At 40.4% G+C, this 72089-nt stretch overlaps 5 protein-coding genes across 6 annotated transcripts; 2 read left to right on the top strand and 3 right to left on the bottom strand.

Annotated features, from left to right (window-relative positions):
• The first annotated feature begins 1086 nt into the window (after positions 1-1086).
• On the top strand, positions 1087-2123 carry LOC131253847 (uncharacterized). The gene is made up of 3 exons (XM_058254980.1): positions 1087-1179; positions 1262-1369; positions 1455-2123. The coding sequence occupies exons 1-3, from the start codon at positions 1177-1179 to the stop codon at positions 1671-1673; spliced, it is 330 nt and encodes a 109-aa protein (XP_058110963.1). The 5' UTR covers positions 1087-1176; the 3' UTR covers positions 1674-2123.
• A 38392-nt stretch (positions 2124-40515) lies between these two features.
• On the top strand, positions 40516-46126 carry LOC131252733 (uncharacterized). Of its 2 annotated transcripts, XM_058253410.1 has the most exons (6): positions 40516-40943; positions 41769-41865; positions 43342-43514; positions 43706-43772; positions 43872-43925; positions 45786-46126. In XM_058253410.1, the coding sequence occupies exons 1-5, from the start codon at positions 40764-40766 to the stop codon at positions 43886-43888; spliced, it is 534 nt and encodes a 177-aa protein (XP_058109393.1). In that variant the 5' UTR covers positions 40516-40763; the 3' UTR covers positions 43889-43925; positions 45786-46126. The 2 variants fall into 2 exon arrangements, with proteins under 2 accessions (XP_058109393.1, XP_058109392.1); XM_058253409.1 differs by lacking the exon at positions 43872-43925.
• Positions 46127-47309: 1183 nt separating this feature from the next.
• Positions 47310-49192, bottom strand: LOC131252732 (uncharacterized). Its single transcript, XM_058253408.1, has one exon. It carries the CDS (start codon positions 49152-49154, stop codon positions 47646-47648), a length of 1509 nt encoding a protein of 502 aa, XP_058109391.1. The 5' UTR covers positions 49155-49192; the 3' UTR covers positions 47310-47645.
• Positions 49193-51973: 2781 nt separating this feature from the next.
• Positions 51974-52583, bottom strand: LOC131252731 (uncharacterized). Its single transcript, XM_058253407.1, has 2 exons — positions 52217-52583; positions 51974-52054 (listed from the first exon to the last, which is right to left on the bottom strand). The coding sequence occupies exons 1-2, from the start codon at positions 52542-52544 to the stop codon at positions 52038-52040; spliced, it is 345 nt and encodes a 114-aa protein (XP_058109390.1). The 5' UTR covers positions 52545-52583; the 3' UTR covers positions 51974-52037.
• A 2620-nt stretch (positions 52584-55203) lies between these two features.
• Positions 55204-62080, bottom strand: LOC131252730 (rop guanine nucleotide exchange factor 7-like). The gene is made up of 7 exons (XM_058253405.1): positions 61159-62080; positions 60947-61063; positions 60648-60802; positions 58250-58324; positions 57874-58164; positions 56966-57322; positions 55204-55953 (listed from the first exon to the last, which is right to left on the bottom strand). The coding sequence occupies exons 1-7, from the start codon at positions 61718-61720 to the stop codon at positions 55465-55467; spliced, it is 2046 nt and encodes a 681-aa protein (XP_058109388.1). The 5' UTR covers positions 61721-62080; the 3' UTR covers positions 55204-55464.
• Between the last annotated feature and the right edge of the window lie 10009 nt (positions 62081-72089).

Below are 72089 nucleotides of genomic sequence, written 5' to 3'. Positions count from 1 at the left end.
GATAGTGATGGTAAAGAAGAAATAGTCCTAAGCGATAGTGATACAGACGACGATTATTAAATGTACACATGATTTATATGTCATTTTTCAATTCGAATAATTTATGTATTCCATGTATACGTGAAAATTACAAGTCATAAGCATAAGCACAAATGCATTGTACCATCAACACTACTTGTATAATATTTTAGTATATTCCACTTGTATTGACATTATTTACATTTATAAGTTCGTAGTTCGCACATATTCAGCGATGGCACCAGGTAGAAGACCACGTCGTTCGTGCACTAGATTTTCCTCTTCGACCCGTGATGCGACGAAGCCAGTATCGCCGTCACATGTTGCATTGTAGGCGTCTGATCTATCAGTCGTGCCTACATCGGGCACTGCATGTAAGTCTAAACTTATATTTCGTTTAATGACTTCTGTTTATGTTTAGACTTACATATTTCTTTTGCAACAGCATCGTCAACCAGCTGACGAGGACGTGGACCCACGCGTGGGTTACTTTTAGAGCGACTTACGCGTGAGGGTAGGTTGACGGTAGAGTTCCCACAAGACTACATTAGACCTGTTAGGAACAATGTCAGGTTGTTTACGTCGGAGGTCGGTGTCTTATGCCGATCTCTGATCCCCCACCACCCCTCGTTGGGCCGATGTGACAGATGTTGTACGGCAGCTCATCCGTCAGCGCCTTTAGGTAAATTTTAGTAAATTAAAATTTATTTTATAAAAGTTCATTTACGATTAAGTTATTTTGTTAATAAGTTTATTGCCTTAATCTATTATTTACAAAACTGCAGGATAAGTTTGACTTGGATTTGAGTGTTCCTCACATTTTCCATGCCGTCGACGACATGGTAAAGGAACAGTTCAAGGAGTACCACGGTGACTTACACAAGCGGTGCGTGAGCCACGAGGAGGGCGTACAGTCCGCACCGCTGCATATGACCCGTGACGACTAACGGATACTCTGAGAGAGATTTTCATCCAAGTCTTTTCAAGTAATATTTACATATTTATGATATCTTAAGGTAATAATTAAATTCGTAATTAATAATAATGTATTATAAATAATATGTTCAGAAGATTAGCAAAATAAATTCTGACAACAAAGGAAAGTTAGAAGTGAACCACGTAGTTGGTTCAAAGTCATTTGTGCGACTTTATCACGACATGGTAAGAAATTACTGGTAATTAATAAGTTGATATATTATTTCCATGCATTTATATTAACTCTATTGTCCTTTCGATTGCACAGCGAGATTCCGTCATTGGCCAAGAGCTCGGACCAGTAGACCTCTACAGAGGGACTCACTGTCGGCAGGTGATGGGATCTTGGGTACATCCTACAGCCAACAAGAATTGGGTAAAAATTCTTACATTGTAAAATTTATTTGCCTTGAATTATAATAATGTCATTTGTTATGAAAATTCATATGTTTTCATTACAGGCGGCGATGGACACCTTACGCAGTCAGCCCACTCCCGATGGTACTCAGCGGAGTGAGCCAGAGATCCTTAGTGAGGTGCTTGGCACCCGTTCTGGATATGTGCGTGGGCTTGGCCATGGTTCCAAGCTCATGGCACCCGCTAAAGCTGCCTCCATCCGATCCATCGTCGTTGGTGACAGCACCGTACGCCGAGCTGATATCGCAGATAGAGAGGTTTAGCAGCTACGGGTCGTCATCCATGACATCAGAGAGCAGCTGGAGAGGCAGAGTGAGTAGCTGGAGAGGCAGAGGGAGAGCAGGTGATGTAGAGGGAGGAGCAGGAGAGGAGGATGGAGGAGCTAACGAGGTAGAGGGAGGAGCAGGAGAGGAGGATGGAGGAGCTGACGAGGCAGAGGGAGGAACAGGAGAAGACGAGGATAGAGGAGCAGGCGAGGTAGAGGGAGGAGCAGGAGAGGAGGATGGAGGAGATGCGGGTGGAGCATGAGCGACGGATGATGAAGATATTTCAGGCTCTCGCTGCACGCTTACCCACCAATGCCCCACCACCTCCGCCTTCATCTTTGTGATTTTTTGTATTTTTATTTATGATGTTAAACTTATATATATTTATGCGTGAATGAATGTGATGTGGATAAGATTATTTGTATTTGGATAAATGTAGTTTATGTTTGGATGGATTTAGTAGTTTGGGTTTAGATGGATATGAATGTGAATACGATAACAGGTGTATATTAGGAAGAATATGATGAATTTTGTGCTGGATAGTGAAAGAGAGAGAGAGAGAGAGAGAGAGAGAGAGAGAGAGACTTTTACCTACGAAAACTGTTAGAGGTAAGTTTTGTAAATAGTTTTACCTACGAAGATTTTTGTAGGTAAAAGTTTTTCACTTATTTTCATTGTTTTAAAAATATTTTTACCTATGAAAACAATTGTCGGGAAAAGTTTAATTTTCACTTATTTTTTTATCGATGAACAATTTCATCGGTAAAAGTTTTTGAAATATTTTTTCCTACGAAAAAAATTGTTGGTAAAAGTTTTTCACTTATTTTTTACCGACAAAAAAATTCGTCGGTAAAAGTTTTGTAAATATTTTTACCTACGAAAAAAATCGTCGGTAAAGGGTTTACGCTTATTTTTTAACGATGAAAAAATTCGTTGGTAAAAGGTTTGTAAATATTTTTACCTAGGAAAGAAATCATCGGTAAAAGTTTTACAATTATTTTTTACCAAAGAAAAAATTCGTCGGTAAAAATTTTGTAAATATTTTTACGTACGAAGAAAATCATCGGCAAAAGTTTTTTGTTTATTTCTTACCGATGAAAAAATTCGTCAGTAAAAATTTTATCATTTTCGACAATTGAAATTTTCGTCGGTAAAAACCTTTTGCGACGCTGTTTTACCGATGAATTTACTGGCAAAATTTTTTGTCGATAAAACTCTTTACCTACTAAAAAATCACTTTTAGCGACGAAAATTTTCATCGGTAAAAATAAGTTTTCCACGCGGTATTCAAAACTTCCCTCTACGAGTACCCCTGTCCCTAACACCGCATTAGTGGACCCGCCATTCCAGAAGAGTCCAGTAAGACTCCGAAAGTGACAAAAACTGAGGTTGAAGATTAAAAACAAGCTCCTACACCACCTCATCCAGTGCACACAAACAGTGTGACTGACTATTCAATTATATTGTTTCCAACTAGGACGCTTGCTAACTTTGTTAGACCTGACTGTAAGTCTTAAGACGCGGATTGACTAAAGAATATTTGAATACTAGACTATACTCTAACACTGATTGATGGGGTTGCATTCTAACGTGTACTGCCTCAATAATCAAATCTCACCACCACCTCACTGTTGAGTATGCAAACGTGGTTTTTAAGTTGACCAGCACTGCCAAGCTGCATACTTTGCGTGGGGTCCACCTTTAACAGTGGTAATGTAGCCCAATCAAATCCTACCACATTTTACGTGGAAGCGGATTGGCTGGTGTACCACGCATCAGTTATATAGCTGGTGTAGGTAGTGCGAAGACGAGCGCTGACGCACCTCGAGCTCTGAGCTGTACGAACGGTTAAAAGGAGATCAAAGTTACATGGCCCCACATTGATGTATTTATTATATCCACACCGTTTATCTATTTTTCGAGATCATTTTCGAGTAATATCCAAAAAATGAATCATATCCAAAGATCAACTGGACCACACTACAAATAGCAGCAGGATAATGATTTTCACGTTAAAAAATTAGTATGACCCACCATAACGTTTATTTTCCATCCAATCTATTCATAAGGTCACAGAGACATGGATGAAGAGGAAAAAAAAATTTCATATTGGTCCAAAACTTTTGTGACCCCAAAAGTGTTTCAATGGTAGACATTCAATCCCCCGCTACTTTTTGCAATGTGGTCCACTTGATCGTTAGATATGTCTTACTTTTTGTCTCAAGTCTTACTACAAGCTCGCAAATAGATGGACGGTTTGGATGTAACACATACCTCATGATGGGACCCACAGAACTTGCTGACGTCAATACACGTACCAGCTATATAGCATGGCCATCGAATTCGGTGACTGACCTCCTTGGCCCACGGCCCACACCCACTTCACACGCAATCTTTACAGGCAGGCACGTGCCACTTGGTCAATGTGAGGGAAGTTTGGGCTCCATCAGAGAAATTACCTGGTACAACATTCAAGCCCACGCACTCATCAAGTGGGCCACCCGCATAAAGAAATTATGAAAGGTTAAAAATAGAAAGAAACATGCAAACGGTCCACATTCAACATATAGGGTCCACTTGATGAGCCGACCAACCTGATTTTGTGCTTTAGGTCGCCTTCACGATGGCCCACCTAATGCACCACTCAGATATTGTACACGTGTTCGATCCTCTAAACCTGGCTTGCACACAATACTATGGTTTTTATTTTGATAAGTGGGCCCATGTTTGATAATCAAGACCGTTGTTCTGCTGCCTTTAACCGGGAATAGAACACCCACAAAAACTCTTCCAAATTGAAAGATCCCAGCCACCAGTCTTGATCGCTTTGTTGAATTTGGACCATTAATCTATTTCTTTCTTTTAACATCTATTTATAGGCCACAAAGTCTAAATGTTAGGATTTGTCCAACGGTCTGGATTAATGAATGATGGCCCCACTTGTCAAAATGAAAACACGGGTATACTGTGGAAAATCACCTTTACTACTGAGATGGGCCCCACCAGTTTATCCCATTTCTATTGGTTATTCAGATGTTAATATTATCTACTAGGTGAGACTTTCAGTACAATCATACACGTTTTCCAAGTCACTGGAACTTTTAAAATGGTGTAAAACTAACAAAGCTGTCTAGTCATTGGAGTGTAAATCGGTGTAATCTTTTTCCAAAATGAGGTCGGTGGATTAGGTAGGTGTTACCCAGGGAACACTTACCATGGGGCACACCTTGATAATATCTCCTATATCCACGCCGTCCATCCGTTTTTCCAGCCCATTTAAGTACCTGGTTTCAAAATTTAAGCAGATACAAATCTCAGCTGGACCACACCACAGTAAAGAGTGGTGATTGAACACGCACCATCAGCAACTTCCTATGACCCACTGTAATGTTTATTTGCCATCCAACCTTTTGATAAGGCCAACCAGACCTGGATGGAGGGAAAATACAAAGATCAGTTTGATCCAAAAATTTTATGACCCACAATTTGTTTTTAATGGTCTGTTACCACTTTTTCCAGCATTGTGGTCGACCTGAAATTTTTATATCCTTAAACTTTGGAATCGTTTATGAAAATGAGCTGAAAAAACCGATGGACGGAGTGGATATACAACACACTAATAAAGGTGGGCCCTAGGGTAACACCTAATCTGCAAAATGAAGATAACAGTCCAACAGACAATGATAGGAGCCCAAGAGTCAAGTTGATAATTGGACCCTCCTCCAGGAAGAGACTTTGGCTCGAGTCTTGCAAAAACCGACGAGTTTTCTTTGAAGCACTGGCCCCATTTAACAAATCGAGTCATCATTTTCTTATTTTTTTATTTTCTTTTTATTACATACACCCACGCACTCACGCACCCACCCATGCGATATGGGCATTCGATCCTGGTCTTAACGTTGAAAGAGAGTTTGTCTACCCATTATCAAAGTTAATGTATCTGAAAAATGGATTAGATTTATACATAACGAAGTATGGAAGCAAGATTGGCTTAATTTTTCGAACCATGGACAAACATAAGAGGGAGTGGATGTTGTTGATGCAAAAAACTGGTGCGCCCTCCTAAGATCCATTATCTACACCGGAAGAAGACAATGGAGACCTTGGCTAGAGCCGGGGACCATCCAATGCCTAAGGCAGGACTAGAATCATGTAAAAGAGCTTTAGATAGAGTTTTTGCGTACCTTCCACTTTTGAAATTTTCTATATATTTATAGAAAGAAATTATTAAAGGTTAAAAATAGAAAGAAATTACCTGGTGCAACATTCAATACTATGGTTTTTAGTTTGATAAGTGGGCCCATGTTTGATAATCAAGACTGTTGTTCTGCTGCCTTTAACCGGGAATAGAACACCCACAAAAACTCTTCCAAATTGAAAGATCCCAGCCACCAGTCTTGATCACTTTGTTGAATTTGGACTATTAATCTATTTCTTTCTTTTAACATCTATTTATAGGCCACGAAATCTAAATGTTAGGATTTGTCCAACGGTCTGGATTAATGAATGATGGCCCCACTTGTCAAAATTTTAAAAAAAAAAAAACACAGGCATACAGTGGAAAATCACCTTTACTACTAAGATGGGCCCCACCAGTTTATCCCATTTCTATTGGTTATTCGGATGTTAATATTATCTCGCTACTAGGTGAGACTTTCAGTACAACCATACACGTTTTCCGAGTCACTGGAACTTTTTAAATGGTGAAAAACTAACAAAGCTATCTGGTCATTGAAGTGTAAATCGGTGTTTTCTTTTTCCAAAATGAGGTCAGTGGATTAGGTAGGTGTTACCCGGGGAACACTTACCATGGGGCACACCTTGATAATATCTCCTATATCCATGCCGTCCATCCGTTTTTCCAGCCCATTTAAGTGCTGGGTGTCAAATTTTAAGCAGATACAAATCTCAGATGGACCACACCACAGTAAACCATGGTGATTGAACACCTACCATCAACAACTTCCTATGACCCACTGTAATGTTTATTTGCCATCCAACCTTTTGATAAGGCCAACCAGACCTGGATGGAGGGAAAATACAAAGATCAGTTTGATCCAAAATTTTTATGACCCACAATTTTTTTTAATGGTCAGTTACCACTTTTTCCAGCATTGTGGTCAACCTGAAATTTTTATATGATTAAACCTTGGAATCATGTCTTAAAATGAGCTGAAAAGACCGATGGACAGAGTAGATATACAACACTCTAATAAAGGTAGGCCCTAGGGTAACACCTAATCTGCAAAATGAAGATAACAGTCCAACAGACAAATGATAGGAGCCCAAGAGTTGATAATTGGACCCTCCTCCAGGAAAAGACTTTGGCTCGAGTCTTGCTAAAACCGACGAGTTTTCTTTGAAACACTGGCCCCATTTTACAAATCGAGTCATCATTTTTTTTATTTTTTATTTTATTTTTTATTACATACACCCACACCCTCATGCACTCACACACCAACTCATACGACATGGGCATTAGATCCTGGTCTTAATGTTGAAACAGAGTATGTCTACCCATTATCTGAAGTTAATGTATCACAAAAATAGATTAGATTTATACAGAACAAAGTATGGAAGCAAGATTGGCTTAATTTTTCGAACCATGGACAAACATAAGAGGGAGTGGATATTGTTGATGCAAAAAACTGGTGCGCCCTCCTAGGATCCGTTACCTGCACAGGAAGAAGATAATGGAGACCCTGGCTAGAGCCGGGGACCCTCCAATGCCAATCATGTAAAAGGGATTTAGAGAGAGTTTTTGCATACCTTTCACCCTTAAAATCTTCTGTATTTATAGGAAAGGGAGGATCCCATCGTGTCAGGATTTTTTTCCTGATATCTTGGAGATTCGGTGTCAATTCAATTTTGGACTCCAACCGATCCCAAGATCCTCGGGATCGAGGATCCTTTTGCTAGATTTTCAAGAAAGTGTTTCACTTTACACCGTTGCTTCCTTTCTCGGTAGATTTTACTGATTGGGTCGGGCCTGGCCGACTCTATTGATAAGCGAGTCTCAGCCGGCTATAAAAATGTTGAGCTACTTGCCCTTTGTCAGATGAGATGAGACTGATCCATAATCAGTACGCTTTCTTAATCCGATTGCCGACTCTGTAACCTACCTTAGGATGGGTCGGTTTTATGGTCGGTCGTGTGGCTTCTAAGCTTTGGGCCTTTGTCGGCCTTTTTGGATGTTGTTGCCTTATTTATCAAGCTAACTTAGTGCATCTCATAGATTCTGTCTTATGGCTCAGGACTTTGTAAGTCTTGGATAGGATCGATTCCTTATAATTTGAGCTAAGTCTCTCCTTTAGGCTTTTGGTATGTGTGCCTCGGTCAGGCTTATTGCCTCGGGATCCGGGCGGTGTCAGTAGAGTTGGTCTATTCCATAGCCGAGTCTCTAGACTTGTACTATTTTTCCCCAACAGTAAGCCCCCTACTCCTTATATTAACTTTGTTGACGCTAAGGAGTAGAGAGTTGTTGAGTCGGCCTGAGCTGGGACCGACTTTATGATGGAGCATTTATTACTTGCAGGCGCTTTATATCGTTCAGAACATGCGCCGGTTCATAGATCAAGGTCGCACGAGCGGGAAGCCGCCAGGACATCTTTTCGCCTTATGAGAGCCAGACATGTAGAGAAAAAGGTGCTCGCACCGCCTGAAGCACGCCACATGTCGGGCAGGGGATCGGAAGCAGGTGTCAACTCGACTCCTCCTTAAATGCTCTCGTCACGTGGCAAGGCTATAAAAGGGGGAGCGGGACGCATATCTCTCATTTCCTCGCTCATTTTCCTTTTCCGCTTTTCGCTTCCACTGTTTTTTCACCATTTTCGTCTTCCATTTCCAACTTCCGCTCCCACGTTCCACCTTTTCTTCAGTCATTCCTGCTGCCTCCGATGAGTTTTTTAACTCTCTCCCTCCCTTTTGCTTTCGATTGTGATGACAATGCAAGAACCTCTAAGCCCCGGGGAGGGAGCTTCCGGTGACGAAGGTGAAGCGAGATGTTTTTGGGACGTTTTGGAATCACCTTCGCCATTGGCAGAGATGGTTGTAGATGTCAATGTCGCTTTCCAGCACTCCGAAAGGATGACTGAACCTTTAGCAGAGCGCCCAGTTCCAGCGGGTTCATCTCGCAGAGGGGCATCGTTGGTGACTGCACTGCCCCTGACAAGCCCAATCCTCCTGAGGAGGAAGCGGAGGAAGAAGGTGAGACGGCCGAAGGAGTTAGTGAGTCGGTTGCTGCCAAGAAATTGGCAAATGTTACTAAGTCAGCAGCCGAGGGAGAGGAGGCTGAGGACGAACAGAAGGCTCCCGCTCCCTCGATTTTAACCGAGGCAGAACTGGACAAGATTAGGCCGAGTACTATGTCCCGGACTCGGTCATTCTTCGCCTCCCTCTCCCGCCTGATATCTTGGAGATTCGGTGTCAATTCAATTTTGGACTCCAGCTGATCTGGAGATCCTCGGGATCGGGGATCCTTTTGCTGGATTTTCAGGAAGGTGTTTCACTTTACACCATTTTTTTCCTTTCTCGGTAGATTTTACTGATTGGGTCGGGCTTGGCCGACTCTATTGATAAGCGAGTCTTGGCTGACTATAAAAAGGTTGAGTTATTTGCCCTCTGCCGAATGAGATGAGACTGATCCATAATCAGTACACTTTCTTAATCCGATTGCCAACTCTATAACTGACCTTAGGATGGGTCGATTTTATGGCCGATCATGTGGCTTCTGAGCTTTGGGCCTTAGTCGGCCTCTTTGGATGCTGCTGCCTCGTTTATCGAGCCAACTTCATGCATCTCATAAATTCTACCTTATAGCTCAGGATTTGTAAGTCTCGGTCAGGATTGGTTCCTTATAATCCGAGCTAAGTCTCTCTTTTAGGCTTTTGGTATGTGTGCCTCAGTCAGGCTTGTTGCCTCGGGATCTCGGGTGGTATCAGTAGAGTTGATCCATTCCATAGCCAAGTCTCTAGACTTTTACTATTTTTCCCCAACAAATTTCTTCTTACAATCTTCTTCCACGCCATTATAGGCATACCCCTTATGTTTTTAGAACCTTCAACTTGTACTAACTTATTCTAACGGTGTAATTCTTGAATTCCCATTGTACATAATCAAACTATACAAGTTTACTTTCTCTTATCTTATTATTCGTTAGTGTTGCTTAAGTTACCTTGAACATATTTACTTTTAATTTTATCTTTTCTTATTTTGCCACTCATCTATCTTAACATTTTCATTTCAACTCCACTCATCATATAAACAAGTTATTACTTTACTACCCAACGCTTTGTCTTATTAATCATGGCTAATAAGGAATCAAAAGTGATCATTCTTAACTAATTATTTGTTGTTGTTTGTATTGTTATTAAAATTGAACTTAATATAGTTTGTTTTAGTTTGATTAATTTCAAGTCCTTTAGATTTTAAAGCGTTCTTTTATCAATCTAGCTTTGTATTTACACTATTTATTGTCGTATCAATTAAAATCATCATTTATAAACAACATACATTAAGGAATCTCTTCTACAAGTGCTTTCTTGACTCATCCAACACTATGGGTGTACACAAACTGTAACATCCTGAATTTTCACTGTTTTGGATTTCCAAAAATCCATCAATTTTTTTTTAATTTTATTTAATTAACTTAAATATTACTTAATAACCATTAGCACTCAATGTCAGTGTATACAAGGGTGGTACCAGTAAAGAGCCGCACAAGTCCGATTAATCATGTAACATTCCGTCCAACCAGAACAGTGTACTGAGGCGTCTACGTAGGATTTTCCGATGGACCGTTCGTTTAAACTACTCATGGTTTGGTGTCACAACAAAATTAAGTTAGGATTAGCCCATTAGAGTAGACCAGTCGGGTTGTGATTGGGCCAAGTGCAGGCCGTCAAGCCAAATGGCCATTTACACTTTGCAGCAGCCCGTGCGGGCTATACCTCGATGTGGGAAGGTCAGAAAATTATAAAAATTTAGGAGAACATAGATCTCACTGGGCTTGGGGACCATCGCAGACTACGAACCCATTGGGCACCTAGAAGTGGAATCTGGCACTTGCCAGATGCGCCCCACAAATACCAAAAATTAGAATCTGGCACATGTAAATAAAACTGAAATGTAAGACATTTCAGCCGTCAGATTTCTTCATAATTTATGATGAGGGTCTAATGTATTTTTCTACACCCGCCCATAAAAATCTAGGACCTGATCGTGAAACGATGACCGTTGATTGCAAATCGGACCGTTGCGGTAAAACCCCGCATCCGTTTGCTCCCAAATTTTGCATGGCCCTTCATCGGGCCATGGAGCACCTATCATATTAGTTTCATGGCCAGATGGCCACCAGAACTGGCTCGATTCTCCAAACAAACTCTAGACCGCTCGTTGGTGGACCACTAGTTCCAAAACTATAGAATAATGTCTGTCTCATTGGGCTTGACGTCCATCGCGGGAATCGAACCTGGGTACGGTCCAGAACCGGTCAACTTGAGCTGAAGGACGAGTGCATGAGAAGTGCAAATACCCTAAAGGAAGGAGTTGGAACTTAAGTGAATTGAGTCATCCACTCTTATGCAAAGTTGAGGATTTTGGACCGTCGGTTTGCGACCAAACTTTACCCATGGAGTAAGGATATTTTCCTGCTCATATCCGTATAGCCGCGGCCCCGATCGACTATCGGTGACCGTTGAAAAGACTTCTTATCATATCTGTCGATCGACGCATCCAAATGGCGGGCCGATCATTTCCATACGTAGATCATCATTAGGGCTAGCTATCCTACGGTGTATATTGACTTGTACACCCCATAGTGGACCCTAGAGGCTAGAAAGACCCTCTCATAGGTCTGGTATAGTAAAAACCCTACACTTGGAGCCATTGTCACCAAATCTGGCATTATAAAAGGCCTTATTTGGGGCACCCCTCTCCCCATACGAATTTGCCCTAGAGAAGGAAGGAGAGAAGAGAGAAAATGGAGAAGAGAAAGGAGGAGAAAGAGAGAGGAAGAAGAAAGGAAAAGAGTATGTGGTAGGAGGTGGGGCCCAAGGAAGCTCAACCTTGCAACTCTCTACCCATTCTCCAAGGAAACCTCCACCAAACCCACCCATGACAAGAAGCGGAGGTAAGAATGGTATATTTTCCTTCAATAGAGCAACTTAGTGTAGATTTCTAGGCATTAATGTTGTCTTTCTTGATTTTGATTTAGGAAAGGTGGTTTTACCCAAATCCCCAAACCCTAAGATCTCAAAGAATGGAAACTCCTCTTAAGGTGCGGACTATTACTCTTAGGTGAACTAGCACCAATTTTAATACAAGATTAATGATTTTGATTGCTTGAATGTTATTTTTAAAAGCCTAGAAAATCCTAGGAATTGTATGTTGGTTGAAATGGTATGGATTTATATGTTTGACTCTCTCTCTCATGATGTCGTTTATGTTTCTCACATGATTCGATGTATGGATGATCATATGCTCATGCCGTGTTGATTTTTATATGTTGTTGCTTCATATTTCGTATGATTTCATTACTCTTATGTATATGATTTCTCAACATGGAGGAAGTGTTAACTTCCTCAATAACCCACACCACACACATACACTTTATTTATAATATTAATGATTTGCTTGTAGAAAAATTTGAATTGTATGTTGAATAACATGAGATCACGGTTTTGAATATGCTTGATGCGGCATTGGTAGTTGGCATGCTATAAGTCATTATTCCTACTCTTGGGTTGGTCAGGAACATGAGGAGAGCGAAGGTGGTTCCGTTGGTAGGACCACCTTGAGGCTAAACCCATGGGTTTGGACGAGTATGTGTGGGCGGCAGTAGTCAGGCTACATGGGTCGCTTGTACCCGATGTCGTTCCGCCACATACTTGCCTGGGCTTTTGCAGTTTAGTCCACTAGCTGACCCACCTGGTTTGTTAACCATGTTTGCTCACATATGTATGAAAACTGAAACACCCTACCACCGTTGTAGTCCAATCGATACCGGATGGAATATTGATCCACAGTCTCGTGAGCCGGGCATGGTGGAATGGGACAATGTGTCCGAACTGTCCGCCTACGCTGGGGTGACGCGCCTCCCCGTAGTGACCGCGAGCGACCCCACATTCAGCACCCCCATGTGCTTGAAGTCGGGGATGGGGAAAACCCGACAGGGTCAAGGATCGCGGGGTCTCGGCCTCACACATTGGGGGGTCTTGGCCTCGCAACTAGTTCAGGGCATTTGATACGTGGGGTGTATCAAATTCTCAAATCTGCTGGATGAATGGACTTAACTAAGAACCCGGTTAACATCATCATTGCATGGCATTAGCTAGGTTGGCGACTCGGCAGTCGAGGTCGCACTGAGGGAGTGTTGGCATTGGCGATCGTTAAATGTTGTCGCACGAGGGAGCGTTGTGGTGAGGGCATACATCATATCATCATGCATGCATGCACATTAACAAGACTAGATAGATGTTTATGATTGATTGCTTTTTATTAAATTCTTATTAAAATTGATGCTTGTTGCAACTTAAGACTAATAACACCCACTAAGTTGATCACTCACTCCCACTCTGGGACGGTGTTTTAAAACACCAACCAAACTCTTTAGTAGCTGCAGGTAGCGATGAGTTCGAGGAGGAAGAGCTAATCTACTTCCAGCTGATAGGCGGTTCGTCATAGATTAGCAGCCTATTGTTGATCGCTGAGTGGTGAACTCAGCTTATCATTCTTTTTTAACATATTTTTGTAATTTTGTTGGGCAACGCCTTGGACGACCCTTATATATTCTTTTGGCCATGTACATATATATATATATATATATATATATATATATATATTTATCTCTTTTCATTTCAGTAAACTAGTTGTGGTTGTGTTCCATGTTCCAGGTAACTCTAAGCTGCGCATTTATACTTGATTTAAGCACATATTAATGAAAACCAGTTATAAGTGACCCCGGGAACTCGGGAGTCGAGTGTATGCACGACCCCCGATTTTCAGGGTGTTACACAAACCAAGTTAGCTCGGTTAGCTCGCTCGACTTGATTCGAAAAAGCTCGATTCGAATCGATTCGAAGTTGAGTTTGAGCCGAGTTGAACTGATTTTTTGAGCTTGAAAAAATTTCGAACCGAGTTCAAGCTTGCCCAAGCTCGACTCAAATCGAACCCCAACTCGAATCGAACTCAGATTGAAGTAGTTCGATGACTCAGTTGCCTTGATATTGATGTTGCTCACCAAGTGTTTGATGTAATGATTCAACGAACTGTCAGTTAGTGACAAGAAATGTATGTATATAAAACAAATACCATTTTTTCCTGATTTTGATGTTGCCTACAAGGTGTTTAATGAAATACTTATAAATAGCTGTTGTTGTTTTACATACAGTGAGAAATTGAAAGTACACAGCATGTGTTTGTAAAAATGCCACAGAGGCTCGATTTTGGCTCGAACTCAGCTCAAACTAGCCCGAACTGCTGACCGAAGCGAGCCGAGCTGACCAGTCAGGCTCAAGGACCAAGCCGAGTTCGAGCTGGGGTCAGCTAATGGCCAAGCCGAGTCGAGCTGAGGCCAGCTCAACTCAATGTACACCCATAAGATTAACACTCTAGGAACTATTGTATGCGTTTTTCTTAAGTCAATAAAGATCATATCCAAATACTCTTTTCTATATATTTTTCTATAATTATCTAAGTAGAAAAAAATAACTTTAATAGTAGATTTCTCAAGCATGAAACCAAACCGATTTTATGATACATTCATCTTATGCCCTAGTCTTTGTTCAATTACTATTAAGAAGTTTCATAGTATAACTCATAAAACTAATGCAGCTCTATATATCTCATTTAATCTTATAAATAGGTATTGCAGTATTTTTTTTAATAATTCTCTAGCATTTTCTTGGATTTTACCATGTTCTTCCGACGTAGTTTAACAAGATGGTAAAATCGGAAAGGCGACCGACTAATGGAGGAAAGTACCACGGGATTTAAATAAGGAAGAAATGTAAAGTGCAGTCAAATTACCTAAGCACCATGATGCCACGTACTTTTGGAGGACATTTCTACACGTTCACACTAGCTAGAGAAAATTAAAATTTAAATAATAATAAATAAATAAATAACAGAAGAAAAAATAAAGAAATAGCAATTTAGCCTAAGTAGTATAGTTTTCTATGATATGCTCAAGTAATTTAAACTTACATATATTTTATATATTTTATGATATAAGAATATGCAATGCCTTAGGTCCCCTTCATGATGTGCCCCACCTTATGCACCACTCAGATAGTGTACACGTGCTCGATCCTCTAAACCTGGCTGGAACACAATACTATGGTTTTTAGTTTGACAAGTGGGCCCATGTTCGATAATCAAGACCGTTGCTCTGTTGCTTCCAACCGGGAATATACCACCCACAAAAACTCTTCCAGATTGAAAGATCCTAGCCACCATTCCTGACTGCTTTGTTGAATGTGGACCATCAATCTATTTCTTTCTTGTAGCATATATTTACAGCCACAAAATCCAAATGTTAGGATTTGTCCAACGGTCTGGATTAATGAATGATGACCCCACTTCTCAAAATTGAAAGCACGAGTATACCGTGCAAAACCACCTTTACTACTGAATGGGCCCCACCAGTTTATCCCATTCGTTTGGTTATCCATTTCTTCCCGTTCACACTCGAGCTAATTAACGAGGATATGTCCGGTTAGTCGGTACGAACCCGTTTTGGTTCATTGCGACCATCACCGTACACGTGGCTATAGAGATTATTCATCATGTTGGCCATTACCTTAGATGTTGGGCTATTAATGGGCCGGGCCAAGGTCATAAAAAATCATAACGGTCAAAAACAAACAGACTCGAGCTAGGCGGGGCTCGTGATGGGTCATAACAAACGAGCCCAAGCCCAGATGATGGCCCAAAACAAACAAGTTAAACTCGGCCTGGAAGGAACAAAAAGGTGGGCCCGAGCCCGAGCTCAGCCACACACTTTTATGCAAGACCCGGTTTGTTGCTTAGTTGGGCCCCATCATGCATGATACATGAAAAAATGTTCTTAAAACCCTAATGGGCTAACCGAGGCCAGATTCGAGCAATGCTGCTGGGCTCCTAGACAGAGCCCAAGATTAATCGGACTTATAAATGGGCTTAGATTTTTTGCCTGAGCTTATATCTAAAAGCACTCTGATCAAGTAATTTTGGCCGTCCAATTAATGGCTATTAAATGGATGGTTAAAAGTAAAACGGTGAGTGGTCAAACAAGGAAAAATCAGATGGTTAGTATTATCTTCTTAGTGCTATTTTCTGTACAACCATATGCGCTTTCGAGTCACTGGAACTTTTTAAATGTTGCAAAACTAGCAAAGCAATCTCATCATTGGAGTGTAAAACGGTGTTATCTTTACCAAAATGAGGGTAGTGGATTAGGTGTTACCCTTACCATGGGGCCCATCTTAATGATTTGTCAATATCCATGCCGTCCATGTAATTTTACAGCCCATTTTAGTAACTGGTCTCAAAAATTAAGTAGAGATAAATCTCAGGTAGACCACGCCACAAGAAACAGTGGTGATTGAACGCCTACCATCAACAACTTCCTACGGCCCACTGTAATGTTTACTTGCCATCCAAGGTTTTGATAAGATACACCAGACCCAGATGAAATGAACATACAAAGATCAGCTTGGTCCAAAACTTTTGCGGCCCACAATATTTTTTAATGGTCATTCCCTACTGTTTCTAGCATTGTGGTCCACCTGAGATTTTTATCTACTTAAATTTTGGCATATTGTCCTAATTTATCTTCAATGCAATTACTTTTAATTTTATTCTTTCTTGTTTTGCCACTCATCCATTTTCACATCCTCATTTGGATTATACTTATATGAATGCGTTGTTCAATAACTACTAAGCACTCTCTTATAAAGCATGGCGAGAAATGTATCAGAAGCGATCATTTTCAATAATTTTTTTTTAAAAAAAAAGATTTGGACAACAATCTTGATTAATTATTCATTTTTATCTGTTTCATTATTAAAGTAGCACTAGATATATAGTTTGTTTTAAATTGACTAATTGTAAATCCTTTAAATTCTAAAACATCCCTCTATAAATCTAGCTTTGTGTTCACACCCTCCATTGTCTTGTCAATCAAAAAACACATTTAGGCAACATACACAATGAAATCTCTACTGCAAGTGCTACTAAACTCATCCATATGAGGATTAATACTATAAGGACCTTATTTTATGATTTCTTTAAGTCGATAATAACTATATAAGATCCTTCTCTCCTTATATTTCTCCAACATCATTCAAGTAGGAAAACAACTTTGGTGATAGACTTTTTAGGTATGAAATCAAACTGATTTTTTAATACAATCACCTTATGCCTTAGTCTTTGTTCAATTTTTTTTTGAAGTTTCATATAGCTTACAAGTTTAACCTCAGGGTCTCATTAAATAACAGACGAATGGAGGAAAAATACCATAGCATCTATAGTGGAATTTAAATAAGGAAAAAAGGTAAGTTGAAAAAATACCTAAAGTTTAATCAAATTACCTAAGTACCCATGATAGGTTGATGCAGCATACTTTTGGAGGGCATTCCTACATTTTCACACTAGCTATAGAAAATAGAAAAGAATAAAACAAAAAGGGAAAGAAAAATAAGAGGGAGCAATTTAGCTTCAATAGTATAAATTTCTACAATATGCACAAGGAATCTACGCTTACATATATTTTATAATTTGGGAATATGCAATAAGTTGTACCATATATAACGAGAATTGTCAAGTGCAAAAAAATTACATGCAATTAATTATTCTCTTAAAAATATATATATGTTATATAAAAAGGAAGTAAGATAGGCTTTTAAGTAATTGAAAGAACATTTATTTTAGGACGAAGTTGTCTCTTTTCCAAGAGTTGTACATTCGAGTTGTAAAGCATGCGTCTGTTATTCCAATTTACATTAGAGGTGTTATTTGACACTTTGGCAGAATAAGATGGTTGACAGACAAGCACTCAAGAATTGTACATATTACATATATATGTTAACTTAAACTAAACTGTCCAAATGCGGATTCAATGTAGACAGGACATCTTTAAACATTCAGATTGATTGAATGACATTAATATATAATTAATCACCATTATTTTGTTGAATTAGGATATCATTAATCATTTTTCATCTGGATTGTCCATTAAATGTCTGATAATCATAAAGATTATAAATTAAATCAGTTTAACTTTTTATTCAAAAGCCATCTAGAATGGACCCATATTTTGGATTGTTTAGTTTAATCTAATATATCGAATTTTGTCCAGTTTTTCATGCCTATGTATCTACCCAAGTTTCTCTTTTTAAGTTAATGTTTGAATTGAAGACTTTGGAGAGGGAACAACATATTTTCTAAGGAAAAATGATCACATAAGTTGAATGGACAGGAGATTCCATTAGGTTGAGCTATGTGGGGCCACCTTGATGTGTTTGTGCCATCTAACCTGTCCATCAGATGCGTTCACACATTAGGCCTAGAGCTCAAAAATCATCCTAATCCAAAACTCATGTGGTCACTCACCACCACCTAACGTAGGCTGAAAGTGTTATTTATATACTTCATCCAAACTAGTAATCAAAAGCAACCCACCATGATGAAGATACACCCCCAAAAATCTGGACATTTCTTAACGTTGGTGGGTCACGCTGATGTAGAGCGGGTTGCGGACAATTTCATGGCCAAGATGGATCAAAAAAGGCTCGGTCAACGACAAAAGTGATCCGGACCTTAGATCAAACGTATCTCACAATCCAGAATGAGTCATCGGGTATAAAATATATGATTTTGGGGTAGAACAAGCTACTTTAGCCAACCAACCCCGCTACGCCGGGTTGCCCAAGCCAGATTTGCAAAATACCCTTAGATCGATAGTCATTTTCCTATTTTAATTATGTTTTTACTATAAATGGTAAGTTTTAATTTGATTATAAATCTTCATCCGTCGGGCTTTAGTAGTTGCACCCAATGTGAAAAGAGCTTAGAATAATTAGGAGAACAATTTGGTGAAGCCAAATATGACACTTACTATTTTTTGCCAAAAACCTTGCGCACTAATAGACATCACGACCGTCTATAAATAGTGAGTTTACTATTTATAGTAAGTTGCGAATTCTAAGAGTTTTAGTTGTGAACTCGTTTATTTCATTCATTTATCATTGAGAAACCTCTCTGAGGAGTCCAAAGAATTTCCATGGATTCGGGACAATTATCCTCTTGAGGAAGACGGTACTCGACCTCATCATGTTCATCCGTGGGTCACACACCCTGTGAATATGTTCCACATATGGACTATGTGGGAACTCACATGCATTTGAGTATATATGATCATTCCTGCTTCTTTTATCTTTTCTTTTTTTAAAACACGCACACACACACACCGCCACGCACTCATGCCGTAGTGGGATTTCACCACCTATGGGTACTGGAACCCCTGACCCGGTGTTGAAACTCCTAAGAGTCTACCACCTCAGCAAGAGCAAGGACCCGGATCACTCCTGCTTCTACTTTATTTGATTAGTCCACTTTCAAAACACTTGGAATTATATCTATACCACTTATAAAACTTACAGAGAGCTTATTTTTCAGGACTTCCAATGCACAAAAAACACATCCGTATAAATGATTAAAGCCCTAGTGAATCATGCCACACTACAAGACGTTTTCTAGCCAAAAATGTTCGCTTGACCACCTTGGGCATGACTTTCATTGAGGTTGGAACCAAAATAATTTCGGGCCCACCATGATGTATACATGACATGTAGTTCGTCCTTGCCATGTTCTCCTTAAAAGGACAAAAATTAGATCAATCCAAAATTCAAGTAAATTACATTATAAAAGACAAAGTCCATCCAAACAAAAACTTCTAATTCACGTGATAGCCTACATGATGGTTAGCTCAGTGATACAAAACTCAAGTAAATTACATTAGAAAAGACAACATCCATCTATCCAAAAACCTCCAATTCAAACTTTGTGGTGTCACGACCTTTCTAAATGGGTTGGATGCCCCGATGCAAATATTTACCCAATAGTAAAGTTTAGAAGAGTGTGTTGTAATAGTTTGGACAAATTAAAGCTTAGAGTAGATTATTTTTTTCATGATATCGAAGATTCCAAATTATTTTCTACATGCTTTGATATCATGTAAAGTTAGAAAATTTCCCTAATGATTTTCATTGAAAGATGAATGGTCTTTTCATAGAACAAATACAAGCTATTTTTTTAAGCTCCTAATTTAAGAATAGGCATACAATTGCTAATTACATAACCTAAATTTAATCAAGATAAATTTGTAGATCTGTACATATTTAAAATCTAACTAATAACTTTGGTATTAATATATAATGATCTTCAAGAGTTTCCAAAACCTTATTTTATAGTCCAAAAAACCCAAACGACTCTCCTTTGTGATAAGGACAACCAATAAATGTTAATATATTCTTATAAATGGATATAACTGATATCAATTACATAATTCAGGTATGAAGAGGACTACATTATTGCCATTATACTTGCATCCGAAGTTTACAAATTATAGGGAGTGATTTGATAATTAAGTGGTATAGAATTGCATTTGGTCGCATGCAAGTTTCATTTGGCATTTGGAAACAACAGGAAGGCTTGGATCAATCCCAGTAACCTGTCATTGAGTGCCAATAGTAAATGCTGCAGGATTTTTATTGTATTTTGAAATCCCATGCTTCCGTGAGTCCCACCTTGATGCATCTGTTATATCCATTCCATCCATCCATATGCACCCTATACATGTGACATTCGAGTTGCACATGCATATAAGTGGCCGGCACTAGTTGTGAAATCAAATCTGTTTTTTTACAATCCATTGATCCACTAAACACAAGCTTCACTTAATATTGTGTTTTTCTCAAAGGAAAATTTTGATCTCAAGCATGGTATTGGACAATCAAAATACCATGGTATTTCCATACATGCAATTATTGTGAAATAATGGCATTAATTTCATCTAATACAATTCCATACCATTTAATCCTGGTGTAAAATTTAGATTAGTTAAACATTCCAAACTTCTGGTTTTTAAACGCTTGTTGGTCGAAATCAGACCATAATATATTTTAAAGATAATGGATTCCACTACCCATTTCCATTCATAGAGTTTGGATATATACATAGGAATAGTTACAACAGACATCTGTTATAAGAAGTTGTCTTTCTCTAGCAAACACTCTTTTTTTTTTCACACACGCACACACCCCCACACACTCACGCTGGTGGAATTTCACCACCTATGGTTACTCGAACCCTTAACCGCCTGTTGAAACTCCTGAGAGTCTACCACCCGGGCTAGAGCAAGGAGCCTTCTAGCAAACACTTGCTCATGAACTAGAGGCTAGGATTTCCCAACCAATCTGGTTTTGGACCTGTGACTTAGAGGCAGCATACTGCAGAAATGATATTCAGGACTAGGGCTGTCAACAGGCCGGGCCTGATGTGTGTAGGCTCGGACTTTGAACGGCTCAGGCCTGGCCTAATGGACGGGCCCATTCAAAATTTTGAACTCGACTTGCTGGAGCCTAATGTAGAGCGGGTTGTGGACGCTTTCATGGCGTAGATGGACCAGAAAAGACCCAATTGGAGGCGGAAGTAATTCGGACCATCAGAACCTTAAAACAGACTCGCAAAACGAAATGAGTTATACTACATGTTGTATATGATTTTGCGGTAGGAGAAGCTACTTTAGTCAACCAACCTGCTATGCTAGGTTGGCCACGCCAAATTTACAAGATTCCATCTGATCGGCGGCCGAAAATCCATTTTAATTTCGTTTTTATTATTCATAGTAAGTTTTAGTTCGATCACAATTCTAAATCCTTAGCTTTAGGAGTCAAGCCCAACATGAAAATGGCTTTAAAAATTAGGAGGATAGCATAGTTAGGCCAAATTTGACACTATTTTTTGGCCCAAAACCATAAAGTCTAGTAGAAATCTTGGCCGTCTACCATGTATTGTAAATTACGTTTTTAAAGAGTTTGGGTTGTAGTTTGATTCTAAAACTTCTTCCCATTTGATATCACTATTCAAAAAGGTGTAAATTCATTTTTATGGTAAATTAATTTATTTTTAAAATTATTAGATATTATTTTCTATTTTCTTCTCCTATGTATTACTCTATCAGAGTGGTCATCCTAGAGAAAGACTGGTGCTCGACCTCATCATGAGATCCAACTCGTTCATTACGTCTGCCAAAGTGGGTTGCCACTACTGAACAGACGGTCTTAGCCCAATGACTGGTCTAGTTGACTCTGGGTCGTCCATCTCTGTATGTGGGTCCATGATGCTTAACAACCATTATTTAAAAGACTCAGTGACTTGGATTGACTCATGGGTCAAACCGACCTGATCTAGTTGCATGCCTAACCTACCATTCCAAGTGTTGAAATACCAATGTTCATGCATCAACACCTTCCACGAAGAGACCCATCCACTCATCAGGTGGGCCACGTGTTTTCTTAGGAAAAAACCAGCGACCTTCTGAGTGGATAGGCCTGACTTTTTCACGCCTGTGGACAGATTTTGGACGGATGTGATATGTACTTGACACGCTAGCACTTTGATTGTGGAGCTTATCGTCGAACTTAGATGTATTTGGACGCTCCTCAGCAAAAGATACGTGTCCACATTCTAATGTGACATGTCGATGACACGGTTTGATAGAAAACGATAAACAAGGTAAGAAAAACAGGGGACATGTCACATGCGACGTGGACAACACACACTCCATAAATTGTGAATGGAGGAGAGGGATTGCTTGATTACTTGGCCACTAGGGGAGGCTGATGTGAGGCCCTCTGTGATGTATGTGTTTTATCCATGCCGTTTATCTTTTTTGATAGATCATTTTAGGGCATGATTCCAAAAATAAAGTATATCAAAAGGTTGAGTGGAGCACACTACATGAAATAGTGGTGATTGAACACCCACCATTAAAAACTTCTCGGGGCTACGAAAGTTTTGGATTAATCTGATATTTGTGTTTTCTCTTTGTACAGGTCTGTGTGACCTTATTAATAGGTTGGATGGTGGATAAATATTAAGGTAGGGCCATGGAAGGTTTCAATGGTGGGTGTCATTGTCTACATTGCTTCCTCTGGTGTGGTACACATGAGTTTTATATCTGCTTCATTTTTTAGCTCATGCCCTAAAAATCGCTGGCAAAACGGATGTACGGCGTAGATATAAAACGGATACATCACGGTGGGTTCACAACGACTTTCACCAGACAAGTGCTTGCGAATGGAGAAGTGTAACCATGTCGGGCAGCAAGCTCTGGCACATGCTGCGACTTCCACGTGGCAACATGGATGCCATACAACATGGAGGTCGGTTCTTTTGTAAGAGACGTGGTTTGTTAGAAGAATTAAAATCAATAGAAACATGACACGTGTTATCTTCACTCAAAGTGACGGTTGTGAAACCATGTGCCATTAGTTGAGGACATCCAAAGTTCCAAACACAGGTTGCAGAGTAGAACGATTCGATGAGTAAGGTCTCCTCAGGATATTCTGTATATAAACTATCTAAACCGACATCTCTCTTTTCTACTCGATTTCTCCTCTCTCTCCAAACTCGGTTTTGGACTCAGTGAGTCAAACTGACTCGTTTCATCATGAACCGAATTACTACTCGATAAAGTTTGAATCCTGTCATTGGAATTGGGTGAATGGTTTACTGAACCGGTTGGGGTTGACCATGTCTGAGTCAACTCAGGCGAGTCGGCAATCCATGCCTCTAACGGCACCCCTTTGGATACCACCAGGCAAAATACTTTTTCTACTTACAACAATAGATAAGTAACTTTTGCACTTAAAATTATTTAACCACTTTAATTTAATAAGTCGAAACCAAGATAAGGTGCTTGAGCATAAGTAACTTAAGTAACATATGATCCACACATAGGCAGGTCCTAAGCACTTGTGATATGGCTGGAGAAGAACTAGCATTATGATATATGCATGCATTGATTGATTGATATATGTTTGGTACTTGAAGATTAATGATGACACATGCAATGTATCTGAGTGCTTAAAATAAATAATTGTCCATATAGCATCAAGACCATCCGTCTATTTTGTGTGTTTCTAGTTAAGTGCAAATCATTTTTTCAACTGTTCATTTTTAGTATGACACACTGTAATGGTTGTTAGATAAAGATAACCGGGACAATCGTTGTAAGTTAAAATATCATAACCATGATCACTGTCTTATAATGGCCTTTAAATCATTTTTAAAGGTAGTAACTACAATGTAATAGTCCATTACAAGACTAATACAAATTTTTTATTTTATTTTAATAAAAATAAAAATTATGATAGTTTTAACTATCATTACAACTTGTATCATAAAAGTAACAGTAATAATTGTTATAGCCATTATTATTATTATTATTATTAGATGAAGAAGAAGAATACCTTGATTTTGGGTGCTGATGACCAGATGGTTTCCATGCTCTAACCCATTTCTTCCAGAGATATGACTTATTTGTAAAGTTGAAAGTTAGGTGGGTTCAACCTGACCGACCCGACATTGGATTAGGCTCGCGCAGAATGTATTGTCCAATCTTAGGCTTGGGCTCTACAAACACCAACTCGATAAAACTTGGGTCGAGCTCAAGTTGAGGTCTTGGGTTGCCCGAGTCATCCTGAACCCGATCAATATATAAGTCACTAATAAATTATAATTGAGTGTGGATTATTTGTGTTGAAAAAGGCATAGTAAATTCCAGTGTTGTTGGTCCACATCATTTCTAATGACTTAAGCTAATAAGATATGCCAGATTTTTCTCTCCCAAATAAATTATGTTCTACATAGCATAACTTTTAAAGAAATAGTAATCTTATATTTTAGCTTGTTTGTTTTAAAAATAAAATTAAAAAATAAAGTCCCATAGTATAAATAACTACATATATAATTAATAAAATTATAGATATAAAAAATAATACATGTATTGAAATACAATAGACTAAGATAATAATGAAAATATTATCATGTATCCACCCGATCAACCCGATCAACCTGACCGAGCCCGCTCGGGTTGGGCTTGGGTCAAGAATTCCCAACCGGAGGTTAAGTTTTTTTTTATTTTTTATTTTTAACACACGCACACACACCCAACACACTCACATGGGTGGAATTTCACTACCTATGGGTACTTGAACCCTTGACCGGGTGTTGAAACTCCTGAGAGTCTACCACCTGTGTAAGAGTAAGGACCCAGGTTGGGTTGGGTTGGGTTGGATTAGGGTTAAGGTACAAGAACCTTGGATTAGGCTAGGGTTGAGCACTAACCCGCCTGACTTTCAGCCTACTTATTTGTGTGTGGCCTACCAAATAAATACTCCCAATTGCCGATACAGGCATGGAGCTACTTGAAGGCAAGCTGCATGTCCGCATCACCTGTGCCTTCACACAAAAAGAATGTAAGATACGTGAAGATGCATGTGGGAGTGGCTTGAAACATTGATAGTGATGATTACGCCTGAGTCTGGTTCGAGTCGACTCGGTTGAGTCAATCTAGTCCGGCACCATAAATCAGAGTTGAACAGAGGTGGGTCAGCTGAGTCAGGTGAGTCACGACTCCACTCAGGAACAAATGAGTCGGTCGAGTCACCGAGTCTTAAAACCTGGATCAGATGTATAGATTAACCTTTGGGAAATCTCACGTGTGAACAGCTACGGCTAATGTTGCGACCCTCCCAATCAAGATGAGACAATAATTACACCTTTTATATATATATATATATATATATATATATATATATATATATAAAAAGTGGGCCCCACAACTAAATACCTTTTAGGTTTCTGGGCGCAGACCAAATTCTAGAACACTTGATAAGGTGGGCGGCACACGTATATGATCACGGGTGTCCCATGTGTTTGCAAGATTGGCACGTGAAGATGCATGTGGGAGTGTCTTTTTGGCTACCTCCACACGTGCCACTCTGACAAATACGTGAGCATTGGAGTAATGCATGAGCTGGTCTCTTCTGTGATGAGGACCATCTGCAGATATCTTTCGGGTCATCATGTGGGCCCCACCTAAACGAATGGGAAAAACAATTCAACGTAACACTATAGCCTGCCTGATGGACCCAACGCAAATCTGACTATACCTGTTCGTTTATTGGTTCCGAATGGAAGATCCGAACCCGTCCTTGTCAGCAAACGGGTCCGAGAAATTGTTTCCCTAATCGCTAAAATCGGGTCGGATCAACCGTTGGGTACCTTCACATGATCCACACGTTTGACAGGTTGGCACGTAAAGGTGCATGTGGGGCCCACCTTTTTGCATCAATTCATAGTTTTTGGGCTTATGGTTTGTTATTATCTTCCTGTGCATTTTGCATGCTCATTTGGAGGGCTTTGATCATCCGATCACGGTGGTTTTGGAACCACGAGTAATCCCAGTGTACCCCATCCGTCCAATCATTCAAATCAGAAAAGTGTCCTGCGTGTACGGAATCTGGACCCTTCATTTGTTGGGCCCTACCATGGATGGGATAATACCCGCGAAAAACACACTGATCGGGTAATGATTGGTTGTCTAAGGATTAAGAAACAAGTCCAAGAAATTTTCAACAGTGAATAGGAAAATGTATCTCAAATAACGGCTAGGATCATTTGGTGGCTGTGATTTTTCATTTATGGCCCATCCAAGGTAAGACCTAACAAATAAACGGTCTGGATCTTGTTGACGTGGAACATATGCACCACAAAAATGATAGAGATTGGTCCTTTTATCTTTTTAACACCCACACAAAAACGACGGTCGATAGGGTTGCAATCGGGCCACTCTACCCTGGGCCAAATCACATCTAAGCCCAAGAAAGGCCCACGTCCACCTTTTAGATATTTATCCAATGGCAATGATCTTTTAGAATTAGCTACTGGTCTTGAATGTCAGATTACCAGATTAATCAACGGCCCGACAAGCCAGACCAGTTGCAGCCCTGCATCTTAATGTTCTGATTCCCTAGGGTGGACCATGTTTTCTGGTGGGCCGAAGGATTATAATTTCTGGCGGTCCTGCGAACTAGTAAACACGTATGATTTTGCTCCAGTTATTGGGTCGGGTCGGCTGGATATCCGGCCCAGCTCCCTGATAACCTACATGGGCAGCCCCGGTCGGATCGGGTAAGATTCAGACCCATTCACTTGAATGGGGCATATTATCTAACTCGAGCTGGATCCACTACCCATTTATCTTGGCCCGAACCCGTCTTAGAAGCGGGTCAGGTGTTACCCCCAAAAATGGGGCATCGGTAACTTTATTGGGACTGGCTTCGGTAGTGACATCTACAGTACCAAGCTCCGTACTGATCGGAGCTGAAAAAGATTTGTGGCCTGACCATGATGTATGTGTCTCATCCATGCCGTCCATTAAATTTTTGAGCTAATCTTAGGGCATAATCCCAAAAATAAGCTAGATCTAATTCTCAAGTGAACTACACCACAGGAAAAAAGTGGTAATTGAACGCTCACCATTAAAAACTTCTGTAGGCCTGCCGTTGATTAGGTCACATGGACCTCGATGAAGGGAAAACATAAATATCAGCCTAATCCAATACTTTCTAGCTCCCAGTGTGTTTTTAATCATGGGTGTTTGATCACCACTATTTCCTGTGATGTGGTCCACCTTAAATTTGGATCTGGCTAATTTTTTAGATCATGCCATTAAATGAGGGCGTGGAGTGGATACTGACAAGGTCATTTGCCAAATTGCTACTGAAGTGACATCACCAAGCTCTATGGGCCCTACTATGATGTATGTGTTGCGTCCATACCATCCAACCATTTGGAGAGATTGTTTCATGGCATTACAAAGAGAATGAGATAGATCTAAATTCAAGTGGACCAACCACAAAAAAACTGTGGGAGCCGTCACACCCACAGTTGAAACATTTACAGTGCCCACGGTGATGTATTTTTGAGATCCATCCTATTCGTAAGTTAACATAGGGATAGATGAAGTGAAAATAAAAATATTAGCTTCATCGGAAGGTACTGTGGCCTCTAAGAAGTTTTGAAGGATGGATGTCACTATCCCCACTATTTCCCGTGGTAGGGTCCACTTGAACTTTAGATCTATCTCATTCTCTCTGTAATGCCATACAACAATCTCTAAAAATGGTTGGACGGTCATGGTGGAGTCCACAAAGCTTGGTGACATCACTTCAGTAGGAATTTCATTACTGACCTTGTCAGTGTCCAATCGGCAAGTGATTGGACGGCCTGGATAAATTACATACATCGTCCGGTCCACGGAGCTTTTCCATCACCCACCGGATAAGAGATCGGTACTCGAAAAGTCGCTACCGAATCCGAGTCTACCTTTATCACGGGGAGCTCTGACATCAAGGATCTGGCCCACCCCAGATTGGACGGTTGTAATAAACCTCCTATAATTGTAGGAAAATAAAATAATGTTGAAAGATTTTGCAACCTAAAATAGACTTCGCACTATTGAAGAGTCAATGGATATGAGTTGGACGTCTTTCAAGATTTTCTATTTTTTAGTAAATCTCGGAGAAGAGATAATTACATGATACTCAACCCGAGTACATACACATCATACTCGGTTTTTCAAGTTCGTCCAACTGGGCCATTTGGTCCCATGAACCAGGGAATCGATCTGCTGGGCCCCACAATAGACGGACCATGCTCACAAAAACCATGGACCCTTCATATGAAACCGAGCATGGTTTGCAGGTCCTCGACCGAGGGTCATATGATATCTCCCGTTCTCCGATATAATTGAAGAAAAGGAATGGTGATATGCGAGCTGCTGCATGGAAGTTTCATGCATTTCCTCCCCAAGTTGTACATGTGGAAAACGTTTCTAGAGATATAGACCGTTGATATGATAGGCCACCTTTTGTATGAGCTATGTGGAAAAATTCAAGGTTATTTGACAGCTCCTACAATCTATTCCTTGTGAGATTAACTTGTCGAAAGTGGACCATGATATGGAGTTAAAATGCACTGATGAGATAGATACGACAGTCCAATCCGCTTTATTTCCAGCATATGGACTGTCCATATGATGGAAGATTAGAACAACGGTCCTACTTACTATTGGTGTCTGCCACGTGTAACGTTAGGAAGGAAATACATAGAACTTCTATGCAGATATCTGCCTATCTTCGTCGTATGGGAGATTGACCGGAGTATATGAAAAAAAAAAACACTTGGGTTTTTTTTGTACACGTGGAGCAATGGTGCGGTGATCCAGACCGTAGATCTGTCAGATTCTACATTGGATAAGTCATGCCCGAAAATTTTCCCACATCACAAGTTCCTTGCCACCAATTTCGGGCCTCTTTCCAAATAAACGTGGACAGTTTTTGTATTTCTGGATAATCTGTTTCCAGACCATCAATTGAAAGGTTAGATTTCCCTGTTGAGGATATTTTTATCGCATGGTCATCCACCAATGGTCCGGATCAATGAACCATGGGCCCACTTTCACAAACTGAAAATGCGAATATGATGCCCATATAGACGCGTCGAGAAACAAATAGTTCCTCTTTTGGTTAGGGACATACATGTACGTCAATCCCGACCGTCCGCGTATGGAACCCGCTGTGATCGGACACAGATCAAAAATCACACTGATTGAACGGTCTTGATACTTCATGTGGTAGCTATCGCCATCTACTGTGTTTTCAAGTTGGACCTGTATGCCATAGAGTGTGGATAGAAACCATCCACGTTCCCCATATACGTGGTCCAATGTATGCCATGATCTAGACCATCCATTCGAATCTTTTTATATCAACGACACTACAGGTGGTCCCTGAGATCAGTATGATGGAATAACGGCTCAGATCCTTGAAATGACGGGAATAACTTTCTATTGCATGGGTCCGCAACAGAAAACATGTGGGGCCCACCTTTTCTACATGGAAGGAGACTAGGAGTCAACGTAAGTAGGAGGAATTATACGATACTCGAACCGATGAGCGTACTTTCAGGTTCTCCGTCCGTACAAGTGGGCCATATCTGGGTGATATATACCGTTCATCTGATAGGACCGAAAAGCTGGATGAACTATTTCCACAAAATCTTCGCCGTCGAACACCACTAACCCTTAGATTGATGGTTTTCAAATAGACGGTTGACAACAAAAACAGCAACGGTACAGATTCAACTGAAAAGAAACGATAGTTTGTATAGCTGGGATATTCCATTCTAAGTGAATATTTGCCCATCCAACAGGCAATCCGGACCCATGAACCATGGGCCCCACGTCTGCAAACTGAAAGTCGAGTATACAGTGCAAATACTCGGGCGGAGTATCATACATACACAACTCCCGTTTTATACGTTAGTTGGGCTGAGGCAATTCGAAACAGTTGCAAGGTACTAGTTTGGATATGATCGTTGAAGATACTGGACCACATGATACTACCAGTCATACATCAACGTCTCTGTGGGGTCCATCCCCACTTGCAATGCACAAGCCATGTTATGGTGGGCATTTCGTGACTACTAAGATAAGATGCTTTTAGAATTTTGTCCGTTTGGAGTCTTCCATTTCGTAAAGTGAATTGGATAAAATAACAGGAACAAAAAATAATTAAATAAAATGGACCATTTTATCAATTTCTACATTAAATTGGAATAAATGATCACCTACTTGCATGGGGACATTTGGACAGTCCAATCAATCTATCCTGACCGTTCATCACATTCAGCACACATTTCATGGGTCACCATGCCAAAATCACACTATTAGGTTGATCCCATCCATCAATAACTTGTCCTTCTTTTGTAGATGTCCCTTTCCCAAGCATGAATCCGATGGTTCTGATTGAATGGTTAATAAATGAACTATTTTTAGAAATGATCTTAACCATCCATTGCATAGGATATTGATCAAATGATTATAACCATCCAATCTATTTAATTTTATTTTTTTTATATTGCAATACCTTAGGGATAATCCATACCAATGGTTGGTTTATCCAAGTGGTTCCATGCAACTAGGAATACCCACTTGCATCCAAGCATGGGTTGTTGATTCTATTTTGGTGGGAGTTTTGCTTTAATGATTGCCATGGGTGTTTTGACATTTTACTAGTATTTTAATTACATTTTTTTAAAAATAATAATAATTTATCCAATAGCATAAAAGAGAAAAATTAAAGAATTTTTTAAATAAAAAAATATATAATATTTTAATATTGTGAAGTTAGGCCATTTTCACTAGCTTAACTTTAAACGAACTTCAAGTGCATAACAATGTCAATGATTTAAAGTTCAAACTCTACAGTAGTAGAGATATATGGATTAATTGATTTCCAACCGTTAATTACTATTGAAAGATTAACTTACAAGCAATTGATTCACACATCATCATACGTAAGTTTGACCACGTGATGCTTGTGCACATCAACATCAATAGGGTTTCTTTCCCACTTGAATCATAAGTAAAAGCGATCAATTCCGTCTTGTAGAGCACTTTGACTGGGAAAATGAATGCTTCTTAGTTCTTTGTCTACAACGATGTCAGAGAGGTGAGGTTGGAGCTGATTTGGGTTGAGTTTTTAACTGGAAAATTTGCAATTATTGATCTTAGCTTATTCAAAATTTTAGTTTTTATTTGACTATTTAACTTATAAAAAAGTATAATGAATGAAATGAAATAGTAAAATAAAGAAGAAAAAGCAATAGATAAGGGGCATCTTCTAAATCATTTTAGAGTATCTTCTAATTCATTTTAATATTTAAAATCATTAAAGTAAATATATATTTAATATAGATATTGTGAATAATTCAAGAAGTGAAATTAGCATAGTGAAAAATCAATAGGCTTAGCATATCCAACTTAAGATAGCTCTTGTTTTCTTTTATAGGTTTTCCATTTATAAATGAAAATCCATATGTTGTAAGTATTGGCCTTAATATGTATCTTAGATTTAAGATATCTTTCAAATCTTTTTAATTTATTTTGGCGACTTAGATATTTTGTAACCATTAATTATATGCAATTGTAGAGACCCCACCCAAGGCTGATAAATTGATTAAGTTTAAACTGATGAATGGTCAATCAAAACCTAATCGTAAACCCTAATCTTAGAATCCTTAACCCTAAACTTAATTCATTCAGCCAATTCAACCTAGTAAATCTAGTCAAAACTTGGAAGCAGCAACCTTCACAGCAGAGCCTCCACAGGCTTGGAGGAGGCTGTCTGGTAAAGCAGTGAGTCCAAGTGGGGACCAGTGGCAACCAACTTGTCGTCGGGCATATGGCACTCTGCCTCTTTGGGGTGGCGTTCCTCAAGCATGTGAGATCACTCATTTTCAAACCCTAAGTGTGCGGTTGAGGTGTATTTACTCCAATGCACATATCCTTACTTAAAATTACTATTTTACCACATCATCAAAAAGATGAAATAATACCATTTGACAATCTCCAATCATAACCCTTCAACCAGAAAACTGAGTTTTGAGGCTATAAATAGCCCCCTCTTCTCTTTTAAAGCAAAATACTCATAGGGGACTAATCCACTCTCATTTTCAAGCATCCATCCTTACCCCTTAAGGCTTTAGCTCTCTAACCATCCATCCACCAAGGAAAGTGAGAGTGAGTGAGTGAGTGAGTGAGTGAGAGAGAGAGAGAGAGAGAGAGAGCCCAACCCTGGTCTAGCCTAACCTAGCCAGAGTCTAAGCCTCCTGAGCCATTTAAGTCCAAATATGAGCCACTAGATCTAGCCTTGTGACATTACCGTTCATCCAACCGTTCAAGCTTTAATCAGTTTGATCAAATCAGAGCATTAGCATCATACAATATTCATTTCATTTTTAACACCTTGCTCCACATATACACCAGCATTTCACTGCATTCCATCATTTTCTTGCATCTAAGTAGCATGCGTATGCTCTGAGGCTTGCCAATATAATTAGAGTAGGTCCACCAGAAACCTTAGTCAGTTGGTTGTTATTTTATTATAAGCATTAATACAACATTCAGGATCCCATACATCCTACTTTGTGCCTACACTCGATCATTTCAAACGTATGCTCTGGGGCTTGCTGATATAATCGGATCCCGCCTATAAAAAATTCAGATCGATCAATCATTATTGTCATTACATCGCGTTCCATCTTCTATATGTGAGAACGAATTAAATTCCTACGAAATTAGTCAGATCTCGTGAAGTAAAGACTATACATCTGTAGAGATGGAGAGAAAAACCTCTCTCATCTAGTCCCTCAGAAATCGAGCAACTGCAGGAGATGGAAAGAAAACTGCAGAAACAGTGTGGGGTGGATCTACCATCCACAATGTTTAGAGACCTTTGTCCCTTCCCTAATGTAAAGGTACCTCCAGGCTTTGAGGTATCAAAATTTTAAAAATATATTAGTACGAGATGTCCTATAGACTACCTAAGAGCATTTTGTAGAGAGCTTAATGTCGTGGCAGGCAATGACAGAGCATTGATCTGTCTATTTCAGAAGTCTCTAAAAGGCGACACGTTAAACTAGTACACGTCATTGGACTACCATTAAATCAAAACTTGGGAACAACTTTTCTAAGCATTCATTGATCATTTTGTGTACAATCTTAACGTAGCATTAAGAAGAGCAGATCTTATTGCCTTAAGGAAAATGGATGATGAGTCATTGTCTACTTACGTTGGACAATGGCAGTTCATGACCACCAAAATAAAGACATCCATTGATGACGATGAGCAAATCTCCATGATCATCCACTTGGCAAACCTGAGTCTCTAGATACCTTGTCTCTTATTCATATGCCAACTTCACCCAAGTCATCCGCACTGGGGAACAATTCGAAGTAGGAATAAGGGTTGTGACGATCTCTCCTTAGTGGGCTCATCAGCCCTCTCCGGTACAGTTAATAGTGGAAGGAAGGCCTACTGAATATAAGAACGGTAACATAAGTGTTCCCGTCCCCCATCCAATGGAAGAAGACGATCATATTGCATATACTGAGGATGTATCATTCGCCCCTCAACAGGGACAACATTAACAGCAATAAGAACCAAGATGGAACCCGTGATAGCCTAATCATAGGTGGGAAATGGGCATGGTCCGAGAGCTTAGGAAGTTCACACCAATAGACTGAACTTATAATGAAATGTTATTCGTACTAGTCCAAGGGCAACTTCTTACCCTACTACCGCCTAAACCCCCACTAAATCCTTTACCACCAACCTTTAATGAGAACGAGTATTATATGTATTATCAAATCATGGGTCCTATAACGGATCGTTGTTTCTTCTTAAAACATGTGGTCCAAAACTTGATCAATCAAGAAAGAATTTCAATTGAGGCCTCTAACGCAGTGGTGAACAACATACTCCAAAATTTCCTGCCACAGCATCAAGTGGGTCCCAGTACATCGAGCACCCATACAATTACTATCATCAGGGAAGAATCTCTTCTCTATCTGATCCAATTTGTCCATACCATTGACTCTCATTCGGAGTTCGAACCCCTCATCCTGAAAGGGGAACCCCCAACCAGTCCAATCTCAGAGCCCCTCACCCTGCTAGGGACATCTCTAGTCAGTCCAGTCTTCGCACCCTCAGTCAATCAAAGAGACAATATCCCTGCTATAACAATCAATCGGGGGCACACCCAGCTTATCTCAGCATCAATCAACTAAGGGGACAGCCTCTCCGCTTCAATAATTAACTAGGGGCACACCCTACCTGTCTCAACATCAATCAATCAAGGGAACAACCTCCCCACTTCAACAATCAACTAAGGGCACACCCTACCTGTCTTGGCATCAATCAATTATGGAGAAAACCTCCCCTCTCTAGCAATCAATCAGAGGCACACCTTACCCGTCTCTGCATTAGTCAACCAAGGGGACAACTTCCTCACTTCAGCAATTAGCCAAGGGCACTGCCTGCCCGTCCTAGCATCAGTCAACCAAGGGTATGCCTTGCCCACACCGCTTACATCGTCATCTACACCAGTATCATCAGTCGATAACCATGGGCAAAAGTCTCCACCAGCTAGCCACAATAATGAGAGGTAGAAGGAGCATGTCCTCGCAGCCATAGACGTATAATGCTCCAATAAGAACATCTCATACCGTAATCTTGAGTTCGAGACTACAAATTACATTCCTCTTACATGTCTCATCGGATCAAACTACATCTTCCTTCCTAGCAAGCACCAAACATCAGCACTGTACTGCATTCCATCATTTTCTCATATCTAACTGGCAGGCGTATGCTTTAAGGCTTGCAAATATAATCAAAGCAAATCTATGAGAAACCTTAACCAGTTGGTCGTCGTTTTATCATAAGCATCAATACAGTATCAAGCATCTCATACATCCTACTTTACACATACACTTGATCGTTTCGAACATATGTTCTGTGGCTTACCGATATAATCGAATCCTACCCATTAGAAATTTGGATCGATCAATCATCACTACCATTACATCGCATTACATCTTCTTCATGAGAGAATTAATCATATTCTTCATAAATTAGTCAGATCTTGTGAAGTAAAAACCGTACATCTGTACGGGCAAAGAGGGTACTTAATACATTCCTTCTCTGTAACCACGATCCCTTACTCGGAATCTCTGAAACACAAACTCAAAAGTTATCTAAGGATTAAGGATTTTCAGTTTTCAATCCTAAGCATTTCTACATGGTCTAACCGACTGTAAGATCATAATAATTGGTTAGTGACGACTCTGATTAAATAAAGCACATTTTTACCCCCAAACAACAACCCTCGAGCGAGACAACCAGCGGAAAAGAGAGTCGATCTCCCCTTCCCTCGATAAATCTACCCTACTACGTCCACAGCAGGTTATGGTTACATACAATGCTTTCGACTAGTGTGATGTTTTCAAATTTGCCACATGTATCTCAACACACAGATGCCTTGCTTGCATATAAAGAGGGTGGAAACAATAAGTGGTGTAAATGATACAAATATTATTGTGATCAGAAATTTTATAAATGTTTTTAAACATTTACAAATCAAAAATTAATTTAACAAAGTTTTAAAGTGAAAAACCAAGAATTCTAATTCGTCGTCAAACCAACTAAACCAAGAAGGCTTAGTAGGAGATACTATCATACCACAACTTCATTAATTACTATGGTGATGGGCCTTAGAAGTCATGGATTGTTCCTCCACCATAGTGTGAGTTAAGTGTTCCTTCACCCTTGTCCAATATGTTCCCATGCGAAGTGTTGTAAGAAGTTCTTCTCCGCACATGCGGGGGAGTGTTAGAGTATTAAAGTCTCTTGATATATATTGATACATTATCCTCTAACGGCTCGAGCTTTTAGATCAATTGGTTGTTTGACAATTCCACTGCACATACCACTGAAGTAGAATAATAAATTAAAATTGCTTACATTGTAGAAGAGGGTTCTATAAGTTACAATAATCTCCACTGTGTGTAAGGAGAATTACGATAGATAAAAATTTCACACAATTATTAAATTTAAACAACAAAGCCCATGTAATATGAGATGACATAAGAATGATTTTTAAGCAATAATGTTGAGGGTTAAATATTGCATATTATCCTCCATTTATATCTTGGTTTTATGAACAAGATAATGCTTAATGTTCTATTTTTACTCATGTTTGTGTTGTAAGGTGAATTTAAGAGCTTGGATTGAAAATGGTACTAAAAGCATGGATTTGATGCTCAAGAATCACCAAGATAAGGAATGGATCTTATGAGACCAAGATTGAAGAATTCACAAGTCAAAGATCCAAGAAAACCAAGTGAGGAATGAAGAGAATTAAAGATTTGAAGTGACAAAAAGAAATTCTGAAATCGTCCTGAAAAAGCATATTCTAAAACTCTAGGTCATTTTATGAAATTGTGCAGAATGAAATCTATTTTGAAAAATTGCGCAGAGTGAAATCTATTTTAGCAAACCGCATAAATATGAAACGTGTTTTAGAATTTTCCAACTAGGTGCGAAAGTTGGAGTTCCACAACTATAAATAGGTCTCCCTAAGATGTTTTTAGGCATTTTCTAGGATTTAAGAAGCGGAGTAAAAGGGTGGAGAAGCCGTTGCCAAGAGTTTTTCTTTTTCTTTCTTAGTTGTTTTCATATTTTTCTTAAGAGATTTTGGTCCAATCATGTGTATGGTTGGCTAAACCTCTTAGCTAGGGCTAAGAGGTGAAGCTTTTTGTATGATGAGATGTTTCTATTGCTTTGATTCATGTTTATGTCAAACTTCATAGATTCTAATTTGATATTTAATGAATAGTTTTACTTTTTAATGGTATATTGTGACTCAAATTACAGTAGATCTGCAATAGCTTTGAGTATTTTCTTTTCCTTATTTGATATTGTGAAATTAGTAAGTCCTATAATTCACCATCATCCCTTGGGCATGGTAGGGTGATAAAATCCTTCCTAATTTTCACAATTCTCCTGCTTTGAGATTATGAGATTGGTAAATCTTGTTGTTTGCCATTGTCTCTTGGGCATGGTTTAGTGATGGAATCTCTGTCAATTATCATACTTTTCCTTCATTGAGAATTAGGTCAATGGAAGTTCAGATTTGGTTTTATTAATATATTTTTCAATTGGATAAGATAAGACTCCAATTCTAATTGTGTTACTTGAATCAAGCAAGAGGGCTCCCTGATCACTACAAGTAGATCCTTGGCACCCTAGTTCTCACCTTTAAATTCTTAGTTTTAATTACTTAATTCACAATTACTCTCTCAATCACTTCCAAATTAGTTTTACATCTTTTTTTAGTTCTACTTCTAATTAATTTCAGAAACGCACAAGATCAGTCCATGTGGATTCAACCTCGGTCTTACCAAGATTATTACTAAATCGGGACCCTACACTTGGGGTTGTGAACAAATGACAATGCATTTAGATAATTTAAAATGAAGTTGTATCATGGTGCTCTCTTTATCAAAATAGAATTACTTTTGACAAACTTCTTTTCCCCCTCCCCCATACCAAACAACTTCCTCCCTATCTACCTACCGACATGCATTGCATGTGTCAGTTTTACAGTACAAATATATACTGAATTTAAGAAAAGGTAGATCCCATGCATCTTATCATGATTTTGGTAGATGTTGTTTTCTACCTTTCAAGAACACATAGGATTTATATTTGTCCATCACTTTTGAAAAATACTTCTCTTCCCCTCTCCCACAACTAGTAAACCACTTCCTCCCTATCCACCTACCCACATGCATTGCATGTGCCAATTTTACTATACAAATATATACTGAAATTAAGAAAAGATAGATCCTCTTATCAAGATTTGTGTACCTTCTTTTCCACATTTTAAGTTCACTTAAGTTTCATGTTTGTTTTTCAAATAATTAGAAAGTTAAAATAAAAATAAAGTCTTTTGTGCCATCCAAGGATATTGAGAATGATATTCCAAAGGCATATCCATGTAAGACATTCCATCGTATGGATGTTAAATGTAAATGAGTGATAATGTTTTTAAAATAATAATAAAATAAAATAAAATAAAAACCATTTAAACAATTATATATTACACAGATGTAAAACTAGTAAAAACAAAAGTCCAATCGCAACAAAACTATATCCTTTTGCAAAATCAATAACTCCTTTTGATTCTACACTTCCTATTAGACAAGCAAGCCTAGCATAAAATAGATTTAATGATTGCACACACAACATTAAGAGCCCAATGATATCATGAGATGTGACTCAGGCATGCTCATAACCTTCCAAAATAGGAAAAAATACAAAGATTAAGTCTTACCAATGTCTTTATATGATAACATGGTGTGCTAGGACATCTATATAGAAAATGAGAGGCTCAAGTATCAAATGCTGCTAGTGTCCAACAAGTTCAATTAATATATATGCCATGTGGCATGCTATTGACCTCTAGTCCAGCATTTGACATCATTAACATCACCATTGGATCCTTCGGACGGATAATGGCACTACTATCAACATTGTTAACACTACCAATACACCATGTCACAAGGTGTTTTATTTTCTCCTAGCTCATGTTTAATTCATACATGATAAAGCAAATCTTAATTTTTGTTTCCCTTGTGATGGACTTAAAAGAAGAGAGACATGTTAAATATCTGTTTGAGATCATGTCTTCTTTGGTTTATTATAGATGTACAATGCAACTTCGACCGTCATATTCCATTTCAATTGAAAAATGCAGATGTTTGGGGTAATACACCATGTCAGCTTATTACATGATGGGTACAGATAGATTTTATTTTTATTTTTTTTCACTCACACCCACACACCACAATGGGGACCGGAACACATGACCTCTGTGTTGAAACTCTTGTGAGTAGCACCAACAGAGTTCAAAGAATATGCTCATGGCATATTGAGAACATTAAAGGCATGTATCATGAAAGTTGAGTTGGACATCACATATTTCTACATAGAAATCATGATATATAATTATTATTGAGTTTGACATTCTACATTGCCAGCACTACCAATGTACCACCTGATGAATGCCAAGAAGGTTGATTGATGTACTATGAACATTGAGTTTGACACTCAAACATCATCAATGCTCTTGATGTACCATGTACATTGAGTTTGATTCCCAACATTATCAATGCTGCCAATGTACCACCGTATGATAACCAACAAGTTCAATGCAAATGCCCATAGTATCCTGGAACATTTGAGTCATTCATCATTACCAGCATTGACAATATATAAAATAAGAAGTACCAAAGGAGTTTAATGTATACATGCTAACATTATGTTTAAAATAGGATATTCAACATTGCTAGTGCTGATAATATACCAATCTAAGAAATGATAGATATTGTGATTAATTCATTGCAGTCCAATATAGAATGTATCATTCAGCGCTTGCATTAGTATAATGTTGTTAAAATCAAGTCTCACTGATGTAAATATAAACATGATCACATACATCAATTGAGTTCAATGATGTTGGCAGTATGCTATCTAATTGAGTCTTATATTAGAAACCTCAAGCATTTTCATTAAGTTCATTAAGTCCTTCGGTAGATCTTTTCAACAAATACATAAACCTAAGGTGAAATCTCATTAATGTTTGTTTGTGCATCAGCGATTTCAATGACCCTGCTAATGTGGCGTGCTCACGGGTCCCACCAACACCGCTTGTGCCAATGGCTCATCCTTCTCCGAAACGCTCCAACCCCCGGTCAAATCTCATCCATGTCGGTATATGAATCATCTGTTTAAATGTAGATGATAACGTGGCATGACGTGCCGGTCGGAGTTTGTCGCCTACCTTGCACGCGGCGACTCTTGCATATGGTGTGTTGCCAATTCGTCCATATCTAATGGGCCCACATTATCAATTTAGGTCCACTTACCCCATCAAATCATATGATAAACTTTCATCAAATGATGAAACTTAAGAGGGTAACACATATGAAAAGAGAAAATTGCATTATTGTAGACCTATCTTCTCATATCCATCTCAAGATTAGCTTGTTTTGCTCAATCACAACTTCTTCTATGTTTGGAATTAGATTTTCCTCCTTTACCTCAACTTCTATGTTTGATTAAGATATACTTACTGAGAGTGGTTGACTTAAATGCTCTAGTGGCCTAAGATAAGTCCTTTTTATCCACTTGAGACACGTGTCACAATCATGTTGGCGCATGCCCAAATGTCCACTTGGATGGTTTGGATGGACCCACGTGACGCTTATCGGTTACCATGAGGACATGAAGAGTATATAGACAGAAGAGACATGGCATTTTAGGACTCAGAGAAAGATATTGAGAGAAAGAGGAGAGAGAGGGAAATGAAGCTTTAAATGTATGCACATGGGCGGGATTGCATAATTTCTGTAAATCTTCACGTGTATTTCTGCAGCTTCTATTTTTCTTGAAATCTTATCTCTTTTTGCTTTGATTTCTGGTGTTTGGGACGGTTGGTGGAAGAGAATCTAAGTCTCTATCCATATCTGGTGAGGTAGTTTTGTTGGTTGAGAGAGAAAGATTGATAGATATGGAGGGTGGAGGTAGAAAACCATCTAGCGTTTCGTCTTCGTCTTCGTCTTCGTCGTCTCTGTCGACTGAGCTTTTTGGACCCAAGGAGTCGCCGTCTTCGACGTTGTTCCCAGCTCCGAATACTGGCAACTCGTCTTCAACAGGGATTTTCAACTCGGTTTTTCCGCCGGCCTCTGGGGTGTGTTTTTCTTCCCTTTTCGTATCTGTGTGTTCTTGATTTTCTGTTTTTTCTTTTGTTATTTCCCTTCTATTGGTTGAAGATGTTGTTTATTGGGTTTTGGATTTTGGGTTTTTTTTTTCTTTGCATGTTTATGTAAATAGGGTTTTGATGTTTGGGTTTTGTTCTTTGCATGTCAATGTGAATTGGGTTTTTCTTTTGGGGGTTTTCGTTTTTGTTGTTTGATGTACTGGATTTTGTATTTTGAATTTTCTTTCAGTGTTTCTGAGAATTGGTTTTGTTCTTTCTCTGTTTTGGTGAATTGGGTTTTGTTTATTTGGGTGTTTTTTTATTTGGTTGCATAAAACCTCTCCATTTTATTTTTTTTAATATAATTACGACTGTTGGGTTTGATTGGATTCTGCAGCCGGTTTGGTAGTCTGCTTCTACAAAAGATTGCAGCTGGATTGGTATTTGGAAAGATTTCTTTCTTTTCCTCTTTTTTGTTTCTGTTTTTGTTTTGCATGTTCTGATTTTATTTTATTTTTTAAAATGATTGATCTTTCTCTCTCTGAATTGGAGTTTTGAATTTGGGTCTAAATCGATTTTGATGGTGATTGTAAGTCCTGGTGATGAAAGCTCCCTGATCGTCGATGTTATACTCATGGGATTCTATTAGATTCATTTAGAATTTTGTAGTTGATTCCTAAGTGAGATTGTGATTATAGTATTTTTATATTTTGTAATCCGTTTGGATTGGATAACAGGTGGTTTTTGGCTCTTGTTTTCTGTTCATTGGGTTTTCTTTCGGGAGTTCTGAGAGATTGTTTCTGTATCCTATTGCAGGGTTTGGGGTGGGATTCGTCGCGTTCTGAGTCGTTTGGATCATGGAGAAAGGAGAATCCTGAGGTCCCAGCATGGAACGGCAAACATGCATCCGCAGGTTTGCAAAGAGACCCTCTTATTTCAAGATTCTGTTTCATTTTTCTCAAGTCGTCAGCTTCAAGTAGAAAAGATTTTCTTTCTTTCTTTTATTCTTTCTTTTTCTTTTTCTTTTCTTTTTTCCTCTCTCTCTCTTGGTAATTGCAATAGCTGTCGATCTTTACTGTCTGATATTAACTTAAAAATACATTTAAGCAACTTAGCAGCGATCCGTTCTAAGATGGAGTAGCGACGGTCATGCCTGCCTGACCGATGTTTCCCGATGAGTTTTTTCAACCATGTGTGAAGGATATGAGCTTAGCAAAGCTCATCCATGACCACACATACCAACCTGGTACATGCATGGGATACCCGAGAGTGGGCCCCTTTGCGTAAACGATCTCACTCAAACATGGGTGAGATCAATTCACAAGGTGGGCCGCATCTACAGAAATGCATGTGTTGTGCATGTAATTAATGGATCGGCATAGTTCTTGGGTCAGGTCATCCAATCAGCAGTGCCCGTAAGATGCATGGCTTGGATGCCCCACATGCAAGTCAGGTTGGCATGTGTAAGGGAAGTTTCATATTGTTTTTTCTGGAGCTGTACAACCTCACTAGAATAGGCAATGGGAACCCCAAAGGCTTCTTATAGATGATTCATCCATTTTTATTTATTTTTTCTTCCTTTTTCTCATTGATTTTTTTCTTCCTTTTTTTCTTTAAATTATTTATTGAGAGTTTTAAGTTCTTGATTTCTTCACCATATCCAACTCGCATGACATTTGAATAAATTGAAGGCTAATATGTATTTCACGGACTAATTTGATTATGCCATGTGATATGGAATTTTAAACTTCTGGATTAAATCAAATGGCTGCCATCAGATGCTTTACATATTCATATTGTAAACCTGAATTGATTGATGGATTTATAAAATGGGTGTTGGTGGATCTTTCTAGTTGTATTTCTAAGATTGTATCTCTCATAGTCTTTGAAGACTCCGGTCCCTTTTGGACAGTTTGGTTGGATGTGAGCTTTTGCATCCTTAAAGCTCATTGCTGGAGATCTTTTCTGAAATGGGCATCCTTTGAATCTCTCTGCTTCAATCATGTAGATTTAGGCATTTTAAGACCTCTTTGTGCGTGTGCAAGCTTGGCACCCTATAGCTACATGCAAATAATGGGCGGCAATCCCCTATCCGGTCATCTTATTAGATGGTTAAGATCATCCCACAAGTGAAATTTCAGATGATCCCTCCTGCCTATATGCACACTCTAGATTGTTATAGCTTTCTCCTTAGTTTCTATTGGCTGCATTTAGTTGCACCAAATTTCATGAAATGTCATGATTAATCAGTCTAATCCGGTGCAAATTTTCATCACATGTCATGAAATTTGGTGCAACATAACATGCCCATAACCTTTTATCTCCTTGAAGAAGCATGAACTCTGTTTCTAAACAATTGCCTTAGCTTGAGCGAGCATTTATTTTTCAGGTGGGTCCCGTAGCAGTGCAAGCGAAAACCAGAGCATACCCAACAAGGATGGGAGGTCAGTTTTTGTGGATGAAACTGTAGAACCGTGCTTTCTCAGCTCGTCTCTGTACTATGGTGGCCGGGACATGTATTCCCATTCCCCAAGTACCCGAACCTCAGGAACCCCCTCTATTGTGAGTAATCTTTTTTAAATTTCAATTTCTAATATCAGAAGTAGAGGAAAATGGTCCATGCAAATGTGTGTGTGCGGTGTGTGAATATCATTTTCCTTTATGAAATTTTATGAGCAAAATGAATAGCTATTCCTGACCTAAAGGGTCCCATTTCTCTAACATGCATGATTCTGTGATTGATATATCATCAGTTCAAGAAGGATGGCGAAGAAGGTGAGGGCAGTCCGCCCGGTGCCTCGAGGGGAAATTGGTGGCAAGGTATGATGGTAGTTGTAGTGGAAGAAGAATTTTGCTGAAAAGGCATATATTTTGGATAAAATGGACCTCCTTGATGATTTTCTTTCTCTCTTTCTACAGGATCGCTTTATTACTAAAGTAAATGGAAAGTGGATACTCTATCAAAATAGTAAGGTATATTATTATCCTGGCCCACCTAAGATCAGATCATTTGTATTGTTTTTAAATGCCTTTGTTTTTTTAAAAATTTGGAGGAGATGCGGTGTATCTGGAAGGAGGGAATTTCCATCCTCCCAATTTCTATGCTGCACATGTGGTATGCGTATGATGATCCAAACATGCATCCAACGGTCATAACGATGAATAACACTTTCAATCGTCATACACATTATACACATGCCATGTGAGCTGTATGGTAAACTTGTGAGGACTGGATGCTCACCTCTGTATTCGGTATCTGAATTTCTACATGTCATCTGATGTGTATATTTTTATGTAGTTTTGTGCTTTTTTTATTGAAAGTTTTGACCTTTTTACTTTTCTTCTCCTCTTTAAATATCATTATCTGAGTGAAAATCCAGTGGACCACTATCATATATAAAAGTATTGTACTTTTTAGTACAGGATGAAATGACATCACTTTGTGTTGAGTGATGGTAAGGGATAGATAGATAGACATGCTTGTGATGATCCTATTAACTATTTAGGTTGTGGATGTGTTGTTGTCTGTAAATTGATTGAACTGTTTATGTACTGACCCAGCACAGTTCCTGCACTTTGTGACGTTGTAGCCATAAGACATGAGTTTATTGATTAAAAGGGCCCATTTCCATGTGGGGCTGGCACCAATCAAATCGTCTAGGATTGATCTATCCATTTCATTCCGAATTCCACTCAAAACAGAACTTGGAAAGAGAACCCCCTCTAACCTGCTTCCTTTTTCGTACTTCACCTCTTGGATAAACCAAACAAATGGCTTTTCCAGATTCGTATCCCTTTTGCAATCCTGATTTGTATCATCCAAACGGGCCCTAAGATTGTGATGTGGAGGCCTTCATCAGCTACGTTAAGCTTTGTTCCGATTCCAAATGCCAGAACTTTTGTTTTAATAGCATTTGTTGAACCTGTCCAGTGTAATGGCTTAGTAGTATTTGATGAGCCTGTTGAGTGAAGCCATCATCTCTTCGTCTAAAAACTGCTTGAAAGCTAACAAAGTCATTTCTTAGAATGTTGAAGTTTCCACTTTTAACTTAAATTAGGATGTTGTCAAAATGGTAATTATATCGCCCTCTTGTCTATTCATGCACCCACTTCTGCTATTCCTATCATCTTATCATCAAGCTTCTGATGCGGTTTTCTAGGCCTGCACACACATTTACACGTGGTGCACATGTTGACCTGCAACTGTGTAGGACATCCGAGAGTGTGTAGTGGCCCACCCCAGTGTGAGGATGAATATATGCAAAGTCTGAGGTGGTCCACATATCAGGTGGGTCACCTCCATACAAAAGATGGAACATTTAGAAGAAGCTAGCCATGGTTCCACATCAGCCTACACAAGTCCCCTGCCTGATGAGCAGATTGGCCATATTTTGGGGTGTGGAAATCTTGAATGTCCTCACTACTAGCCAGGTTGGCATGTCTTCATTTAAAGGCACATGTGGGTGGGGCGTGGTTGTAGGACTCGGATGAATCTGATACGGACGAGTCTGATGCGACTTGTAGAAGTTGTCTTGGACTCGATTGGACTTTGATACAAATCGTTTTCACAAGTCACCCTCCTGAGTCACCCCGACTCAGGTGGGTTGGGCCGATTCAGCCCCAACCTCGGTGGGTCCCGACTTGACTCAGGAATGAACAAGTTGATCAAATCACCTAAGTCTGTTAACCATGGGGTGGGGTGCATGATGGGGTCGAGTTCTTAAACCTGATAATATGAAATTTATAGGATTTTGTTAATCTCACAACGGATTGACGGCCAAATGCAGCTTAAAATTCATTAGACTAATCTGTCTTCTTCTTCTTGTTTTTTAGTGACAGGAAGTTTAGGAGTCGTCCAGTACCGTTCCATACTGAAGATAGTTGCTGCTACTATATAAATAGCGCCCTTCTGAAGTGGAGCTGTAAATGGGTCTTTCTCACTTCTGTTGGGAGAAGAATCGTTGAAAGAATCCATGAGCTTTGCTTTTGTTTGAAGGGAACATTTTATACTTTTAGTTTTACTGTGGCCGAAAATCTAGATGTAGATTTTCTGTGCTTCGGACTGTCTAGTTCTTCTATATGTCATCGAACTATGTTTTTGGCTTTTTAGCCCAAACTTCAGCTGTAGTTAGCATTAGAAATATCTATGTGAAGCAGACCTTTTAATAGTTACATATTTTCATGTGTGTTCTTTGAATGTTTTCAGATTTTGCTTGATTCTCATGGAAGGAGTTATTGTATGATCAATTCATAGAATTCTCTGGATTCTCAGTTTGTACAAGTGTGGGGCTCATGGGCCATCTCAATCCAGAACAATGGTCTGTTGGGCCCCACGTGGATGGATCCTGGAAGAGGATTGATTTTGTTGTCACTCTTTTTCACCATCAATTTTTAGGTCAGAAATTGGATGGTTAGGATGTTTATGACATATGCCATCAATTGGGTCCCAATAGATCCATGGGCTAAGATGATTGAACCATGGGCCCCACTTTTATAAACTGAAAGAACCGTTTGCAATCGAGTGGCATCTTTATATCAAAAGTGTAATTGAAGACCATCAAGTTCTCAGGCGTGATGCACTGATTCCATTGTAGTGGGGCCAATGGTTCGTCAATCTAAACCGTTGATCTTATGGGACCCACAACAAATGATGGGTAAAAATATCCGTATCAGAAGATCTGGCTGTCACATATTATGTGATTTATGGAACATTGCATTTTTTTTCTTTTTTATTGTTAAACTGTCAACCTAAACCTCTAATTAGGAGATTTTGCTGGAGTTGGACTAGGTGAGTCGGCCGACTCGTTTGGGCTCTGACTCAAGACGAGTTGGCATTGCCATGGGATCAATGGTCTTTGACAGCCCTCTTGTAATTCGATTGCTGCAGGAAAGTGAGGTATGTTTGCTATGGCCTCAGACTCCCATCTTTAATATTCCTCCAGCAATATCAATTGGATATGAGAGGAAGGACAGGGCCTAAAAGAATAGGAGCATTTGGATGGGCTATCCAATTTTATTCATATCAAACAATCCTGACACTCCAATCCATTTCAACTCTGTTTGGACTCACCACTGAATTGAATTGCAAAATGGTTGGTTTTGTAAAGGAATTAACCGATTGTTGTAGCCCAATGGACTGAAGAAAATGGTGATTACTCAATTTTCAAGATTCACCTTGCAAGGAATTGTAATTTGAAGAGCTTCTCTCAGCTAGCACCATGAAATGTCGTTATAATCTGTTCAATTTCTCAATGTTTAAGCTGAATTTTTGTAATTCCAATTCACTTGGACATCCAAATGCAAACAATAATGGCAAAGCAGCCAATCAGATTCAGTTAATTCCTAGATGTATCCTCTTCAACACAAAAAATTGGTTGCAAAACAGGTACAAATTAGAAAATAAATAACAGATTTTTACAGAATCCAAACAGGGAACTGATATGCGTAGAGAAACCCACCTTGGCTGATCCGCCCTCCACTGATCAACCAGGATGGACGGTCATCATTGACGTCTCTAGCTTGAATCAATTGGGGATTCTTCACTGTGCACGACAATCCAATCAAGCTTCATTTTTCTCATTTACACTACACATTCTCTCTGTTCTTTTTGAGTTCCCTTGCAATCGAACAGAACGCCGAAATGGAAGAATCGTTGAGCATATGAAAGTTAGGAATATTTTCTCTATTCGAGTGCTAACGCTGTTTTGAAATGAGGTCACGATCCGATGGAAGTGGGTATTTGCAAAAATCTGCATCTTCTCTATGTTTGGAGATGCAAAGGAAGAGCCTTTCATAAGCAGCTGCCATTTTAGTAGCAGTGAACAGCTTCAAAGCTCTGCTTCGAGCAGCCTCGCCTTTCTTCTGCAAAACGTCGCTCCCGTCGTTGAAAACCTTGTATAGAGCCTCCTTCAATGACGCCACTGTCGGCGAGAATGCGTAGCCCATCTCTGAGCTGACGATGGCAGATCCCATTATGCTCGCGAACCTCGTTGCCATCACCGGCTTGCCTGAAAGCATCACTTCTGCTAATGTAAGATCAAATCCCTGGGCCCGCAGTGTTGGGTTCACAAAAATATCAAGGGCATTGTAGAAATGGGCGATTTTGGTCTGTTCCAAAGGCCCCAATACCCGAAAATTGGGCCCCAGTTCTTTGTACCGGGCCCCCCAAGGGCCGTTTCCGGCTACCAGAACGAAGACCGTCTTCCGAAATGATTCGTTCTCTTTGAATATCTGATTTAGAGCTTCAAACATTATAGGATGGCCTTTGTCCTTCACCAACCGCCCAGACATTCCCAAGACGAGAGCTGCTGAATCTGGCACCTCATATTTGTGCCGGAAAGCACGCCCTTGATCAGAATCCTGCTTGAAGACATCCTCATTGACGCCATTGAGGATCACATGGACTCTTTCTTCAGGAAGCATGTAAATCCTCTTGAGAACATCTCCGGCGTGATCACTTGTGGCGACGTGGTGGGCGTAGCTTTGGAAGAATTTCACTTCTTCGATGATCTTGAAGGCCCTCTCTTCCAGTCTCGCCTGTAATTCAGGCGTCCGTGGCTCTCCTGGGCCCCGAACCAGGTCTTGGACAATGTCGGAATGTGCAGTCTCATACGCGATCCCATGCCATGAGGCAGCAATGTTGGTCAGATTCCGGGCCCGGTAATGTATGAGGGCAACACTCTCGGTGTGGATCACATCAAACGGTTGGATCAAATTCAGGGCCTGGAAATCTTTCCATGTCGCCGCTTGATTGACCACCCCAGAAGGACTGGGATCAGATAAGTGGAAATGGATGTTGGGGTGGGGTGGTTTCTCCGGGGACGAGTCCAAGGCGACGGTGAAGACATGGGTCATGTGCCCTCTCTTGGCAAGGGCTAGATGGAGCGTCAGGGCATGGCGTTCGAGCCCGCCGGCCCGGTCTGGGCGGGGCCATTTCTTGACGAAGAGTGCAATGTTGAGACGTTTGGGAGGGGGGTCTTCGGTGAAGGATAGATGGTTCCATGCAGAAGGGAGTGAGGGGAGGTGACCTGACCAGTGAGGTGGGCTATGTTCTTGTGTGGCCAGGATGAGGTTTTGGACATTGCAAGGGCTTGAAAGATAAGCCCAATAGAGGAATGGAAGGGAGGTGAGAGAAGAGAATGCAAAGAGGAAGCAGCAAAAGGAATTGAGATTGAAGGTGTTGGGCTGGTGGCGTTTGGCCATGAATGCAATTGCAATTCTCTTCTATTGTAGAACTTTCAAGGGTGGGAATTAAAAGGAGAAGAGATGAAGTGTGTGGCGCCTAAAGCAACTGACTTGGACGTTGGAATTCCTTAGGAAAAACGGCTCGCATAACTAATTTTCAAATTTTCAAATGAGGAAAGGTGCATATTTTCAACGGGTTAGCACATGGGATGGGAAGCTGAAGTGGAGCTCAAGCTCCCCACCTTAGTGTGCCCTGCAATCATCTATATTTCTTTTCCAGCTTTTTCTTAAACGGTTGTGATTCATCCACTGTACACGTGGACTACTCAGGAATCATTCTAGTCCGTTGAGATGGTGGACCTTGTGGACTGGTGGAATGACTCCGCAACTTGGACTGACTCGTTCCGTCCTGAGTCGAGTCTGGACTCGGCTGAATTGGGGTGAGTCGAGCCGAGTCACTCTCTGTACTCAATACTGAATTGTGGTGTGCCAAACCAAATGAGACCCGACCGACTCTGAGTTGACTCGGCCGAGTTGTCGATCCATGGGTGGTGGGGCATTTCCCTTCTTAACTATCCATTAGTAGGCCATAAATCGAACGGTTGCCATTTTTCCATCGAGGAGATCTTTAAGTCATGATCCATCCACGGTGGGAGGTAGCAGTTTGTGGTTTGGATTACCGAAGAGTGGGCCCCACTTGTCAGAATTCAAAACTCGGTGTACCATTCAAAGCCTCAGGCACCATATCCAGCAACGCCTTTATTGTGGGGGAGCGGATTAGCTGTACCCGAGTAACACCCTCCTAACTGTGTGGGCCCAAGTTTGATATATTTGTTTTAGATCCACGCCGTCCATATGTTTTTTTTCGTCTCATTTTAGTCTGGGATCCAAAACATTAAAAAATTCAAATCTCAGGTGGACCACATCATTAGAATCAGTGATGAATAACCATTAAAAACCTTTTGTGGGCCAAAATAGTTTTGGATCAAACTGATCTTTGTAATTTCCCTTTATACAGATCTTCTTGACGTTATCAACAGGTTGGATTGCAAATAAAGATTACTAAAACCCTACAATGGGCCCTTTGGAATTTTTAATGGTGAGGCACTCAATCACGGCTGTTTCCTGTGGTGTGATCCACATAAGATTTGGATCTTCTTATTTTTTTTAGACCAGGTCTAAAATGGGCTGGAGAAACGGATGGACGGCGTGGATATACAACACATTATCAAGATGGCCCCAACACAGTTAGGATAACACCCAGGCTGGGCTCTTGAGGGGCCACCGTGATGTATGGGTTTTATCCACACCGTCCATCTATTTTTCATATTATTTCAGGAAATAAGCCCAAAAATTGGGGGAGATCCAAGGTTCAAGTGGATCACAGTGGGGATTAAAGTCTTACTATTGAAAATTTCTTGGACGAAGTTGATATTTGTGTTTTCCCTTCATTTAGGTCCATGTGAACTTATAAAAAAGATTGGACGGTAAACAAACATCACGGTGGGCCGTAGGAAGGTTTCAACGGTAGGCATCATTATCACATATACTTCCGTTGGTGTGGTCCACTTGACCCTTGGATCTGCGTCATTTTTTGGCATATTAGCTAAAATGATATGGAAAAATGGATGGACGGTCTGGATAAAACCTATACATCAGGGTGACCCCTCAGAGCCCCTGTCTGTGCCAAACTCGGAACAGGTGGGGTAGTACCAATCCGCATCCTTTGTGGATACAGAGTGGCCGGCAAATCAAATAGATCAGATGATCTTAACCATCCATTATGGCCATTGAATTCAAACCGCTGATCATGATTGTCTAATCGCCCCAGCTTGAAGTCCTAGATCCATCCACGATGGTGCCCACTATTTGGATGGTCTGGATTGCTTCCGTGTATGGTGGATGAGTTAGCACCATTTAATAACTGGTTTCATATGTTAGACAGTCTATCGCCGTAGCTTAGTGGGAATCCTCTACGCTTTACTTGCAATACAACAATAGCTTCCCTTTACTTTCATAAGAGAGATTTTCATACGTAAAAATTAAAATATTAAGAAACCTTGACTTCTTGACTTGCAAGAAATTTTCAACGGCAGATATCCAATTCACACTGTTTCCTATGGTGTGGTCCACTTGAGCTTTTGATGTGCTTTAATTTCCAACTCATGCCCTAAAATGACCTGTAAAAACGGATGGATGGCGTGGATAAGACACATACATTACAGTGGACCCACAGAGCCATTTTATGAAATGTTCAATGAATCTCTTTTCACCTTCTGTTGAAGCTTTCAGTGATTTGACGTAGGCACAAACTCCAACAGGATACGCCTGTTGGATCAATGCCAACATGATGTTCAGTCAGCATGTTAGAGTGTGGGGTCCACATTTTGAATGACCTGAATCTTCAAATTTCAACGGTCACATGTTATTGTGGACCCACGCATCCTCCTTCCAGTTGCTAAGATAACCAACGGTTAAGATTTGTCCCTTTTTCTTGAAAATTGATCCAGACAGCAGAAATGAGAATCACATCAAGTGGGCCCTGGATCCTTCATTTTCACAATTCCAAATCACAACTGAGGCCCACTCTCAATATGGTGGGCCCCCACCTTCATTTTGACAGAAATGTTTTCTCTCACAAGTTATTCAAGCCCAAATGCTACCTAAAAGCCCAATAGGCAATCATGGGGGCATCAGTTCACCATTTTATCGTGATAACCCTCTCATCCAAACGCGACACAATGAAAATGGATTACATGTTTTTATTATTCGGACATTCATATACAACCATGCACATCACCATACTAAGTACTACTACCATTTTATTAAGAAGCCCGGAACATCAGCGTCCACACCATTACCTACCAGACGGCCTATCGCATCCGTCCATTCTCGCAATCTTCATGGCAATGTATAATCTGCAAAACCAACGTTCAAAAACTAAAATTAGCAACACCCATCAATCCAAATCACAAAACCAACATGATCAAATCAAGAAAACCAAAAAACAAACATATTTCCATTGAGTGGGCCTGGATTTGATCTAGGCCCACTCAAAATTTCAATTTAATTGGACCCACCTCCACACTTAAACCCAACAGGCCGGTCTTCGAGATTGCATCGCTTGGGGATGGTCACAGACACTTCTGGCTTAGCCCCAGCGCTCTTTGCGGTCTGAGAAAGCATGACAGCACAAAGACAGCTTGGGTTCTGGCCCATTCTCTTCACTTGGAGGCAGCACCGATCTGAGACGTCGGCCTTCTCATCTTGCGCAGCTAATGCGCATGGGAAGAGCTTGTAGGCCTCTCTTTCAACGGGAACTCTCCCACACTCCCCAGCTCCATGGGCCCGTTCGAAGCTGGAAAGGCCCACAAGCACAAGAAGCCCAAAGAAGCAGAAATACTTCATTGAAGCTGCTATCTCTCACCTACTGCAATGCACTAACACTCTTATACAACCGATATTTATACAACAATTCCACTAAAAAATGCACTTGCACTTAACTTCCACTTAGACTATGTTGGAGGCAGCACTAGAGGAAATACAAATTCTTTTTGGAGGCCATCGCGACGAACTGTTTTTGGTTCATCTCCATCTGGACCGTCCATCAATTGGACCCTACCAGAGATGGCCCAGTAGAAAAACCACACCAATCAGGCAATTCTAGCTGCCCCAGAATCCTGATCGCTGGTACGAACACGGTTTTGAGTCCAGATCGGCCATCTAGCAGGCGTGACTTGGATGGAATACAGTATGGAAGCCATGATCGATCATACAATCCTGGCTGTCCCATATGTGTCCTTAGAACGGACGGCAAAAGTCCATTGGTTATAAAAGCCAAGTTCGTACGGTCTGTGTGATTCTTGCAACTTAAGCCATCCCAAGCAGATCCCACCGGATGGATGGTCCAAAATTTCTCACAGGACCCAGTTTTGGTAGTTGGGTTGCAACAGACGGAGGCCTGGTTCATCTAGACGAACCCGAAAGCTCCTCGTTTCTCTATTGAGGCACTGGTGTACAGAGCATGCTTAGGATTATCTACTGTCTTAATCAAATGAAAGTGGGGTATTGTAAGTTATATGGAGGCCACCTACTCTACAGCGATTGTAACATAGGCTTATTTTACAATGTGGTGTGTGGACCCCACTGTATGCGTCCTTGTTAGAGAATGGCCTATCAACCTTAACACTCTCCCGGATGGGCAGTACGAAACCCTACACAAGAACATACATACCAAAGTAAAGGTGAAAGAATACTCAACTCACACTATAAATAAAGGAGCTTCTGGTCTGATACCATATCAAATCAACTTTTAAAAATGTAGTGATTTAACATAATATCATATCATAAGGTACTATATTTGAATCCCGAGAGCAGTAAATATGCATCAGTGTTGTATTCTCCCATGGGGTTAGGGAAATTAAGGCCACCCGGTTTATGATATGAGTATCTCTCCACTCTTGCCCAGTATATTCTCACATGTAATTTTACCCCTTGCGAGGGAATATTGAAGTACCTTAATATACATTGATGCACCGGCTTCTGCTAATAACTAGAGCTTTTAGATAAGTTGGTGATTTGGCATCCCCTCCTTGTACTCCTTGGAGAAAACATCAAGCTGATCCAAGACTCAGGTGGGCCACACCATGTGAAAATTATGCTTGAAGCCTCCAAAATCACATCTCGTGGCCCACCTGGGCTTTTCAATGGCTTGATTTTCAAAGATGCCTATTCATTTTGGTGGGGAGCATCTTATGAATGCAGTGGATGGCATATACAGTACATGGTAGGCCCACACACATTGTGAAAGGTTTTAATGGTGAGTGACCCTATCCCAATTATATTTTGTGGTGTGACCCACTTGTATTTTGGATCCACTGGAGTTTTGGGATACCTTCTGAATGTGGGCCCTACATTACAGTGGATCTCATGCAACAACATTCTTAAATAAGCTTATACCACATGACTTGTAGTGGAACCGGTCTTGTCATTTGTACTTAGGTTGCTTGTGCTTAAGAGTGGCTACGGTCTGAGTTTGGTTCAAGTACATGGCCCACTCAGAGAAATGCACCCCATACCATGTCAGGCTTTAAAAACCTATACTTTTAGGCACTAGGGCATCATTAGGGCATCCAATACGTATTTATTATTTAAATTTTAAAGAAGTAAAAAAAAATGTGATGGCCACACCAAAGTACCACTATCACTATGAACTGAGGTTGAATACCAACCATAGATCCATTATACTTTGCCAATGTACCAAACTTCTTCTCTTCTACTTTCCAATTTCCTTCTTTAGGCACTATAGGTGGGGCTCACCATACGTGTATACCATCCAACCCACTCATCAAGTAAGCCCTGCCATGATGATTGGATCCCCCATTAATCAATACAATTCAATTATTAGGTGGGCCACCCCATATAAAATAATGGATAATCACAAAAGAAACTTAGAATTCACTTGATGGCCCACCATAAACGTTGGATCGACTTAAACTTTGGAAGCCCCTACTTTCATGGTGGGGCAACCATGTTGGATGGGTTGAATGGCCTGCATATTAAACACACCATGGTCGGCCCCACACAAAGTGTTTTAGGATAAGATGGGGTTTGTCATTTTTTTTCTATAGTTTTGTGAATTGAAAAGAAATGTTATGGAGTGGACGACCCTAACTATTCTAATTGGAGTTCTACTACTTGGCCGAGTTACTAACAACTCACCCATCCATGGTACGAATCAACCCTTTCTTTTCTCGATCCGAGTCGACTCAGTCCCAGTTGACTCACCAAGTTTCAAAACAATGACTTGAATACTCTAGCAGATACGAAAAACAGCATTCGTCATGTTTCAGGTCAGAACTGAAACACAGCCAATGCTCGCTATCTCAGAAAGGCGTCCCAACGGCCCGCTTACGATCATGGGCCACTTAAAAGATAAACAAGTTCATCACTGACATCCATTTTCGATCATGCCCAGTACATCAAAATGCAAATTTCTCCAATCCTACTTGTTTCAGCAACTGAAGCAGGAACAAAAACCGTTTTGCACGCGTTTGGCTGATTCCAGTTCACCGTCAAAACCAAATCCATTTGCCATCGAAACAAGAATCCATTTTCAAATCTCCCGTCTGCTAAATTCTATCTATGATATGAAAAGAATGACTCAACTATACACATACAGTTCAGTTGGTTTTCTAGAAAACCAGTTTCAGCTCTAAACCAAAACAAGATTGGATTCTGAAAAGCAGATGAATTCATTAAAAACTGCACCCAACTCACTAAAAACAGGAATTAGTATTGTACCGGTGAACTCGAGTGGCTCCACGAATCAGTCACGCATGGGCGGACTTGTAATTCCTTTCCTATTCTCCAAACTCTGTGTGTAAGTTCGAGGGGCCGGAGCATTTGGAACTGCGCTCCGAATGGGATCTGATGCCTCGACCGGATTGCTATCATTCTTCCCTTTAGTTTCCACTCCCAAATAATCCGTCAGGACTTTCTTTACACCGAGCCCACGATTGTGGGGTTTGTTGTTGATGAACGGGGACCGATCTACCCTTGCAGGGCTGACCAGTGGGGCCGGCGAGAAGCTTGGCGTGGTGAAAGCTGTTGTGTAGGGAGTGCTCGAGACGGGCACCGAATATGGGATCGAGACTCTCTTGTGGGCGATTACACTGACTGTAGGGATTGATGAGAACTGATCGGAATGTTTGGTCAGGTCGTCAACGTAGAGTAGATCATCAATGCGGGCCACAATGTTGAATGCCATACTTTCCAAAACTCTAGAATAGCTTTCTAGGATGGATTTCCCAACATCCTGAACAAATTTTTTTAAAAAAATCAAGAACATAAATAGCAGATTAGGACAAGTTTCGTTGCACGAAATATCATGATTCGTCAGTTTAGTTTGATGCAAATTTTCATGATATTTCATGAAATATAGTGCGATATTTTCTAGAATGGATTTACCAACATCCTGAATATTTTGAAAAAAAAAAAAAAACAAGAACATGAATAGCAGTTTAGGGTGTGTTTGGCTGCACCAAACATCATAAAATTTCATGATTAATCAGTCTAATTTGGAGAAAAAGTTCATGATATTCTTGAAATTTGGTGCAACCAAACACACCTAACTAGATTGTTGATTGAGGATGGATTTCCCAACATCTTGAACAAATTTAAAATTTAAAATAATAATAATAATAATAATAATAATTCAAGAACATAAATAGTAGTTTAGGGCAAGTTTTGTTGCATGAAATATCATGATTTATCAGTTTAGTTTGATGCAAATTTTCATGATATTTCATGAAATATAGTGCAAAATTTTCTAGAATGGATTTACCAACATCCTGAATATTATAAATAAATTTATTAAAAAAAAAAAAAAAACCAAGAACATGAATAGCAGTTTAGGGTGTGTTTGGCTGCACCAAATATCATAAAATTTCATGATTAATCAGTCTAATTTGGAGAAAAAGTTCATGATATTCTTGAAATTTGGTGCAACCAAACACACCTAACTAGGTTGTTGATCGAGGGGTGACAAACAACAGATGGCACCAAATTCTGTACATGGAGCTCATGTTTTAGTAATCCAGATCACCAACAGGTGATGCTCAAAGAATCTCCCAGACTAGAACATAAAATGCCTTCAACAGGAAATAGCCCAAAGATCCAATGCTAGGATCTTTAAGTCTGTGATATTTCCTGAGCCCATCAGATCAATGATCCTGATCACCAAACTATGGACCACCTGACATATGGAACCCTGTGCACAAGACCAACTATTTCCTAATTTCAGAATAAAGTGCCAAGGGAATCTGAACCTTGTTGTACTGGATTTTGCTCATGTCCAGTGCTGTCTGTGAAAGGCCAGGGAACCTTTGCTTCAAGCATAGCAAGAGGCTCTCAGCTCTATCAGCAAGCAAATCTCTTTTATCCGCGTCCATCATGAGCTCTTTGACCATCTCCCACGACGATTTTGAGTTGGAGCGGTTTGCATTGTTGACCGGTTTGGTGTTTGTTCTTCGACGCCATATGAATATTGAGGCCTCAACACGGTTGGCAATCTCTAGTGCTTGGTGTTCAGAAGACAGGTCGAGGCAATCAAGAAGGCACTCGGGGGAGAATTGATCTGACGTAATGTAGCGGTGTATGACATCTCCGAGGCTGGCCCTTCCATTCTGAAAACAGGTTCAAACTAGGATATTAATTTGCCAGTCTCAATCACATAAGAACACGCAAGAAGGATGGGGAGAATGTGTGGAATTTGATTATTACGTTAAGAGTCATGGTCACCTACAACCTGCTGCTGGTTAGCTAAACAAACAACCTGTCTCATATAACAATGTGTCATGTGTGAATGTCATCTAGGCCGTACAAAAATGGACCCATCATAAAGATCGCCCAGCACAAAAAATAGGCCGGTCCACCCGTTAGGTGAGCCACTGTGTCAATGTGTTTATGACACCCAAACCATTCGAAAGATGGGGCCCACCATAAAGATCACCTGGTACAAAAATCAAGCTGGTCCACTCATCAGGTGGACCAGCCTGAATCTGAGCATGGGGCACCTACACAATGGACCCACTTGATGGATGGCTTGATCTCGGGTGTGAGCCATGGTGGGTACAGGGGCTGAGCTATACAAGTGCATGCAACTTGCAAACCTCTATGAGCGTGAGTTTTGTGGGCAGATGCCTGCAAGTCTCCAATGATGGGAATGAAACTACACCTTTGGAAGAGTCTCCAAGAACGATTCGGGGATGTCCATTTCAGCTAAAGCATTGCTGTTGATAGCCATGGCTGCTTTAAGGATCTGGTTCGTGCATTCACGTTTGTGGTGCAAATGCTTCCTCGACTTCTCACAAAGACCGCCAGGTGGGACGCGGGGTACAGGCAGCCACCACTTTTCCTCTTGACGCTGAAGGGGTCTACGGAAAGAGGCTGAACCATCGGAATCTGGTGCTACGATCCCTTGATCAACGTACCAGAAGTCCGATTCGCTAAAACTATCTAATATTTCCTGTAGGAAGTAAAGTTTGTATAAGAACAACAACAATCTCAAAAAGTGGGATAAAGAACTGAGAGTAAATTTTGGTAACTCTTACAATAAGCATGTTGTCTAGTTTACGCAATGCCGGGAGATTAATGTATAGATCCGAACGAGGTCTGCAAGTCATGACCTGATTCACATAAACGAGAGAAGTCATGAAACAAGGTCTGCATATAATCTGCTCACTTAGCCGCATTTTACTAAGTGATTAAACAATGAATTAAGCAAAACAAGAGATGAGTCTTCACCACGAGTTCATCTCTTTTGAAGCACTCCAAACTATGAAATGAGCAGAGAATATGGAACTTGGGTTATGCATTAGAACTCTTCAATCCCAAACTATAATAAAATCACATAAACAAACAGAACACAATATATGAGCTTTACTAAGCCCACACACAAGAACAATGCAGGTCATGGGCATACCATGATAGGGCTGCAACTTAGGTTTGGGTGACCTGACTGACAACCCCAGTTTGTGACAGGTTTGGTCAGGTTGTCAGGGAACTCAGGTTGGGTTAGGGTTGGAAAACTCCAACCCAATTTGCTTTGAAATTGGGTTTGGGTTTGGGTTGAGAAAAATTGGGTCGGGTTAGGTTGGGTTAGGAATAATCACATGTATTTGAGTCGGGTCAAGTTGGGTTTGGTCAGTTTAGGGTTGAGCATAGAGGAAGTCAAGTTAGGTTCAGGTTGAACACCTTGGTTGGAATTCAGGTCCGGTCAGGTTGCGGGTTGGGTTGCGGGTCAGGTCCTCTTGAGGCTGGGTCGAGCTCGAGTCAACTCTCAACCCAACCCACCCAAGTTGCACTCCCATGCCATGAGAGGCTTTGAGGTGGCCAAAAAGTGCAAAACAAAGCTATCATCTTGTAGGTCTGACCTGGTAAACGTTCTCACCCAAAAATAAATCTAGCCCATTTGGCAAGTGGGCTACGATTTTAGAAACAGTTCCACTGATAATCATTTTTTAAAAAAATAGCCAATTTTTTTCAGCTGCACACTTGTTCCATAAATTGTGGCCCACTTGATGAGTGGGACAACCTAGTTTTAGGACATGAACATCTATATACTGGTATCCCTCTAATGAATGGATTGGATCAGTAACCATATGCCATGATGGCACATGTGGGATGTACGTGACCTGCCTCGTACACGTGTGAGGCTTAGCAAAGCTCCAAGATATAAAATCATGGGCTATAAATATGAAACCTCCAGGAGCCAGAAGAATTCAAATATTTTACTGATTGGACAAATTAATAAAAAAACAAGATCTGAGTTCCTACCGCGATTCCATTATTACAAGCATTCCATACTGAGATTGAATCAAAATTCAAGGGGATTGCTTAATTTGGATTACACATCAGAATTACAACAAATAGGAAAAACAAACAGAGAGTAATTGGCCGTTTGGATGCACTATCAAATTTGAATCACAAATACTAATCTAGAAAAAGTGGTAACAACCAAATCCATATTTCTTTTAGTGGCAGTCATATTGATTACTTGGGCTCCAAATTTCAATTACATTACTTTTAAGTTACTTAAAAGGAAAATGTCAGCAGTTATTAGACTCCTTGATTTTGCCATTTCATCTTAATTAAAACAGAATGTCAGTAACCCAACTCATCTGTGCATCCAACATTAGCTGAAGCAACTATCCACAAGCCATAAATATGAAAACAGTCAGATGTGAAAGGACATTAGGTATCTCGGGCCCATTTGTGTGGGGTCGAAATGACAAGCGGAATGGATTTCTGGGTGCTGCCCAAACAACCTTTATAATGTAAAAGAGGGTAGGATCCACCCAAATAGTGAATTTGGGGGGACATCCATGAGAACTAATTACCTGCAAACAGCTGCACATTTAGCATGCATACCCATCTTTCTCTCCAATGTGTCACTTTTGTAGGACACCGGAGTCATGCAAAAAAGCGGGCCCCACCATGGAGATCACCTGGCACAAAAATCAGGCCAGTCCACACATTGGTCTGGCCACGCCATCAAAGTAAGTGAATTTTGGCTGGTTTGGTGTGCAGGTGTGCCCCACCTAATGAATGGATTGGCCTGATTTTTTATACAGGTGATCTTCATGAAGGTGCCCAACTTTCGCATGGGTCAGATGTCCTATAATATGCCACATTGGCCTGAAAAACAGGGCTTCATCTGTAGGACTCATTTGGTAGCATGGATTGGAGCTCCAGTGGAATCGAGTGGAATTGAAATCAAAGCTTTGGGGTGGAAGTTCAAAAAGAGCTCTATTGGAGGATTTGGATTCCTCCCAAATCCAAATCCCCCAAATCCTAGCTACCAAACACCCAAAAAACACCAGATCCCCATGAATCCCTCCAATTCAGGCTGCCAAACGACCCCTCCGACCATACAGACATATGTAGGCAATCAGCTCTCAACATCCAAACACAACCTTATATAGCTTCTAAATTATAAAACACAATTACCTCAAGCTTGCTTCCATCTGGAAAGGTCTGCCAAGATGGCATCAATTCAACAATGTGATCGCTAACGCAAAGAAGCCATTCCATCTCCCTTCGCCACATTGATTTCTTCTCCAGCGGTAAAGGTTCCAATCGCCAAAGCTGCCCGAAAAGGGTAGCTACAAAGGGGTTTTTTAAAAAAGATTAAAAACCATCAAAAGGAAGATAAAGATGCAGAATCTTCAATACAAGAAAAAACCAACCTCAGAATCAACAAAAGCAATTACACAAAACCAAGATCCTCAAAACAATAAAAATCATACCACAGAGATTTGTAATTGCATTCGAAATTGCCAACGCCGTGCAGACGCCTTTTCCACACCCTGACATGTCTTCCCCAAGCAACAGCTTGGAAAATCTCTCCTTCATCATCTCAATCTCTACCAACCACCCAAAACCAACAAAGGAATCAAAAACCGAAACACCAACGAAAGATTTCCAAAAGCAAAAAACACCAATTGCATCTGTTGCATACCTGAAATTTTCGATTCATGCTTGTCGATTCTCCCACCCTCCAACCGGGCATTCTCCTCAATGGCCTCTGAGCAATCCCGCGCCTCCGCCTTCCCTTCCCGCCACGCCATTGGCGGCGATGATGATGACTCCTCCTCCCCTTCCTCCGAACTGCTCTGGCTCCTCTCCTCATTCGACATCAATGTCCCCGAGCTCGAGCTGCTCTCCTGGCACTCCTCCTCGATAGAATCCGCAGCAAAACCCGCCTCCCCGCCATTCGGCTCGAACCCATCTCCCATTTCTCCAATGCCACCCTCCTTCTCAATCATCCCCTCCATTTCAACCTCCCTTCCTCTCAGAAAACCGCAAGAACAGCCACAACCGGACCCTTTTCCCACCAACCCAAAACAGATCAATCTCCTCACACCAGACCCATCTGAAAAACCAGTTCTCCCATACAAATCTCTTGCAGATTTAGAAACCCAAATGGCGAGAAAAGAGAAGAGATTGAAGCTGGCGGAAGCTCTGCATTTCAACGCCTGCTCTGTTCTTGCAGCTCTCAAAGCAGGAGAGGCTCTATCCATATAAACTTGCAACCATCTCTGAGGGGTAGAATGGAAAATATGGATGGATTTGAGGGATTTTCTGAAGTTGGGTTTTCTTCCTGGAGGTGGATATTTATACGGAGTGAGTGAAGGTGGCCATGATTACAAGAGCAGACGGATTTAATGGATTTACTGAAGGTGGGTTTTCTTCCTGGAGGTGGATATTTATATGGGGTGATTGAAGAGGGACATGATTACAAGAGCTTGCTCGAACACATGATTTCTCAGAGAGAGAGAGAGAGCTTTTATTTTCTTTTCTTTTTTTTCTCTGTTGTTTGATGGTTTTCATGAGAAGAGTAACGGCCAAAGACGCTCTCTTGTTTTTAAGGACAGTTTGGATGATAAATGCTCAGAATATTGCAATAAATTGTAAAAAATTCAAGGGGAGCCTTGTAGTTGACGGATCTTGCAAGGGTCGGATTTACAGAAATGCCCTTGGTTAAGGTGGAATCTACGAAATGGCTTTTTTTTTGTTTTGGTTTGAAAATACTGGGGTTTCGTGGTGAATTGACGAAAGTAACCTTTGTGTACTTAACAAAAGGACTCGATTGCTAGTGACCTCTCCCGTATAGGTCGATACTATGTGGGCCCCACCATTATGTATGTGTTTTATCCACGCCGTTCATCCATTTTTCCAGTTCATTTTAAGGCATCAACCCAAAAATGAGGCGGATCCAAGTCCCAGGTGGCCCACACCATAGGAAACAATTGTGAATGAACTCCACCACTGAAAACTTCTTGAGGCCCACAAAGGTTTTGGATGAAGCTTATATTTGTGTTTTCCCTCCATCTAGGTTTGTGTGACGTTAGCAACCGTTTGGATGGCAAATAAACATTACAGCAGACCCGGGGAATCTTAAACGGTGGGCTTTCCTCTGGCATGGTTTACCCAAGAGTAAGATTTATCTCTTTTATATGGGAGGATGGATGGACATTATAGATAAAATACATACATCATGGTTGGACTACATCACTAACCAACTCCAAACACCGTCCTTACCAGAGGGTCAGTACAGTTCATGTGGAGCCTAGTTCATGTGGAGCCTACCATGATGTTTTTCCACGTAGACTCCTTCCATCCCTTAATCACCTCATTTTATTTTAGGACTTGAAACCATACCTCGGGAGATCTACAACTCAAGTAAGCCACACCATAATATACCACTCAAGTAAGCCACACTATGAAACACCATGGGGTTTGGATTAGGCAGGTGTTTGTGTTTTCTCTTCATCAGGTGAGAGCCACGTTATGATCGTATTTGATGAATATCACAATGGGCTTTAGAAAGATTTCAAGGGTGGGTGTTCTCATTCCCATTGTTTCCTGTGGTGTGGCCCACTTGACTTTTGGATCTCTTAGTAGGAACTTGCTGCAGGGAAGGATGTGTTTATGTCAAGCATCATCTTCCTCAAGGGGATAACTGCAACATCCTAAATTTTTACTATTTTGGATTGTAAAAAAAAATTAAATTTTTTTTTATATATAATTAGCCCACGTCGTCATTTACTGACCCTTGACGCTCGAGGTAAGCCTATACGTAGGTTATGCAAGTAAAGAACTGCACAAATTCAATTAGCCAATGGTATGAAGCCAACTAATCCACCTTATCACTTAAACTTCAAGTCTAGCCTCGTGAATTATTCATCTAGGACCCAAATCTAATCGACGCATCACTGACTAATTAAGACAACCGTAACTAAATTAAAGATCTATCCAGAGTCGAGCCAGCTATGGCCCAATCTTAACTAATGAACCAAATCAACCCAGTCACTCATTTAGCCTAAGAACCAACGATCTAAAGTGATCATGACCAAATAACCATTTTCGCTAATTTCGAATAGGCCACACTATGAACTTAGTTAATCCATACCCTAACAACTGCGCCCAAGAAATCTCCCTACCCAATTCATCCGAAAAAATGCCTCAATTATCCGAACAAGCTCTAAACCGCTCGTTAGTGGGCCACTAGTTCCGAAATTATAGAATAATGTTCGTCTCACTGGGCTTGATGTCCATCGCAGATGGTGGGCCCAAACAATGCCCTGAACCGCACAACTTGGACCATAAATGTAAAGCTTGAAAGTTGCGACTCTCTAGGACTTAAAACCTAAAATTTAAGTGAGTTAGCCCCGCCACTAAAATGGCAAAGTTGTGACTTTCCAACCGTTGAATTACAATCAAACTCGGGCCATGATTCAGGGATATTTCCCTACTCATATCTATATAACTGGGGCCCTGATTGAACATCAATAACCGTTGATCGCAAATCAAGCCCCTACGATCAATTGACTCATTCGTTTGCCACCAAACTTGGAACAACCCTTCATCTAGCCATGGGGCACCTGCTCCATAACACAGATGGGACAGGGGGCCACTGGGTCAGCCCCATGGACCAGAAATACACCCACTAGGGGTATATACATTAGATCTAGTCTCCTCGGGGCCAACTAAACCAATTTCCAGGCTATATAAGCCCTTAAACCTCTCTCCCACACTTTCATACGAATTTTTTGCAAGTGAGGAGAGAGATGAGCGTGTAGAAAGGGAGTAGAGGCTGAGGAAGAAGCTTAAGGAGGCTGGAAGTTGAGGAATTCCTTCCCCTACCTCAATCTCATGCCGTAGCTTACAACCCCACCGCCACAGGAGCACCTCGCCAGCAGCCGGAAGGTATCCTTCCAACCCCCTTTCAATTTTTAGTGCATTAGGCCCCTTGCATGTATCCTAACGTGCAAATCATATTAGCATAAGGATCCAATACTCCAATTCGCGGGACCGGCACCTTGGGAGCGGCTCCGTAAGCCGTTAAACCGCTCCAAGCCATCTGATATTTACCTTGTTTATTTTCCTTTTCACTATGAGCAATTTAAGTATAGCTCATCCCCAAACATGTGGTAATTTGAAGAAAATGTGTTGCATGCATCCTATGCATATGAATTGAGATAATTAACTGCATAATTACTTGCATGTATGCTCAAATTTCTGCAATTAGAAATAGTATATGTTATTCTTAAAACATTAAGTGAATTGAAACCCTTACATGCTTGCTTAGAACTCCCTTATAATTTGATTTTTTAGTAATATCAAATATATAAATCTGATGCTTATGCATGCTTGAATTTCCTACAACTAGAAGCATACTGTAATATTTTTTTGTTATGTCTAGAAATACAATTCCCCTTATTGGCTTGACTAGCAAACACGAAGCCCGTAGCGGCAGCCCCATCGGTAGGGCTGTCCAACGGCCAATCTAACCCATTTAGTTCGAGTACGGATAGCCGGCAGTAGTTGGACTACATGGGACGCTAGCTCCCAATGCCGTGTATTTCACAACTCACCTGAACGGGGGCAAATTGGCTCACTAGCTGACCAACCATGTATGTTAACCATATATGGTCATGCCTACCTGAATCTGAAGCACATTATTACTTTGAGAGGTCACTATTAAGCGTTAATGATACGATTCTCAAGACTCATGAGCCGGCCATGGTGGAATAGGACACCATGTCCGAGCTGTTGGCCTACGCTGGGGTGACGAACTTCCCCGTAGTGACCAGTGAGCAACCAAGTCTTGGGAGTCGGGCATGGTGAAATGGGACACTATATCCGTACTGTCAGCCTACGCTAGGATGACGAGCCTCCCCGTAATGACCAGCGAGTACAGGAGATGATAGGTCCTTGTTCGAACGGCCTCTGTTAAATTACTCAGCCGATGGTTTTGTACTAGAGTATCGTTCGAACGACCCGGGCATGAATGGAATTGGGTGACGAGCCCTTTTCTTTATGGTGATTTAGTTATGTGGCAAGTCATCACCTCAAAACTGAGTGATCGTACTCCGTGTTTGGGTGACGACCCGTATCGAGTTGATCCTCAAACCTTTAGGTATCATGTCTTATCTTTGAAATTATTGATTTATGAGACAAATAGATGATACTTAAATTTGGATCAAGGATCGCAGGCTCAGAGCCGCTACGGCCGCCTGGGCCAAGTGATCTCGGTAAGGTCATTGATTAAATGGAGGTGTTTCAGCTTTCCCAATTTTGTTGAATGAACGAACTTAATTAAATACTCGGATACCATAAATATTCACACATTGCATTAGTTAGGTTGGCGACTTGACAGTCGAGGTCGTATTGAAGGAGTGTTTGTCATTTGCGATCATAAGATGAAGTCGCTTGAGGGAGTTTTATATGGTGAGGGCATGCATCATATCATAATACCATACATGTGCATTAACAAGAGTGTCTAGGAACTGTATGCTCACTTTACTTTTCATTAATTGTGTCTATGGAATTGATAACATGTGTAACTTATTGTTAATGGAATCCACTGAGTTGATCACTCACTCCCGCTCTGGGACGGTATTTTAAAACATCAACCAAACCTCATCTTGGATGTAGGTACCACAAAGTCTGACGCGTTGAATGAGGCGACCGTTACATAGTCTGTTTTAATTTCAAGAATTGCTCAAGCCCAGGTAAAATGAATTATAGAACTCTGTTTTCGCAAAGCATAAGTGGCACCCACGATGTCAGGAGTCGAGTATCTACTTGGCTCTCGAAATCTGGGGTGTTACAATAACTATTCTGAATCCATGGAATTTCTCTAGATTCCTCGTAGAGATACCTTAAATTCATGAAGAAAATAAGAAAATAAAATAATTTATAGAAATTTATAATAAATTGATTGATGATTAGAACGATCTTACAACCTTCTTAAATAATGTCATGAAACTTAGGAAGAAGTTTCCGAACTAAACTAAAACTCCTAAAAATCATGACTTACTATAAATAGTTAAGTTATTATTTATAGACGGCCGTGATTCCTACTAGACATCATGGTTTTCAACTAAAAGTAATGTCTTATTTGGCTCAACCATACTATTCTCCAAATTATTCTAAGCACTTTTCATGTTGGATGCAACTCCTAAAGCCCAATGGATGGCAAGTTATAATCAAAGTAAAACTTACTATAAATAATAAAAATGAAAGTAAAACGTCAACCATCGATCTAATGGAATCTCGCAAATTCGGCTTGCGCAACCTGGATGTGCCGGGTTGGGTGGCTAAAGTATCTCGTCTTATCCCAAAATCATATATAGCACGTCGGATAACTCGTTCTAGTTTACAAGATATGCTCATTTTAAGGTTCTGACGGTCAGGATCACTTCCGCCTCCAATTGGGCCTTTTCTGGTCTATCTTGGCCATGAAATTGTATGCGACCTACTCTATATTAGAACTCATATGCTAAAATGGGATGGTGAAATGAATGGTTGAGTGGATTTGTTTACATCCAATCTTATCCTGCTAGGTCTGATGGCTCGTGAGCCGATACATGTTAACATTACTGTATGGAAGATCAGGACAAGATTCTCACAGTTGATGCAATTAATGGAAGGAGATCGTGATGCACAAAAAAGACTACCACCAGACAACACATGTCACACATATAAGTAAAAGTTGTCATAAGACATGTGGCAAAGCCAAAGAGGTCATGGGATCTGTAATGGCATACAAAGGTTGTTCATGGTCATTTCATTAGCGAGCAGTGATTCTTCTCACAACATATGGTAAAATATAAGTGGCTACACATACAAAGTTATAAGTGGAATGCTCTAAAATGCACGATTAACAAAGCAATGATCAAAAATGACACATGGTAGAACATGATTGACTACGAATGTTAGGAAACAAAATGATTATGTGAATATCACGAAAACACCTCTCGAAATAAAAATACAATCTACTACGCTTGCAAACTATTGGTTGATTAGATAAAAGAATCTTGAGAACTTGTCTCAAAATAGAAGTATAATTGACTAGGTTTGCTAATTGGTCAATTAATTTGGAGAAGATTGTGGAGGTTGATTTCAATATAAGTCTCCAGCAAACTGTCCTATACTTCTATAAAGGCAGTAGAGAATAAATAGCTTGGGGCCCACGCCATTCCAATATAATACAATACTAATTTTTCAATGGCATATCTTCTATCTGCCATGAATATTTATTATTATTATTATTATTCAATCTAACTCATCCGCTATTAGCCAGCGTCATGCTGCAAATTAGCCAAATTGATTAGATTAGAATTAGCTAGCTTGCCACACTATGTCCGCAATTACATCATTGAATCTAAGAATATTTCTAAGTCTCAAACAAATGGCTAGCGAGGCCATCTTGCCACATGCCTAGAGATTGTGTTCAACTATCTCGCCACAAAGTTCGATCAAATCAATGAACAAGCCACTATTTAACTTAATTATTTTGCCACGAAATTCAATCGAACAATGAATAAGTAGTCATTCTACAACAACCTTGCCAATGGAGTGAGATTCCAAGCAATGAACGAATAATCATTTTCATGGCTATCTCTTGAAGTGATGAACAGGTCGTCACCCCGCCGACCTTCCCACCATGAAGCATGTGACTGAGTGACGAAAGGTCAATCATCTAAATCACAACCAACTCACCTACATAACCCAATTGCGTGGGATAACAAACTGACTGTTGTTCATAACAAATGTCTCACCATGAAGCCCAGTAGTGCGATGAGCAGATTGCCAAAGATTCGCCCATCATCGATCATCTTATAACAAAATTCAAACATGCGTAACGAATGACAATCGACTCCAAGGACTGCCTTGCTACTAGGGGTGTACAGGAACAGAGCTAACTTGGTTAGCTCGCTCGACTCGACTCGAAAAGGCTCGATTCAAGTCGGTTCGAAGCTGAGTTCGAGCCAAGTTGAGCTGCTTTTTTGAGCTCGAAAATGAGTTTGAACCGAGTTTGAGCAGGCCCCAGCTCAACTCGACTCGGATTGAATCCAACTCAAATCCAGCTCGAATCAAAACTCGGATCGAACCAGTTCAGTGACTCGGTTACTTTGTCATTGATGTTGCTCACCAAGTGTTTGATAAAATGACTCAACAAAGTGTGGCTGGTGGCAAGGAACTATGTACATGAAACAAATACCCTTTTTTTCTTAGTTTTTATGTTGCTTAGAACGTGTTTAATAAAATACTTGTAAAACTATTGCTTCTGTTTCACATACAGAGGAATTTTGAAGGTGTAGTCCAGGCGTTTGTGGAAATGCCTCAATGGCGAGCTCGGCTCGAACTCGGCTCGAGCTGCTGATCGAACCGAACCGAGCTGGCCAGTCAGGCTTGAGGACCGAGCCAAGTTTGAGTTGAGGTCAGCCAGTGGCCGAGCTAAGGCCAGGTCGACTCGGTTCGACTCGATGTACACCCCTCCTTGCTATAAAGTTAGTCGAGAGATGAACAAATGACCACCACTCCTGTGAAATATGATTTCTTGCATAATAAATCCTAGCCACGCGACAAACGGCCTCTCATTCCCAACTGACCGTTTTGCCACCAAGCAACTTAACAAGCGATCCAATTTTCATGCTTAACAATTTTCTTACCTACAAAGCATGGTATTTTACAAGACGACGAATAAATTGCCGTTTGTTATATCTTTTGTTTCTCTTTTTAGCCGATCGCAGTTACATTTTTATTATTAATTTTATTAACTTTGGCTTTGTTTATTCCTTTTAAGTTATATTACCATATTATTGGATATTATAAATTATCATGCACTTAATTGAAGGTTTTTTCTCCAAAGGTAAAAAGAACTCATAAGAAGGAAAAGCTCACCCCTTCATTAATAGCTTGATCTTGCGAAATTAGTGGCTAACTAGATAACTAATCTACACAAATTAGATATATTTCAGCACCTATAGTCATTAAGGCATTTAGTACAATTAGAGCCACATTCAACTCTAGCACGCTCCGCATGCACACACATTTTATACAATCGATTAAATTTGAACCAAACATAATTTTTTTAATCTAATTCTAGTTGTTTGTACGAATCAATCTCCTCCGTTGAATAATTTTTAACCGTTTGATTAGGTTAGGTTGAATTCAAAATTTTGAGTTGGTTAGGTATAGCCTGTTATGTTGTATTATAGGTATCTTGGCAATTCATCATTAAATGAAATTACCATATATTGGAGCTGCGTGGGACCCATTCGTGGATGCCAAAACTCAGGTCCGACTCCACAGATGCCAAAATCGTCCATATTCAACACTCCAGTGAGACACCTTCCTCAAGCCTATATGTTCACTTGTTATGGCCCACCTGAATTTCTGTGTCAGATTTCATTCTGATGAAGCATACCTGATGACTGGGATGGATGTCATAAACACAAGACGGTGGACCACACACCCATTCCCAATGTCCACCATTTTTCCCGTTTGGCGTGGCCCACTTGAGTTGTGGATCAAGCTGGATTTAAGGATCCAGACAAAACATGAGTGGATGCATCTAACGTAGGGTTGGATGGCACTCATACATGATGGTGGGCCCCACACAGCTCGACCGAACATACGTACGGTTGGTTGGACGTATGTGATCATTGCCGAATAACTAATCCAATGGCATTTTCGTATTTTCCAAAAGAAGGCTATCTTCTACTCAAATCTTGTCGTCTTATCAACTAAAAAATGTAAGGGTATTTTCGTCTTTTCACGAGAACTATGAAGCGAGCGGGCCCTCAAGCTCGGTAGCTTATTAGTTGTTCGCACAACTTTCCAGGGGCTTTTTAGTAAAGTTCTCCACTCGTTTGAACGGATAGGGTTTTTGGACGAACTACCGTTCTATCACTACTGTTTGGACTACATTTGCCCTCTTAAAGCCCTTAACTTGTCTTTTTGCTAGAAAATCCGAGCCTTTGATCCGCCCTACCACTCGTACACGCCCATCTGAACCGTGCAAAACGTGGGCCCCATTGTGGATGGGGTATATCCCGAAAATCGCATTGATTGTGGTGATCTTAACTCTCATTTTATGGTCTCCAATCGGGTGGTTGACATCGTCAGATCAGTGTGATTTTAAGGATGCGCACCATCCACAAGGGGGGCCTACTACTGGACGACTCAGATTGGATTATCGTACATGTGTAGGTAGTAGGCCTAGCTGGGCAGAAATCAGCTTTAGCCAGCCTCGAGGGAATACAAGAAGGGGTATTTTGGGAACAAAAAATATGCCACTCGCAGCACTACACGATGGCACAACGGGGAGTAATCTGATACTCTGGCCGCGTATAGCGCTTGATACGCAGGCACTGAGAAACGGTACACGTGGAATATTTTAACTCAAGTCAAACCAGATAAATTGTGGAAATCACCATCATAAAGTTACATTATTAAAATCATTCCTGACATCTGATTTGTGGACACTTTTATTTGTAGAAACAAGACCACTGGATTCGTTCATTTTTAACCGTCCAGTAAATGTGCACTAATCTGATGGTCAGATAATCAAATGAACCTAGTTTTTCAGTTCATGAAACATCTATACTGCAAAAAAAAATTTATTCAGATTAATTTAATTAATTGTATTCCGTGTATCGAATTTTTAAGTAATTTCTTAGTGCCTGTGTATCATCCATCATCCTTTGCCAGAGTATGAAAGTTTGTTTTTTTCTTGCCTGGGTGTCAGTGGGCCGGGCTCCGGCTTACAAAATCAGAATTTTAAATAAAATGGCCCGATGGCCCGGCCTGAACAGTTCAAAATCCGGGCCAAGACCAACCCCAGGCCGGGCCGGTTGACAGGTTGCACCAAAGGCAAAGAGAGAGCAATCAAGCACCTGATACTCTGGCTGGTCATGTGGATCATGTTCGTGCTCACATTCACCGCACACGTGGTATCAATCCGGACCATCACAAATCAAGGTTTGCACTACCACGTAGATGAGGCGTGCCATATCTTCCGACCATTCGCCATGAAATCGACGGTTAAAACAAAAACAATCAATTTCAACCACCAAATCTTCATCATCTATCCCCATCCACAACCGACCGTAGATGAGAATCCGATCAGATCAGCCGTCCACCATATTCAACCGTTAAATATCCAAACTATCAGACGGTTAGGATTCGTGGGCCCCACCCCATCAAAAAAGTGGCCCCACACATGATCAGCCAACCTCCACAAAAAAAAAAAAAAAAAAAACCCAAGCACCCAAATCCATGACCAGACAATCCGGACCGTCCCAATCGCCGTACTTTCAGGGGCACGGCCCGTTCTCTGTGGGGCCCACAATTTCAGCATCACGTGTTGGACGGATGTGATGATATCTGATATGCCAAACTCCACCAAACTAAGCACGATATAATTACTGAATTAATTCTAACTAACTTGGAATGATGTGACTATGACTTCCTCGTTGGAGTTGTTGGCCTTTCGCAAATCGCCCACCCTTCCCTTTCTTTCGGTACGGTATAGTCATACCAACTGAAAAATGGTTCCATCATCTCTCTACAGTACACGTGTCATATTTATCT

Source organism: Magnolia sinica, chromosome 8 (genome assembly GCF_029962835.1).
Source record: "Magnolia sinica isolate HGM2019 chromosome 8, MsV1, whole genome shotgun sequence".
NCBI classification, from domain to species: Eukaryota; Viridiplantae; Streptophyta; class Magnoliopsida; order Magnoliales; family Magnoliaceae; genus Magnolia; species Magnolia sinica.
Note: the sequence above shows the minus strand (reverse complement) of the source record. Positions and strands in the feature narration are given on the sequence as shown.

Bases quoted from the DNA above. Each gene is read 5' to 3' on its own strand.
- LOC131253847 (XM_058254980.1), top strand. The intron at 1,370-1,454 runs GTAAAAATTCTT...TTTTCATTACAG, and splicing joins CTACAGCCAACAAGAATTGG to GCGGCGATGGACACCTTACG.
- LOC131252733 (XM_058253409.1), top strand. From the start codon at position 40,764: ATGGAGGGTGGAGGTAGAAAACCATCTAGCGTTTCGTCTTCGTCTTCG. The intron at 40,944-41,768 runs GTGTGTTTTTCT...ATCCTATTGCAG, and splicing joins TTTTTCCGCCGGCCTCTGGG to GGTTTGGGGTGGGATTCGTC. The intron at 43,515-43,705 runs GTGAGTAATCTT...ATATATCATCAG, and splicing joins CCTCAGGAACCCCCTCTATT to TTCAAGAAGGATGGCGAAGA.
- LOC131252732 (XM_058253408.1), bottom strand. From the start codon at position 49,154: ATGGCCAAACGCCACCAGCCCAACACCTTCAATCTCAATTCCTTTTGC.
- LOC131252731 (XM_058253407.1), bottom strand. From the start codon at position 52,544: ATGAAGTATTTCTGCTTCTTTGGGCTTCTTGTGCTTGTGGGCCTTTCC.
- LOC131252730 (XM_058253405.1), bottom strand. From the start codon at position 61,720: ATGGATAGAGCCTCTCCTGCTTTGAGAGCTGCAAGAACAGAGCAGGCG. The intron at 61,064-61,158 runs GTATGCAACAGA...GGTGGTTGGTAG, and splicing joins GCATGAATCGAAAATTTCAG to AGATTGAGATGATGAAGGAG. The intron at 60,803-60,946 runs GTATGATTTTTA...ACCCCTTTGTAG, and splicing joins TGCAATTACAAATCTCTGTG to CTACCCTTTTCGGGCAGCTT.